At 35.6% G+C, this 53258-nt stretch overlaps 1 protein-coding gene across 1 annotated transcript; it reads left to right on the top strand.

Moving 5' to 3' along the window:
* Window positions 1-12252: 12252 nt before the first annotated feature.
* Window positions 12253-45615, top strand: LOC123547468 (lateral signaling target protein 2 homolog). Its single transcript, XM_045334598.2, has 12 exons — window positions 12253-12389; window positions 24054-24332; window positions 24761-24910; window positions 25413-25465; window positions 26496-26585; window positions 29709-29798; window positions 32770-32871; window positions 33910-35466; window positions 36785-36948; window positions 37926-38234; window positions 40307-40410; window positions 41024-45615. The coding sequence occupies exons 1-12, from the start codon at window positions 12354-12356 to the stop codon at window positions 41150-41152; spliced, it is 3063 nt and encodes a 1020-aa protein (XP_045190533.2). The 5' UTR covers window positions 12253-12353; the 3' UTR covers window positions 41153-45615.
* Window positions 45616-53258: the final 7643 nt, after the last annotated feature.

The raw sequence follows: 53258 nt of genomic DNA, 5'->3' as shown, positions 1-53258 counted from the left end.
GCTCCGCCTCTTAGATCACGTGGTCTAGAAATGCGAAACCTTCGACAAACAAGCTTCAAAATGACGGATACGATAATGCTGAAATGTGTCCCTTAAGATTTTGCCTAATATTTCTTTCCTTACAAAACATCATTGTGACTAATAAGTTTGCTAATTAGTAGGGATGGGAACGAATACTGAAATCAATATTCGAATATTCGGTTTGCCATATTCGAATATATTCGAATATTCGGTTAGTTTTAATGGAAGTTTTAAATTTTTATTAAGTGATTAGCATATACATAACGTATTCATTTGTTTAAAGCGTGGATCATCGTAAATAAGGCCAAAAAAATGTTTGTTCCGGGTAACCCGATGCTACATAGCATAGTAATTAGTCGTATATTAATTCTATGGAATGTTTTCCGGACGGAAATAACACTGTAAATAAAGGTTAAAGAGGCTGCGGGTATTCAACTTTTAAAAGTTGGTGATTCGAAAGTGAAATGTTTTGCTAAGTTTTCGCGTTAAGTTTAGAGTTGTAGTTTTCTTCACTCTCGTGTTTTTCTCAAATTCTACAATGTATGTTGTATTTTCGTATGTTTCTAAAATTCTATACTGTATTTTCGTATGTTTCTCAAATTCTATACTGTATTTTCTTATGTTCTCAAATTCTATATTTCATTTTAATTATATTTCAAAGTCTGTAGTTGTTAAAATGAACGTTTTCAAATGTAACCCGCTCGAAGAAAATACTATAAAACCGTTGCATATATATTTAAGTTAATTGTTCTAAATTACTGATATCTTACTTATGTTAATTCATTCGGTATACAAACGACTTCTTTTTTGTAGCTATTAAACTGAAATTTACTACTTCCAACTTAAATCCGGCATAAGTACTTGTTTTTAATGAACTTGCTAAGTTTTATTTATAGGGAGTAGGTATGGACATCGGAACAGTCACTGGTATTTCAGTGGGATTCACACGTGTTCTGTGCGCAATTTAGGGATTCTGTGCGATTTCTTCAACATTTCAAACCTTCATCTATATTTGAAAATCTGAGTGGTATTTATTATATCCTTTAAAGTAATTAAATGCTTAAAAGCTTAAAGCTTCATCATTTCTTGTATAGGTAGAGCAGTACTTGTCGGAAGGAAAATGGCGGCGGTAAGTGGTACACACGTGTGTGTTAAAAATCGATATCTGATTGGATCATAGTTAAGTTTGATTGACAGGCGGCGACTGGTCAATACTACTCCAGTTCCATTTTTCTAAGAACAATTAAATTTTGTCAATGGAATACATTCCCAGGTTATGTACAGTCCAGCTCCAGCCTGTTCTGTTTGTTGAGCGACTGGCTACTGTAACCGTTATCATAGTCATTTGTTTTGCTCTTAAACATACTTTTTATACCTCCTGTGATCTTTCTCATTTTAACACATATCACACGAATTGCGGCTCCGATGAGGTAAGAGGAGGGATGCCACACTGGCATAGAATGCAACCTCAATGTTAGAAATGTCTGTGATGCTGGTTCCAGTCTTGTTCTACTTTTGTATGCTTCTCGGAAAGAAGGACGGTTCGTAAACAGTAACGTTGGTGAATTGTCGGTATAGTTACTGTGAATCCATAGTCCGTCGGTCGCTAGTGTTGACAATGTTGATTATTTCCAGTCTGGTTCCACTCTTGTATGCTTCTCGGAAAGGTCTTTACGATTGCCATGTGACTTGGAAGTTCGGATGAGGTAAAATAAAAAATTGGAAAACCACAGGTCAACACGACAAAAACAAAACTGTTCCAGGCTCGGTTTGATTGAGCCTGTTCATGGACGGTAGTAGAAGTGCAAGCTACCGTCCACGCCCTTGAGTCTAATCCTAGACACTGCTTTATTTTGACTAAGGGTCAGTGATAACAAAACAAGGATAAATATCTAACAGTTAGTGTCTAGGAGTAACTCGAGTGTGCCTTTTCCCATAGACAGTTTCGCTGAGGGTAAACTATGAGGTGTTTTGCACTTTCTGTACTTCTGGGAGGACGGTTCTAAAAGACGTGTGAATTGTCGATGTTAACTGTGAATCACATATGTCGGTCTAGTGTTGACTGTTATTATTTCAGTTGGTTCATACGTATTTATTTTTCAGTGAAAGTCTTTCGTATTGCCATGTAGACTTAAGTTTGATGAGTATCTATGAATACAAAATTGGAAACCAAGGTCAAAGACATTAAAACAAAACTGTTCCAGGCTCGTTTGATTGCTGTCATGACGTGTAGAAGTGCAGCTACGTCCACTTGAGCCTAATCTCACTGTTTATTTTATAAGGGTCAGTGATACAAACAGGATAAATATCTAACATTTATGTCTAAGAGTTACTCGGTGTGCCTTTCCATTAAGACATTTCGTCAGGTAATATGAGTTTTAGCGCTTTTGATACTTCATGGGCCGTATTCATAAAGCATCTTAAGTATAGTATAAAAACTTGAATATTTCTTAAGTATTACTTAGGTAAGAAATTTATTTACATAAGTATATTTGTTATCATAAAACAACTTAATAAGTAATCTTGGCTTTCATTGTGGACGAAAACATTAAAAAAACCCATTAATTTCAGACAGATACAGCATGCACAATTATGTTTAAAGTGCTTTTATCTGAAAAACAACACTTTAATCGTACTCACGACGCCATTTTGTTTTCTGACTTAAGTCATTTCTTACGTATCTTAAGTTTAAGCTGTTTTATGAATAGGACTTAAGTTTTTTACTTAGACTTAAGCTGAAATCACCACAAACTTAAGTAAAATCTTCAACTTAAGTCAAAACTTATACTTAAGATGCTTTATGAATACGGCCCCTGACGTCGTTTTAGGGCCCTCCTTTTTATTAAACAACACTTTGTTAGGTTTTAGAGTACAACTCGTATTTTTTTCCAAAAGTTTATTGGTATTCCAATAGGAACTAATTTCGAACCAGTTTTATATTGTTCTGAATAATATTTATGTTAAATTTATCGCAATATACACAGACATACGTCATCAATGTATTTAGCAGCACTGTGCGCAGTCAGGACCATATATTAAACATGGATACTCCGCATTTTTTTCTGTGGTTGCTTGTGTATACACTAGTCAGCTTGAGTTAAGGTATTAGGCCCCTAATAGTAATGTTTAATAAATGGCATTTGCTTGGTATATTCTTACAGTTGACCGTGCTTCGCACTTATATGAAATTTTTTAAAAACTTTTACCGTGCCGTTTTTTTATAAATTTTGTTTAATTTATGGTATTTCCTAAAGCTCAAGTAGAGACAAATTTCAAAGTGGTGGCCTTTATCCAAAACGTTTTCAGAGAATTTATTATTCCATTATTTTTTATGAAAGAAACATCAAACTATTGATAAACAATCATAAAACTTAAAATAAAAACTGTCAATATCATTTTTTCTAGTGTGCCTCGAGTAAACGGATTTAATCAGACAGAATTCCAACTCCAATATTGAAAAATTATGGTCGAATCCTGCGGGTCTGTTTTGAATTTTGCTCACTTCATTCAAAATTAACCTTGGGGCAGAAGTAAAACCTACCTACATTTCTTCCACAATATGTAATCTAAAGAATGAAGGAAAAATAGAGAACTTTTACCGCATGTAACTCAGTATTTTTAAAGATGTCTAACTCTACCCCTTCTGTTTTAGAGGTAAATTCACTTTTAACAGCAAGAAATCGCATATCAAATGATTTTTTTTCCATTTTTGTACAATAATTCAATAACAAGTCTTGAAAGAAGTAAAAACTTACCAGAAAAAAAGGAAAACAAGGGGGGGGGGGGGGGGGAATTGGTCCCAGTAGGGCTTGAACCTACGCCCCGCTGAAAATTGCTGTCAAAGTAGGTTTATGGTAGGAATTGAATACTCTTCAAGAAGGAGGTACTCTATTATGGGCCTAATACCTTAAGTAAAACTAACCACCCAGATGTCATTGCCTCCGTTTTAGATTTACATCTCTCCATTTATAATACACTGACGAGAAAGAGAAACGCATCATTCAAACTCATTGTACAATATTTTGTTAACCTGATTCAAAATTAGAAAAGAACAATTCCATTCGCAGATCTAAAGACTTAAAAGAATTGATGGTTAATTAAACAGAATTTCATGGTCGCATTGTTTCAAATCTTGAATTTCAATAGACTGGTCAGAGGAATTTCACTGACACAATCAGTAGCGCGTGTAGCCACCTCTACTGGCAACCACTGTAGCATGACGTCGCCCATGGGCCCGCACCAGTAATATAACAGACACCATGGATTCTGGCCCACTCCTTGTGGAGCACTGCTATCAGTTCCTTGGCGTTTGCAGGCTACGGTTGACGTAACCGCGGTCAAAGGTAACCGCAGGCGTGTTCAATCGGATTGCAGTCCGGTGAGCACACCGACCAAGGCAAAACGTCAGTATTGCTCGTCTGTAAAAAGTTCCTGGTGACACTTGCAACGTGAAAACGCGCGTAGTCATGCTGAAAGACCAAGGCTTTGGGTTGACGGAATATAGGGACAACCGCAGGACGTAATATCTGGTCAACATAACGCCTGGCTTTGAGATTATCTTGGTACACAAAGAGTTGGGTCTTAAACCTATGGTTGATGGCTGCCCACACCATAACTGGTGGGGTTAAGATTGATGTTGGGTGTGTATCATAAACCGGTTTACGCTCCCCAGTTGCCTTTTTTCACGGACCGTTCCAAGGCGGTGCCCCATTATGTTCATTTATTTGTTCTGCTTGCTTTGTGCGTGAGTGTACGTCGTGGTGGTGTGCACGTCTGCGTGCTGTGAGTTTCGTTTTGGGGAGGCTGCGATTTTGGAACGTGGCATTTCCTGTTAGGTATTTATCCTTGTTTTGTTATCACTGACCTTCAGTCAAAATAAAGCAGTGTCTAGGATTACTGATCCGTTATCGTATAATGTGATGCTAGGATAACGGAAATTCCGTACTTTTAGAGAGTTTTCACTTGGAATACGGAAAATCTATCGAAAGAGCAAGAAATATTTATACGAATATTGAGTGTTCATTTTTAAACATTTATCCGCAAAGAGAAAGTGTTTTACTCCAAAACTTCAATTTAATAGAGCTTTTCTTGCTTTGGTGCAACTATTCCGATAAAACAGTTATGGTTAGTAATTGGTGTTTGTGATCATAATTTATGTAAAGATGGTGAACACAGGTTCTGAATATTCAGTTATTTTAGACTAGATACCGATAAATTGTAGACTAGATACCGATAAATATTTTTTTCAGATTAAAAAAAAAATCTGCTGGTGGTTTTCTCTTTTATTTTCTCAGCAAATTCATTTTAATCTCTGAGAATTCTTGTTTTGAGAAAAATGATCATTATTATACAAAATTGAAGTACCCTTTGGAGTTATCTCTGATGAACAAAATAAAAGGTATGGATACAGTCTAATCTAATTGCAATGCCTAATATTCTACACTTTTATATTCAACTTGTTTGCCAAGTTTTCATAATTTAAGTTCATGATTAAAGTTTTAATCTTAATGCATTCAAAGATTGGTAATAAATAGGTATGTCGATTAGGATTGTTTATTATTATTATTATTTTGTTAAACAACATAAACTTACCTTGTATTTTACGTTCATAAAACACAATATCAACCAAATCGGCGGCTGCGACAATGGTGCAAGTAACGAATGAATAATGATTAATATGGATATCAGTTGCAACACTACATATTTGAGTAGATTTTTTAAAAATACTTTTTACTTTTAATTCCATTATCCTAGCGATAAACTTATGTTTTGTCTAGAAATATTAAATATCCGAAAAACTAGAACGGCACTCTAGGATTACGGATCTGTAATTATAGACACTGCCTAAAGTAAATATAAGAATAAACGATCTAGCCGGACGCCAGTCGGATGAAAGCAACAGTGCAAAAAATATGTTTACATTTTACACAAGCTGATTTTTCACGCAAAATAAAGGTAGCTAATACTCCAAGGTAGTTAATTACATTTACTCTAAGGTAGTCAGTTACATTTACTCTAAGGTAGTCAGTTACATTTACTCTAAGGTAACATTTACTCTAAGGTAGTCAGTTACATTTACTCCAAGGCAGTCAGTTACATTTAATTGGCATTTATATTTGACATTTTTCACTTTTCTTATATTCCATCAGAGATTTAACTAAAGAACCAAAAATTCTCATACAATAAGATTGGTGTAAATTCTGTTTTTAAGTTTTATTTACCCCGCCCTCCCCGCCCTGAACATAAAAGTTTTTTTTTTTCAAAATGCTAAGTACGAGGGTCAATACGCATTAACAAGTCTTAGCACTACATAACTTTATTCCGCGAGGATGCCACTATTGTTTTCACGACTGACTAATTTTATGTGAGTATAGATGTGTTTTTTTTTTTTTTCATTTGGATGTAAACATGTGATTTTCTTTCTTTTTGTTTTGGTTGTTTTTACTGTGGATTGTAGAAACGCTATTTGTGCGTGTGGCGAAACGTCGTCAGGTGAGAACATTGAAGTTCTATATATTTGTAACGGAACAACCCAAGAAAATAATATTTATTCTGGTTATCATAATTGATTTAGCTTACTTTTTGCTCTAATTTCTATAATAATACAACGATGAATAAATGTGCAATGGTCGGAGTGACATTACTTTTGAATCAATCCTCGTATTTCTTTAGATTTCAATACAATTTCTAGTTTTAAATTTCCATGTCATGTTATAGACATTGGGACATTTTACTACTCTAAACCAAAATGCAAGTTTTAAAACTGCCAGTAATTTCGGAATTAATCTATTTCCAATTTATCATATCATGCTATGCAAAGGGGATGGGGTAACAATAATTTTATAAACTAACATTTCAAATTAATCTCGGCTCAATGAATAGTTGTAAATACAACTAAGAAATATCTTTAAAAAAAGACAAACGGCGTAGATGTAATACTGTTTTGGCGCATGGAAAAATCATAATTAAATAGGATGTACAGACAGAAAAGATTTGGATTTGCAAATATTTAACTAAGCAGCAAACTTAAATGATCAATATGTATCCTTTAAGTAATAGAAGGTCAAAATAATTCGACGTCCTGTGCTGTTTTTGAAATAATTTCGTGTTGGGTCAGAATCCCCAAGAAGTACCCACTAGCACAATATCTCGACCCAGACTACAGTTACAACCATCCACCACTCATTCGTACAAGTACGAAAGTTGCTGCAAGCAAAAGGAAACTCCGCGCCAAACAAAGCAGTGTATAACATGTAGTACTGATAGAACAGGAGATGATATAACGATACTGGTGTCTTTGTTGTAGACCCTAGGCAAACAGACAGTCTGATGGGATTTCATGAATGTTGGAGAAAAAAAAAACATTGTTTTTATAGTGTGAGCGAACTTTTATTGTTGTAATTAGTGACCTAATTATTGACTGATCATGACCCATATGCGAAATTGACTTCTAAGTTTTGGTATATGAACTGAAATGTATTGTATACACCAGGTTATGCTTGAATTTAGACTTACGTAGTTGTTCATCCGAAATGACCGAGTTTCAAACTTAGCTCAGATGTTATCAAGACCATTATTCTGAAAAGTGTCTAATCAGGAATGTGGGCTCTATTTGATACTTTAAAGTTAAATGATGAGGAAGGACTAAGATGTACAATGAATGAAACACAACAAACATCATTTTATCCCACCTAGGGGCGTGGAACTCACAGTTTAAAAGGAACCCAAGTGTTATATGTTGACGATTACAATGGTGTACTTACTTAGAGAGTATTGTTGCTGTTGTTGTTTTCTTCACCTCATCCTTTGGTGAACAGCTTCTGAATACGCAGCAATGAATATTGACTAAACAGTTCACTACTATAAACACCTTTACCACTTTATACAGTCATATACTGATCAACTTGTATTTTGGAAGGATAAACGGTCAATGTTGTGCAATCAGCCACCTCTCAAGAAAGACCATTGTTCTAATATTGCTAAAGAACCTACATTGAGATAATAGAGCAAGGATACTTTAGAATGCAAGTCACCTTGTTTCAAAGGCCAGTTTTTTGCCTTATTGTTATGTGACAATTGTAAAAGGTTTGACTATAATTATGCATATCAAACATATAAATACTTGACTTAAAAAAATCAATGTATAAAACCTAAAAATATAAGACACTGTTTATGGATGTTTGTGTTCCAGACGTACGTACTGTGTAATAAGGTTGGTGTTGATTACCGAAAGAGTAATGTAATATGTTTAAACAAAATAATATCCCTATGGATAATATGTGCATTTTCCCACTCAGATTTCAAATATAATGTGTTCATTAAATGCTGATGATATTAGTAAAAACTATGGTAATAACTATAAAGTTAAATGTTCTAGTTGTTAACACTTGGAATTGCTGTAACTCTGTGATTCCAGCAGGTATGCAAATTTTGATTCCATACCTCATGTTTTTATTTCGATGTAAATGAGATGTGAAACCAAAATTTGTAGTCCTGTTTGGCGCCATATAACCTATACTGTGTTGGTGCGCCGTAAAACCCAAATAAATAAATAAATAATAACACACAGTTAAATATCGATGACATTTTTAGTCCCCTACTGGTTGAAAACCAGTTTCGGGGACTATAGGAATGCACTTTTCCGTCATTCCGTTCGTCCGTCCACAATTTCGTGTCCGGTCCATAACTCTGTCATCCATGAAGGGATTTTAATATTACTTGGCAGAAATGTTCCCCACGATGAGTCGACGTGTCATGCGCAAAACCCGGACCCCTAGCTCAAAGGTCAAGGTCACAATTTTAGGTCAAAGGTCAACAGGGCTTTTTTCCTGTCCGGTCCATAACTCTCCCATCCATGAAGGGATTTTAGTATTACTTTGCACAAATGTTCCCCATGATAAGACGACGTGTCATGCTTAAAACCCGTACCCCTAGCTCAAAGGTCAAGGTCACAATTGGAGGTCAAAGGTCAACAGGGTTTTGTTCCTGTCCGGTCCATACCTCTCCCATCCATGAAGGGATTTTAGTATTACTTGGCACAAATGTTTTCCATGATGAGACGACGTGTCGTATGCAAATCCTAGACCCCTAGCTTAAAGGTCAATGTCACAATTGAGGTCAACAGGGCTTTTTTCCTGTCCGGTCCATAACTCACCCATCCATGAAGGGATTTTGATATTACTTGATATAAATGTACCTCATAATAAGGCGATGTGTCATGCATAACTTTCAGACCCCTAGCTCAAAGGTCAAGGTCACACTTAGCAGTCAGATGTTAACATAGCATGAACAGGGTCTGTTTTGTGTCCGGTCCATAACTCTGACACTCATTAAGGGATTTTAATATCAAATGGCACAAGTGTTCCCCATAATGAGACGACGTGTCATGCACAAGTCCCGGACTCCTAGCTCAAAGGTCAAGGTCACAATTGGGGGTCAAATGTCTACAGAGTTTTTTTCTGTCCCGTCCATAACTCTGCCATCCATGAAGGGATTTTAATATTACTTGGCACAAAATTTGTGTTATTTAAGATGAGACAACATGTCATGCACAAAACCCGGACCCTTAGCTCAAAGGTCAAGGTCACAATTGTAGATCAAAGGTCAATAAGGTTTTTTCCTGTCCGATCCAGAACTCTGTCATCTATCAAGGGATTACAATATTACTTGGCATAAAATGTTCCCCATGATGAGACGACCTGTCATGCGCAAAACCCAGTACCCTTGCTTAAAGTTCAAGGTCACACTTTGAGATCAAATGTCAATAGGATTTTTTTTCTGTCCAGTCTATAACTTTGTCATGCAAAACAGGATTTAGATATCAGTTGGCACAAATATTCCCCTGGATGAGACAACATGTCATGCGCAAAACCCAGGCCCAAGGTCTAATGTCAAGGTCATACTTAGAGACCAAAGGTCGGACACAAGAATTACTTTGTCTGGAGCATTTCTTCTTCATGCATGGAGGGATTGTGATGTACCTTGGCACAAATGTTCACCAACATAAGACGAATTGTCATGTGCAAGAACCAGGTCCCTAGATCTAAGGTCAAGGTCATATTTAGAGGGTAAAGGTCAAATTTGAGAATGACTTAGTACGGAGCATTTCTTCTTCATGCATGGAGGGATTTTGATGTAACTTGGACCAAATGTTCACCACCATGAGGCACCTTTGTTTTTAGAATTACGTCCCTTTGTTTTTACTATAAATGAATTTTATTGTAACTTTTTATTAGAGAAAAAACGAGACCACTTTTCTGTGGTACAACATGCATGTTACATCCAATTTTTAGGTGTACTTTGACCTATCTCTACCTGGTAAAGAGTTTCTTGTGGACTTATATTATATAGATTTTTTTTAGAATTAATATATAGTACAATATTGTTTATACATCATTGACAGATATCTGTTCATTATGTTATACTGCAGTAGAGAAAATTAGGTACCTTCCAGTAGGGGACTTTGTATTGCATGGCAATACTTCATTCACTTGTTTATTTCTGTTATATCAAAGAATACATTTGTAATACGCATTTTAATGTTACACAATTTCAACTCTTTTATGTATAGAGCAAATTTTGCAACCTGGTAAGAGTAGTAGATTTTATACCGATTTATCAATACAAAAACACAAGTCTCTTTTATCTATTTTTTCCCCTATTAATTTTCATTTTCTTATTATAATAATTATAAATTTAACGATTATCTAAGACTTACATAAATAGATAAAGTTTTTCAAATAAATAATTCAGATATATCATTGAATAATTACCTCCCTTTATTATTATTTTTTAATTTCTAAATAAAAGTTTTCTTGTGGAAACCTATAAATTTCTATAAGTAGCGCAGGTTTTTAAGTAGAAAGTATATGTACCCTAATTTTGGCAGGTGTACGTCGATTGTATTCTTTACGTAAACATCACTTCCGTGATTCCATATAACGTTACTTATCTTATGTATTTGTTAGCCAGAATAATGGCAAAATATGTAATCTAAGAATTGTGCATGTGACTTGATAAAGGCCCTGGACCGAAGCGGTGTCGTAATTGATAATAAAACTAAAGATAAACAATCTCTACGGATATATATTACTTATATACAGTGTAGTTCGTACATAACTTACTTATACACAGTACTAATTTATGCTAATTTTTAAGCCTTTTTATTGTGTTACTTTTATTGTTGTTGTCCGATTTAACGTCACACCGACACATGATAAGTCATATGGCGACTTTCCAGCTTTAATGGTGGAGGAAGACCCCAGGTGCCCCTCCATGCAATATTTCATCACGAGCGGGCACCTGGGTAAAACCACCGACTTTCCGTAGTCCGCTTGTTATTGACCCTTCGCACTGCATGCCATATCATGACAGTGAACAAGTGTATGAAGTTTCAATCCTTTCCCATTAGTGGTTACTGAGATACCAGCTTACATACAAAAACTTAACAAAAAACGTCTATGTTGAAAAAGGGGCATAATTTTGTAAAAAAGCAAAATAAAGTTATGGGACCTACTTTGTGCATGTCGGATCATGACAGTGTACATGTGTGTGAAATTTCAATCCATTCCAATTAGTGAGTACTGAGATACCAGCTTACATACAAAACCTTAACCAAAAAATTCTAAGTCGAAAAAGGGGCATAATTGTGTAAAAAAGCAAAATAGAGTTATGGAACCTGTGCAGTGTAAGTCAGTTTATCACAGTAAATAAGTGTGTGAAGTTTCAATCCATTTCCACAAGTGGTTACTGAGATACCAGCTTACGTATACAAAACCTTAACCAAAAATTTCTAAGTAAAAAAGAGGCATAATTTTGTAAAAAAGCAAAATAGAGTTATGGAACCTGTGCAGTGTAAGTCAGTTTATCACAGTGAATAAGTGTGTGAAGTTTCAATCCATTCCCACAAGTGGTTGCTGAGATACCAGCTTACATACAAAAACTTAACCAAATCGGGACGCGGACGCCGACGCAGATGCGAACGCTGACGCCGACGCATGGGCGAGTGCAATAGCTCTACTATTCTATGAATAGTCGAGCTAAAAATTCAAACAATATAGCCTTATGTAATTAGTAATTAGTAAAATAGATAATTGTCACGATGACCTTTTAGCGAAAAAAATGTTTGTTCATACTTGCACGAAACTATAGTAGATCTACATGCATCTTTTCGGTGTTACAATTTCTTTAGCTTTTCCGACCAAACAGGAAGTATCGTAGGAGGTGAGATTACACGAGAGTTGTGTGATCGAAATGATCGAGATGAAATTGTCAAGTCGAGAAGACAAAAAAATCATGTGACGATGAGCGAAATTCAACTTTAATCAGTAGAAATGAATTCCATAAGAAAATGGCTGTATAAGCCAAAAGTATGTATCATCAAAAAATGGTCTTAACCTTATTTATGACCAGGAATATTCATCGAAAAGTGGACAAGAAGTTGATGACTAATTTTTTTGTAAATAAAAACAAAAACTTTGAGGGACATAATCGTGTGTTGTATAACCGTAGATTAATTATTGATTTTGATAACAAAAAGTCCATAATTTATCGTATTTTTGTTGTCTGACAAATTAGCTTTACTCATTTGGCTTATCGGGATGACCAGGGTTTTCCCTAGGATTTTTTATTGGAAGTGTCTAGCCGTCCGGTAACCGGACGACTAGCCTGCATTCTAGTCGTCCGGTTACCGGACGGCTAGCAAATCCTCAGGGGATTTTCTAGTCATCCGGTAATTGATTTCTTAAAGACACTGATTCTGGTATGCCTGGTATGTGGCCTATGGGGATGATAAGGTCTGCGTATTGGCGGTAAGGGCCAATACACAAGTCTGGACAATAGATAGACTTGCTTCTGTTTATCATAATAAGCTACTGTATAGCTACTGTGCATTAAATAAATTGCAGGTGATATTTCTCACCTTTATAGCAAATCAGTTCTCACCTTTATAATGAGTTTTGAAAGCTTGATTGAATTAGGGCTAAATAAACAAAGTTATAAGATACAAAAGTGTTTTTAACAATTACATCTCATCATTGCTGTTATATCAAAAATATAAAAAATGCATTCAGGCACATAGCTTTTAGAAATAATAAATTATGTGTATTTTGAACATTGATATATCTTTATTGCTGGATTTTATTATACATAAAAGAAACGTTATTTAGACAACACAAGGGGAATTATGCATTTTCAATAAATAAAATCCTTCTGTCCATATTCCTTTTTTATCTATTAAAAATGCAACTGAACACTTCTTTAATTTCTAATAAAATCCAGCAATTATCACTTTTTTTCTGGTTTTATTTTGTTACTTTTGATAAAAAAAAATCATAATCATTGAAAAAACAAACTTGTGATTTCTCTTATTAAGTTTTAAATAATTATTTTATTGCTAATGAGTGAGAATTGCTTTGCTATAAGAGTTATAATATAATTTGCCAGGGCATTACTCAACATGACTGAGCAATCAAAATCAGTATATATCCAATTCAAATAATTTTGTGTACATTCTGAAAAAAATAAAAAAAACAACAACCAAAACACAGCATTTCAATCAATAAAATGCAAACACAGGAAATAACCAATTTATCTGTAGGCAATAAAATTTATGATTCTCTGACAATAATTAGGCTACATGTCAAGTCTACAGGGGTTTTATGGACCCTTATCAGACTGGACCAGACAGGATCTTGTATATTGGGGATTAAAAAGTCTGGTATTTAGGGGGGTCACTTATATAGGAGATTTTCTTTGCCTTTAATGAATAAGTAATGATTTTATATAGTTTTAAATGTTATTTACTTAAAATATCAATACTTATCTGATTTTTCAGTCGATTAACAGGGTTAGACACTAACTTATTTGAACAAGGTTCCCAAAGGAATCTCTACTTTTTAAATCTGGGGGTCCTCCTCAGGCTTTGGGATCCCTCGTAATATGATATATAAAAACAATCACAACAGGTGTCTTATGAGAAGTTACGGTCGTGACCCCAGTGGGATTCGAACCCGCAACCTCTGTATTGAGTTGCTGACACCTTTACTACTACAGAAGAATGTATCCGAACTGATATCAATTTACATGTTTGCCAATGTCAAGACAAGGTCTCGATTTTGGAGACACTTGTATCTTATAGATATAATCATTGTCAAGTCTATTGTGACAACCACTAAAAATTATAATATCAAAAAAAAAATTCTTGAAATTCTTGACTTCTCTTCATATATTTTAAAATATAAAATCTTAATATTACCTGGCATATATAATTCCGATGATACAAAATTTATTGTAGTTTCTCTTTGAGGTTTGAAGATATAAAGTGTTAAAGTAAGGGAATTATATTTTTAGGGATAAAATTCTATTTTGGATAACTTTTACATTGAAATTCATATACAATTTCATTTTGATGTTTGAAAGTTTGATTTATAGTTAATAGACTTATCTTCGGAATCGGTAAGTATTTATATAAAAAAAACAACCATCAAACTGAATAACACTACAAAAATAACGGATCGTAAAATTTCTGAAAGTGCAAAAAGATCGCTGAGATCGAGACTCGTAACCGACTACAGTATTCTTGTGCTAAAAATTAAAATATTTTTAGTTAATATTACGTAATATTTTGATGATCAAACGTCGGTACATCACGGGTGACTTCCGCTGCAATTAACTCTTGGGGTGTCATAAAATATTTGGAAGCCGCGGTCCTTCTGTTTTGATTAACAATTCCCGTTATGTAAGGCCATAAATTCCAAGCCATCGTAAACACAAATTGTTGGCATGTATCACGCGTGACCTTCATGACCTAACACATTTAAAAATACTTAGATGTGAAATGGTTGTTATTTTTAGAACGAGGAAAGTCCCGCGAACCGGCCAGTTGCAAGCAGTTTTCTCAGTAATTTTCCATGATGTAGCGTCGTGCACATGTAGGAAAAAACCCCGGTGTCTTTCGTTGCAAAGTACTCGATATATTTAAATAGTAACCACATGATCTTGTACGTAAATAATGATGACGAAATCCCATTATCATCTGAAATTTGTTTCTTTAGGAAACGAACGAAAATAAAGCGATTAATTATGAAACACGGGATAAAACGATTCTGTTCAAATGGCCGTTAATCGGTATTATACGTTTCTATCGGGTAACCGATAGACACGGGTCAATACGTTTCTGTTTGGTAATCGATAGATACGGTGATAAACGTATCGATGTGGGAAAGGGTTAAAATATTTTTCAAACAGGTATTTATCTTTTACTTTTTGGATACCATTGACAAAAAAAAATAGGTATCCAGCCGGAATCCCAGGTTTTAGAAGTTGGTGTTCCTCCTCAAAATTTGGGATCCTCGGGCCCCCGGGACACCGTTAGTGTCGAACCCTGATTAAACGCAAGAGATCGTGTTTGTTTACAAATCCGTTGATATTCTATTTTTAGAAATGATAAAACATTGACCGCCAAACGTCCGTATAGTATGCTATTTTGTAAAAAAGGTATGTTTTTTCTTACGGCCTAAACTTTAATTATTAAAACACAAATCTGTATATATATTTTGAAGAATGGAAATCTTAAAAAAGCAATTCATTCATTAATTTTGACTATAATTATTTCAAAATAAAATGGGTTAATTATGAACGCTTAACTACTGTTTTTCTTAAAGTTTTGAACATCACGCAGCCGCTTTTGAAATTAGATGTCATTTAAAACAGTTATTCATTAAAAAAATATTTGAATACTAAAATATGAAAATTTGAAAGTACTTCAAAACTGTTAAATTTTGAAAATACAGTGAAAAAGTTGTTAAAATTAAAAAATTCTGTTCCCATAAAAGCCTCCAGATGAACAGATTTTAATAAGTGACGTCATGTTGATCTTGCCATTATTGAGTTCGGCAAACTTCCATTTTATCGGCTGAATAATGCAGTGATTTATTGTAAATGTTTATAGTATGTATTTACACAAAATTTTGTTTGCAGATAAGTATCGATATCTTAAGTAGGTAACATTAAAACTATATAAAATCATGTCTTATTCATTAGGAGATCAATTACCGGATGACTAGAAAATCTCTTGAGGATTTGCTAGCCGTCCGGTAACCGGACGACTAGAACGCAGGCTAGGCGTCCGGTTACCGGACGGCTGGACACTTCCTTTTTTATTGGAAGTGTCTAGGGGTACGGATGCATACCCCTAGAATCTGATTCTAGAGGTACGGATCCGTACCTCTAGACAAGCCTGTTAGGGGTTTTCTAGGGGTATGGACTTCCGTTTTTCTAGAGATTAAGGGTCATTTACATTTCAAATTTTGTTGAAAATGAAATAGCAAATAACATTTCATCAGAATTCACCTTAAACTTAGATCTAAATGGTTTACAGATAACAACATTCATCCGATTTGTTACATTTTCTTTCGGAACGTAAATAACCAAGGAACACCAAATAAATCACGAAGTTTCGAACTGGCAGAAAAAAAAGATATAAAGATTAAACAAAATACTTTTAAGTATGTTGGGGAAAAACTTATTTTTAATTGATAATTAGCCCTTAGTGTATTTATGTTTTTGACACATTTGGTAGCCGTTACGAGATACATGGGACTTTTCACAAACAGTTTCTTTTACTTAATGTCGCTTAATTGATTATTAAACAATCAGTTCCGTGCCGATTATCATTATACAACAATGTACACTGTTAAATAACAAAATAGATTGGTGCATATTATTATGCCTAATTTATTTATTTATCTATTTGCTGAATTTCAAATAGAATTCATTTAAGGGATAGATTCATTCATTAATCTAGCTGTTATCAACAGTTTATTTGACAACAAACTAATTCCTATGGGCACAGAACAGTGTATTCATTTGGAGTTCCTCGGTTATTTTGGTTTTGAAAGAGAAGGTAAACAATCGGACAAACGCTGGTATCTGTAAACCAATTAGATCCAAGTTTTAAGTGAAGACTGGTTAAGACTTAGTTGTTATTTCATTTTCACCAAAATTTAAGATATAAATAACCCTAAATCTCTAGAAAAAGGAGGTCCGTACCCCTAGTAAACCCCTAACAGGCTTGTCTAGAGGTACGGATCTGTACCTCTAGAATCAGATTCTAGAGGTACGGATCCGTACCCCTAGACACTTCCTTTTTTATTTGGGGGAAATGATGTCCCGTAGGTTTGCATTTTAGGGGACATACACATGATTTTGGGGGACTAACTTTTTAAACTGTTACTTTCATGATACAGTAGACTTATACATGTATGTATAGGGTTTAGTATCATTTTCTTTCTCCGTACAACTTTAAATACCACCTTTTTGGAATTACATAGTCTTATTTTAGCATTGGCGGAGATTGCCGTTAATACTCGTCACAAGCCCTGATGGATCGGCTTTTTACGCGGTTGAACATATACCGTCCGGGTTTGGACGAACCAGATCGGCTTTTAGCGAAATTAACCAAATAAGGTAATTTAACCTTGATTTTTCCCAGGAATCCCCGTTTGGTCGATGAAAGATATGATGGGAAATTTGATTGGTTCGCAATATATTTCTGTCCAATGAAATAGCGCGTTTCAAACTAAATTTGGCTTGCTCTCCGAGATGGATGCTCTGATAAAAAAAAGAAGATAAACAAAGATGTTGCCAAAAATTAAGTTTCAAATTTTAAGAGCCACAAGAAAAAAATTATTGGGAAGGATTTCTTGCGTGACATTGAGGTTGCACTCTTGCAGGTTTTTGGGGACATGACTGCCAAAAATCGCGTAATCCCGCACTTTTTACGCGGTAAGGAAAACCCTGGATGACTTGTATAAATTTAATATGAACTTACCTAGAAAGCAGAGCTCCCTTGAAAAATCACCAGTGCCCCGTGAAAATTAAAGGTGTGCTGCTGAAATTATGGATCCGTTTTAAGAAGTTTATGTTCTTTAAGATCTATTAAAATTTTAAGAATTGAAGATAATTCATGATTTCTGAATGAATGTCTTAGAATGCATTAAGATTAAATCTTGACATGCGAAAATTCTACAGATATGCTTTATACGAACTAAAGAAAGTTACGGTTCCTTTTTAGAAGGAAGAATATGTTCAACTTTAAGGCAAAAATACTGCTATGATAGACGTCTGGTATGGGGGAATGAAAATCATTTACATGTACTAAGCTTGTTTAAAACCCAAAGGACTAGCCATCTTTAAAAGTTAGTGATAAGAATTTTACCCAGAAAAAATCACTGTTTGCCGAAATTCTCGAAAACTCCTGTTTTACGAATTGCTAAGTTAACAGTCTATGACATTTTTATGGTTAATCTTTTAGCACTACTGGTATAGAATAGGAATGGTAGTAGGAGCCTTTTTGATGTTTATTGATAATTCATAGCCAATAGTTTTGTTTTTTTTTCCTAGTAATAAACTCTGGTCAGTGATTTTAAGCTTATGGATGAAATATATGTGAACGGTGAGAAGAGCATTATATGCTTTTCGCAGTTCAATGCCTGTATATTTTGTTCCCAAAACCTTTTTAAAAAATAAGTTTTATCTACAGACAGTACATTGGAACCTGACATCACTAACAAAACACTTGTTAAATAGGGATTTTTCTAGAGCGGAATAGCAGGGCGCAGCGCCCTGACCATTTTTAGCGCCGCCCTTCTGCCCGAAATCGCCGCCCTTTTGCCTTTCTTCAGCGCCCCTTTGCCCTTATAGCATCGCCCCTTTTACCATTAATTAAGTATTTCAAAATGAATTGCCCATCAGTCATCTGTCAAAATACCATCCCAAATAATTGTCAGTCGATACGAAGTTATGACACGCACCGACTATACACAGGTGCTGTGTATTTGCCCGAGGCATGTATGAAGTATCGGCATGCAGACGACGACCGACCGAATTGTAACAAACAACAATTAGATAGGTCAGCAATTAAAGCAAACTGCAAAACAGAATAAAAAAGGAGAAAAAACATATCTTAAAACCACTTATTAAATGCCGATTAATGGCCAGTAATTATCGGCAATTAGCGTGGCACCTTGTGTCAATTTTGTTGTTCACAGTTTGATCTCTGTTAAAGATAACAGTACGCCTATCAGAGTATCTATGATTTTGTTATATTTATTTCATCAAAATACTATTAAATTTGTATGATATAAATTTTGTTTAAAAGAAAATGAACCACTCAGTCTTTTGTAGAACGTAACGGCAATCTCAGAATTTAGCGTAGACAGTCAGCGTGTAGAGTAGTTTCCCTTTACCAAAATGGCGAAAATCGTAAACAAAGTTATTTTGAAGTTGGAAAATTGTCTACACCTTTGTATAATATGCACCCACGATTCTCGGGGGAGGGGGTCCGGGTTAAAAAAAATTGTGTATATATATACACGAGTATCAACGGTACATTTAGTAATATAATGAATAATGACAGATATGCACCAGAATTATTAAATTATTCAATAGTGTCTTTATGGTATATTTCTAATCAAGAAAACTTTCAAGACAAAAATAATGTATGCAAACATAAAACAAACTGCATGTATTTATAAATGATAAGCATGGTATATATACCAACAAATATTAATGCTTTTTCCTGACATTCAGATTCATTGCAAATCTTTCTGTAGTACCTTTACAATGTAGACATTACAACAAAAACCATGGAAATCTACCTTATGATTTTCGTAGAGTCACGGTAGACAAGGGTACGCAACGCGCAAAATGCGCCCTGCCCCTTTTTAGCAGCACCCTGCCCTTTTTAGAAGTCTAGAAAAATCCCTATTAAATTTCACATGAATGACTTTATTTTTTACAATGCTTTCAAAACTCATAAAAAAGAAACGAAAAAAAAAAACACTGAAGTAAAAAAGAAATTTAAAAAAAAGGGATTGCTTGCGGTGAGGATCGAACTCCTGACCTTTGGTTTTCAACGCAAATTCGGTAACCACTGCACCAATGTAAAGTATGACATCATCATCACAAATATAAGAATACATAATAAATTTCAGTAATGGCAGCGTGACGAAAATCGTTTCCCATTGAAAATATTGTATTTTTTTTTTTTTTTTCTTCGTAGAGAATGTATTTAGCACTAAATTCTTATTATCAGATGTTCATTTATATATTTATTCAACGTTCAAAGCAGTAAGCGAAACGCTTTTGTCAACCGTAAACAGCAAGCGTCTACTGACGTCTTACTGATTAAATACTATGAGCATTGTGTACTGGAAGAAACCCGAACAACACAGATTCCAAAAAAGTACCACGAATTTTCAACTCAATAGTTATTCTAAACACAGTTTTATTCATTTTCTTTTTCACACGTTTAACCGTAATGCGACGCTGTTGGCGCCGCTTTGCGGCACAGGTAGCTCTGCTATTATCTGATATTTTTACAAAGTAATTTCTTGGGGACACAGCATTCTTGTCAATAAAATTGAACGGACAAGGCAGTTTTGGCGGTTGTTCCTTATTGCTGTACCTCACATTCTAGTCCAACAAATTTGACAGGACATTTTTTAGTCCTGCAGCATAAGTTCATCTTTACAATATGTTCAGTAAGCTTGGTCTTTTTTTATACGCCCGTTTGAAAAACGGGACGTATTATGGGAACGCCCCTGGCGGGCGGGCGGGCGGGCGGCGTCCACAGACCTTGTCCGGAGCATATCTTCTACATGCATGAAGGGATTTTGATGAAACTTGGCACAGTTGTTCACCATCATGAGACGGAGTGTCATGCGCGAGAACCAGGTCCCTAGGTCTAAGGTCAAGGTCACACTTAGAGGTCAAAGGTCAAATTCAAGAATGACGTTGTCCGGAGCATATCTTCTTCATGCATAGAGGGATTTTGATGAAAGTTGGCACAATTGTTCATCATCATGAGAAGGAGTGTCATGCACAAGAACCAGGTCCCTAGGTCTAAGGTGAAGGTCACACTTAGAGGTCAAAGGATACAAGAATGAAAACTTTGTCCGGAGCATTTCTTCTTCATGCATAGAGGGATTTTGATATAACTTGGCACAAATGTTCACCACCATGAGGCGGAGTGTCATGCGCAAGAACCAGGTCTCTAGGTCTAAGGTCAAGGTCACACTTAGAGGTCAAAGGATACAAGAATGAAAACCTTGTCCGGAGCATTTCTTCTTCATGCATAGAGGGATTTTGATATAACTTGGCACAAATGTTCACCACCACGAGACGTAGTGGCATGCGCAAGAACCAGGTCCCTAGGTCTAAGGTCAAGGTCACACTTAGAGGCCAAAGGTCAGATACAAGAATGACTTTGTCCGAAGCATTTCTTCTTCATGCATGGAGGGATTTTGATGTAACTTGACACAATTATACATCATCATGAGACGAAGTGTCATGTGCAGTTCCCTTCTTTAGAATTACTTCCCTTTGTTGTTACTATAAATAGCTTATATTGTAAGTTTTTCATTACTAGTCGTAGGGAAAAATCGAGACCACTTTTCTGTAGTACAACATGCATGCTACATCCAATTTTGAGGTGTATTTTGACTAGTCTCTACCTGGTAAAGATTTTTGTGAGGACTTACATTTTTTTCATTTTTTTTTTTTTGATTTTTTTTTTTTTTTTTTTTTTTTTTTGATTAACTTCCCTTAGTTGTTACTATAAATAACTTATATTGTAACTTTTTTATAATTGAGCGTAGGGAAAAACCAAGACCACTTTTCTGTGGTACAACATAGATGTTACTTTCCAATTTTAGGTGTATTTTAAGGTATCTCTACCTGGTAAGGAGTTTTTTTGTGGACTAAGAAAAACAAAACACTTAGTTATTACAAAAATTACCACAAAATTAAAATTCCATTTGCAAATACAGGTGCTAGAGTAAAGAAATTTGCTGTGACGGGCGTATATTGTGACATTCTTGCACTCTTGTTGCTCATGGCGGCATCACATTCATGAAATGTCAGATCAAAAGAAATTCTTTTGAAATTTACATGTAAAATATATATAATAATGATAATTATAAGAATATTTTCTCTGTGTTCATTCATCCTGAATTTTTTCCCATATATAACTTTATTATAAGAAGCATTTTTAGACACTGATGTAAGTATCACGGCTCTTGCTGCTGGGTTATTCAGACAGCAAAGTTGCTTCTACCTTCTCGACTTTGACTATAACTTGCATGTCAGGGGTGCAGTCATGACTGTAAGTTACAAAATGGCTGTAATTGTTATCATTGTCATTAATATTTTTATAATAACTATTTTTGTTATTAATATTATGTACAACGCCTTCGAATTAATCAATTATATAATTAGGTGTTTAATCAAGTTATTCAGTTTTAGTCTTAATGTTGCATATTGTGATTTTCCTACATGTCTGTGATATGTCACGTTTAATTGTATAGCTCTCTTGAATGTATTTTTCATATGAAAAGGGCGCTCAACAAATCTGGTATAATAATAATAAATAAACAAAGCATTTTGAAAATCAGCTAAAAAAGTACATGGCTCCAGATAAATGTTTTGGCCTATATGAGTATTGACTCATCATAACTTTTGTAAATGGGTAAAATTGCAAAATCTGAAACTGACTACAAGTAATTTTACTCCTGAAAATTTGTAAATGTGAAAAAAACAGAAATCAGTTTTAATCATTGAAGGTTCGATGTACACCGCCATATGGACACATCTGCAGATGTCTAAAATTATTTTTGTACTTCTAGCATGTGTAAATGTTGAGTTCTGCTCAACCCGGGGCTAGAGGGCATGGGCGATAGCATGCAATTCCACTACCGTCCATGAACAGGCTCAATCAAACCGAGCCTGCAACATTTTCGTTTTTGTCGTGTTGAGCAACATGTGGAGTTTCCATGAATTTGTTTGCAATTCAGCATTCATGTTTTTGCCTCTTTTTTTCTCAATTGGCTTGCTTTGGCTTAAAATCGCTACCAAATCAAACAGAATATTCAATATACCTTTAACTGTGTTTTGGAGATCATTTTTGTTGGTTTAAAAATGTTTAGAGTGTTTGTTCACTTTTTACTTTCTTAGAAAGAGACTTTTTTGTTGTTTACTCTGCAGTAAACGTTGATATTTTGAATTGACACCGCTTTAAAATAGTCACTACCGTACCATCAATATTTATTCCCAACTATTTGATTTAAGCACGCAATGCCACGCATTGAGTGTTCCATGCTGTGTTACGTAAAGCACCCAGACGATTTAGGTTTTGTTTACGCTAGTAAAAGTCATTACGTGCATTTCTGTAATTTCATATACATTTTATTACGCTTAAAAGTGATCAGACATGTGTATATGCATTATTTCAAAGCGTAATTTACGCTTCTACACATCTTATCTGGAGCCCTGAAAGTATGGACTCATTTTGGGTTCAGGACAGTAAAAACATGAAGAGTCTTCATTGAAGACAGCTGTTAAAAACCCAAGTGTTACGACAGCTGTAAAAGACCTGAATGTGAAGACATCTGTAAAAGAGACAGATGTGACTACGGCTGTAAAAGACCCGAGTGTGAAGACAGCAGTTAAAGACCTGTAGTAACCGTCTTGTTGGTTGCATGCTGCATCAGCTTGATCCCTAAAATTGTTGATATCTGTAACAAAATAGTACATTAGGATTTTATGAAACAAGAAAATCAGGATATAGTTTGATGTTTAACTGTTATTCCTACTTGTGTTTGTGACAACTAGGTACTAGTTTAGCATGGCAATGTGCCTGGCTGAAAGAGCCCGGCAACACATAGGTTTAGTTAATCCCAACACATACAATGTAGTAATAAGCACCTGCTAAATATTGTTTGGTAAAAGTAGAGTTTCTTATGTTATGTTTAAAATGTCAGATTTAGGTTTTGCAAGAGCGCAAATTATATGACTATTGTCCTAAATCTTGACACCTCTGACATATGGAAATAAAGAATGAAAGCCTTTTAATATATACGTCAACAAATATGAAATGCCAAGCGTATTTCAATTCAATATTTGTCATTCGGGGTCTCAGTTAGACTTTTTCTTTCAGGAAAGTCTTTCCTGTAGATATTTTTCTGTATTTTCAGAAAACAGACAACACATTACTAGCCCAGTTTTATTTTGCCGATGAAGATTTGAACATAGTTGCTGCAGAACTGGACAGTTTTGATGGACGTAAGGATCCAGAACGTTGCACCATGTTGGTGAATCAGCTGCGTGTATGTCAGGACAAGGTTCTTACTGTGATACAGAAGGTAATGGACGATGCTATACCTGGTGAGAGAGCTAATCGAGACTTCCGCGTGAAATTTCCTGATGATGTGCTACAGGACAGCCTAGCTGGGCAACTTTGGTTTGGAGCAGAGGTAATTTTCAGTGTGTTTTGTGAAAAGTGCAACTATGAATAGTTGACTGCAAATGTTCCGCTGTGTTTGTATAATTTATGCATACATAGTGGTCACATGGTTTAATTTTTAAAAAAATATTCATTTCGAAGTCTTAATATTCGATTGAATAAAAATATATGAAATCACCCAATCCAAGTATTGCTATCATATTATGGCTTATTGCTATATGTCCAAAATTGTATTCTTTAATTCGTTGAGTTTGAGTCAGTATTTAAACATAAATATAAAAAAAAATTGTTGCAATGTATGAATTATATTAGAAAGCTCTACTACATTGCCATTTGTCATTTTGTAAAAGTTTGGTGTTCTACAGAAAGAAATAAACTGTAAACTGTGATTTTTTTAAGTGAAAATAATATGATAAATTTTATGACTTTGGCTTGTAGTGTCTGGCTGCTGGATCAAGCATTTTAAATCGTGAAGTGGAAAGTGCTAGTATGAGACCTTTGGCAAGGGCTCTAACCAAAAACCTTGATAGTTTGCGTGGCATACTTCGAGACCAGTGTCTGCGCAGCTGTACTGAATATACTGAAAGGGTAAGAAAACTTAAGAAGCCTACATATTTATAAACCTAACTTTTCAGCGAGTATGCCAGTTTGACAGAAACTGCTTCTTGTATTACTGCTGTTCTTGCATTGACAGTAGAATAAAGTCAGAAATCCTTGATTTTTCTTCCCTCAGATTCCTTCTGTCAAATTTTCATAAAAATTAATTTAATTTACTGAAATTTTCAGTTGTTTTTTTAACTTAAAATATAGGTAAATGAATGTACAGGAATTTTGACCATTTTGATTACCTATGAAAACTAGTCAACTTTCAGTAATTCAGTAAAAGTCAGTGGATTTGCAATGTCATTGACAGATTTTATTTTCACCTCCTCTTGTGTCAAGTTCTCTTATTTTGAGAGAGATGTGAGCAACAAAGATCAGAAAACTCTGTCCGAAAGATATAGTGTTTCAAAACATGCTTGTAAATTGACAATGCAGTACTTGTTAAATTGAAATACTGTTCTTACCTATACATATAAATGCATTTCAGATAAAAGAAGCCTTGGTGATCTTTGACAAATTGTTTGCAGAATTTGAACTGAGGTAAGTTTACTTGCTAATTCCTATATGAGGTTTCTAAACACTCATAAAAAAGCTCATTTCCTAGATACAGTATCATTTGTTCTTGCACTAAATTTCACGAGAATTGTGTTGCTGTACTATGGCTGTTTGACTTATCTTCTATGGGTGGATTATAGTACCCTTCCAATAAGACATTTCATGTAATTGCATTATTAGACCTGAATTTAGCTATTATTCTTGTAAGTTTGTGCATATCTGATAAAATGCGTAGTGGGGAGGTAAAAAGGAAAATTGTAGATAAACCTCCAGAGATTTACTTGTTCAAGCAAAGGCAGTTGTATTGTTCATTGCAAGGACTTGTAAACGTGATGATTTGATTTGTTTGCCTGAAATTTACAGATGTATTTAAGTACAGAATCATGGAATGGATTTTTGGTCAATTTTAAACTTGTTCTATATTTATCAAATAATCAGTATAACTTTTATGAATCTTAAGAAATGGTCATAAAATAGAATAATACATTTGTATGAAAATGTTTTTATAGGAATCCCTTGTTTCTTATACACCAAACAATTCTATTTTTCCAAATTTTCTGGTTTCAAGCACATCTTTATCTTTTGTTTCCAGTAATAAATAATCTAAGAATGAAAAAGGATTAATCAAAATGAAAAAGAAAGGATTAATCAAAATCAAAGTGTGATTCATGACAAGGATGAAACAGGCTTACAATGTATAACAGACAGGAAAATCTGTTATATTTACCAGTAATCATTTAGTACTACAGGATTGGTACATTGTGACTGAAGGGCATTTTCTCCATTACCGTACTTATCTTAATTAAAAGCAATAAATATTTTAAGTGCCAATGAAAGATGTGTGTCTACTACTGATTCTTGTATGGAGCTTGTTCCTGTTGTCAGATAAAATATCTGACTTATATAACTTATTTCAGCAAATGACTGAGGTGTTATTTTAAAGTTTATAAAACCCAATAAGATAAAACAGATTAAATGAATGAAAAACAAGTATAATTGCTTTTATGTATTTCAGTTATGTAAGTGCAATGGTTCCTGTGAAAACAATGAAGGAGTATGACCTCCTACAAGAGGTGACTGTCCTCTTCTCAGAAACTGTTCAGAGGTAAGTACTGCTTTGTTTTACACCCAGTCTTACTCTTAGATGCCCTGAAAGTTTTGCTCAGATGTTTTTGTTTTGAGACTGGTCACCAAACTCTTAAGTTTGTAATCTGGTTCTTTTCAAACATTTTACAGTTGTAAAACAGGCCAACGCTACGTACAGGAAGGCAATGTTACATGGGTATTATTTAGTCTGCTGAAAAACTGACAGTTTATAGACTTTAAAATGAAATTTAGGAGGAACTGGGGTGGGGTGGGGGGCACTTAGAGTTGCCCTTTTAAGTTGGATCTCACACAGCCAGACCAGAGTTATGGCCCTTGACTTAGACAAAATATGCATAAAGAGTGCCTAAGTTTGTGTGGCATGTATCTCAAAAAGTATTTGACCCAGTATTATGAAACATTACAGGACTATTATTCAGCATTTGAAATTGTGCACCTGGGGTTTTGTTAGAGATATCACTCGCATGGTTCGCACAGGTCCTTGAAAGTCCTTGAATTTGACCCTAAGTCCTTGAAAAGTCCTTGATTTTTTTCTTCCAAAAATCCCCTGAAAAAGTACTTGAATTTTGAAAAAAAAGGTAGAAAAGTCCTTAAATTTTGCTAAAAACAGGGGTGCAATCGTATTGTAGGGGAAAAATACAAAAAACAAATAATAAATAAGTCAAAACGAGCGAAAAAACGGTGTAAAATAAAAATACATGCACACCCACGGAGGGAACGCTAGTTGAACACCGTTTCGGTACGGAAGTTAGATACGGAATGGCGATTTTCACAACGTTAAAATATTATGCGCAAGGTAGCCTGACTTACAACAACAACAATGAGTGGCCCAAAAATAAATGTAGTTTCGCCAATAAATGGCTTACACAGGATGATTATTCATCGTGGTTAAAGGAGTTTAAGTCAGACAAGCATAAGTGTATGTGATAAACTCATTGATGTCGGAACTATGGGAGAAAGTGTGTTGAAATCACACGCGAAAACAAGAAGTGAAGTCCCTTGAGGACAAATTGAAAACTAGTCTTGAGAGCTTGAAAGACTTATAAGAAACATGTACTAAGTATGTATACAGGCAAATATAGCTCATAAAAGGTAATCCCATTGAAGATCTCATAAAGGTTAAGATATGCTATTGTAGCTTATGGAAAATAAAACTGTTCTGTAATTTTTCTTCTATCATAATGCCTTATGAAGAGCCTAAATGGTTTTGTAATTTAAGATTTAAAGCGATTAAAATAGTCCTTGAAAATCAATAAAAAGTCCTTGAAAAGTCCTTGAAAAGTCCTTGAATTTTTTTTGCCAAGTCCTGTATGAACCATGACTCGGCCAGACCAGAATTATGGCTTTTGTCTTCGTGAAAAATATGCATAAAAAGGCATAAAAATTGTGTTGCGCATATCTCAAAAAGTATTATGACCTAAGGTCATGAAACATCATAGGAATATTATTCAGCATGTAAAGTTGTGCATCTGGGATTTTGTTCTACATTTCTTTCAGTCAGACCAGATACTTGATTGTCAGAAATATGCATAAATGGGATATAAGTTTTTGACGCATGTATCGCAAAAAAGACGTAAAACACAAGGGAATTGTTATATAGCATGTGAAGTTACACACCTGGTGTTCTGTTTGGGATTTCACTCAACCAGACTGGAGTTATGCTCATGGACTTAGTGAAAAATACACAAAGTGCTTAAAAGTAGTTTGTCAGATTTGCATATATCTTAAAACTGTTTCACGTAGAGTCATGAAACCATGTAGGAATATTAACGGCATGTGAATTCATACAGCACCTGAGTTTTTTCATTTCATTTTACAAGAGTTATGGCCTTAGACTTAGTCAGAAAACAAAAGTATGTGTCCCATGTGTCTCAAAATGTACTTTACCTAGAGTCATATAAATTAGAGAATTTCTATATAGCATGTGAAGTTGTGCATCTGGTGCTTTCTTTGGGATTTCATTCAGCTAGGCCAGAGTTATGGCCCTTCACCTAGTTGAAATTGCACATAAAGTTCTTAAAAGTTTGTGTTGCAAACATCTTAAAGAATATTTCACTTAAAGTCATGAAACCATGTACAGTGACAGGAGTGAGGCGCACATGTCTTATTGTTTATATTATCATTATTATTTATTATCCCCCGCCGATGAAATCGGGAGGGGGGTATTGAAATGGCTTTGTCTGTCCGTCACGTGCGTGCGTGCGTGCGTCCGCAGCAATTTCTCAGTAACTATCAGGTAGAATTTTATGAAACTTGAAACAAACATGCACCAACATACTGCGATGATGCCCGTCTAGTTTTTTTTTTGATTGGTCAATTTTCCTTAGAGTTATTGCCCTTGATTTATTGAAAAATACCAAAAAATGTCCGTCCACAGCCATTTCTCAGTGACTATGAGGTAGAATTTCATACAACTTGAAATAAAGATGCACCAATATACTGCGATGATGCCCGTCAAGTTTTGTTTTTTTGATTGGTCAATTTCCCTTAGAGTTATTGCCCTTGATTTAATGAAAAATCCACGTCTGCAGCCATTTCTCAGTAACAAGCTGGTAGAACTTCATGAAACTTGAAATAAATATGAACCAACGTACTTTGATGATGCCTGTCATTTGTTTTTATTAATTGGTCAATTTTCCTTAGAGTTATTGCCCTTTAATTGTTTAAAAATCTACAGATTTGTACATAACAAACCAACCAATTGGTAGAATTTCATTAAACTTCTTTCATTCTTTTTTCATGAACATTTATTATAAACATGTGAAGTTGTGTACCCACACCTGGTCACCACCTTGCCTTGGTCACCCCCCCCCCCCCCCCGAAAAAAAAAAAAGATTTTTTTTTTTTCCTTTTTTTTTTCTTTTTTTTTTTTTTTTTTTCAAACCTTGATCAACATGTGATGTTACCCCCCCCCCCCCCCCCCCCCCCCCACCACCACAACCAATTTTCTGTTAAATTGATTTTGACTAATGAAATAATTTGCCTCTAAAGTAACATCCTTAACTTTTTGCCTGATATATTGTTTTGCCATTCCTCACCACAAACCCTTACGGCGGGGGATACCAATTCATCGAATTTGCTTGTTTTTATCTTTTTCTTAGTTTATTTTATTCTTTTATGACAGGGCATTACAAGAGTCACTCCTAACTCAAGATATGATAGATTACTGTGATCCTGCCTTAATGTTCACCATTCCAAGATTAGCTATAGTCTGGTAAGTAAATTATTCAGCCTTTATGTTCAGTATTCCAAGATTAGCTAAAAAATGGGAAGTGGACAATCTTGCTTTAATGTTCACCATTCTAGGAAAACCTATGCAGGGCTTTTTATGCCCCTGAAGGGAGGCATATAGTTTTTGAACCGTCTGTCAGTCTGTCGGTCTGTCAGTCTGTCCGCAATTTTCGTGTCCGGTCCATATCTTTGTCATCGATGGATGGATTTTCAAATAACTTGGCATGAATGTGTACCACAGTAAGTCGACGTGTCGCGCGAAAGACCCAGGTCCGTAGCTCAAAGGTCAAGGTCACACTTAGACGTTAAAGGTCATTTTTCATGATAGTTGGGCGTGTCCGGTCCATATCTTTGTCATCCATGGATGGATTTTCAAATAACTTGGCATGAATGTGTACCACAGTAAGACGACGTGTCGCGCGAAAGACCCAGGTCCGTAGCTCAAAGGTCAAGGTCACACTTAGACGTTAAAGGTCATTTTTCATGATAGTTGGGCGTGTCCGGTCCATATCTTTGTCATCCATGGATGGATTTTCAAATAACTTGGCATGAATGTGTACCACAGTAAGACGACGTGTCGCGTGCAAGACCCAGGTCCGTAGCTCAAAGGTCAAGGTCACACTTACACGTTAAAGGTCATTTTTCATGATAGTGCATTCGTGTCCGGTCCATATCTTTGTCATCCATGGATGGATTTTCAAATAACTTGGCATAAATGTGTACCACAGTAAGACGACGTGTCGTGCGCAAGACCCAGGTCCGTAGCTCAAAGGTCAAGGTCACACTTAGACGTTAAAGGTCATATTTCAACATAGTGCATTGATGGGCGTGTCCGGTCCATATCTTTGTCATTCATGCTTAGAGTTTAAAAATATTGGGCATGGATGTGTACCACAGTAAGATGACGTGTCGCGCGCAAGACCCAGGTCCGTAGGTCAAAGGTCCTAAACTCTAACATTGGCCATAACTATTCATTCAAAGTGCCATCGGGGGCATGTGTCATCCTATGGAGACAGCTCTTGTTTTCCCCTATAAATCTACCTCCGGTAAAAGGAGGTAATCCCAATGCAAAAAAGTATGTTTTTTTCCCAAAGTTGAATTTAAAATTCCCAAATGATTATACCTTTTAGGGTTTTTGCTGTTTTAAGATAGTTTTGCTAATGTGTATGTATATTCAGGTAAATTAATGCTGTAGAACAATTACTGAAATGCAATACATTAATATTTCACACAAAAACACATTTATGTAGATTTTGGTAATTTGCAAATTGTCCCAGTTAAGACATTTTCCGAGAGCATTTTCCCAATTCCACCGGTGTCGATGACATTCCCAAATTGATGAAAAGAAGGCCTGCTATGATCTGGCAATGTTCACCATCCCCAGATTATCAGTAGTCAGGCTTAATGCTCACCATTCCAAAATAAGCTATAGTCTGGTTACGGGGATCCACATCTTTTATTTAGAATCCGACGGATGGTTTATTTCAAAAGGCTATGTTTGATCACGGTCACAAACAAATGGTCGCTGCATTTAATCAAAGAGCTATAATTGTACATTATAGGTCTTTGATTTAATAAGACATCACACGGAAAACCGATAAAAATAATTTTTATAATTACTTGATTTGAAAAAAATTACATGATTCATTTGTTGGGGTTCCAGTTGAAACAAATGCAGAAAATCGTCTTTGCAACCCGATTGTACAAAAAAAAAAAAAAAAAAATGGACGGGCAACCACGAATGATAAAGAAAACTGGAGTGGCACTGTTTATCAAATCGGTCTTTTAAAAAACGTTTCAAAATAAAATTTTGTTTACATCAGAAGTGAACATATAACTTTATAAAATGTAGTTGCTTATTGAAGTACAACGTAAGTGAAATGAAATATCCGTGGCCAACCCGCGTGACGTTTTGGTACTATACATGCGGGAAATTCGATCTCGGCGTTCAAATAACGTACACATTCGGTCCGCGGCAGAGTATTCTTTAAATACTGAGGCTGTTTAGCAGAAAATATGTGTCGTGTAACTCACTTTGACGCATTGTATTTTATAGAATTCCGTCAAAGAATGAGGAAACATCACAAAGTATCTGCCGTGTATACGGTATCGAAGTCACGTGCGTTGGCTTTTAGACTAGTTACGCACACGGTGTCAATGCATCGTATTATCTCGGAAAAACATCGAAATTTAAACAAAGTAACGATCACACATAACACTGATAACTGTCTTCATTGTATGGTAACGCGCGGTGACTGGTAACTCAGTTTTAATGCATGACATGCTTATTTCTTTACCCTATCACGTTTTACAAAATATGTAATATTGGGAATGCGGTGGGTGGGGTAGCGCCGATGTCAGGATTTTCGTTTCGGACCGATTGAGTTATCAAAATTTCCGGAGCCCTGGTCTGGTAGGTGTTATCTTGCCTAAATGTTCACCATTCCAAAATAAGCTATAATTTGGTAGGTAGGTGACTCTGCATTAATGCTCACTATTTCCAGATTAGCTATAGTCTAGTATTAAGATGATCCAGCTTTAATATTTCCTATTTGGCTATAGTACTAAGGTAAAAGAATAACTCTGCTTTACAGTCTGGTAGGTTAAATGACCATGCTTTAATGTTCACCATTCCAAGACTAGTTGTAGCCTAGAAAGTAGGTAGTCAGTTATAAGCTTTAGTATGTCAGAGAAATGAAATAATGCAGTGAGGGGCACCTGGAGACTCACTCAACAAATCTTGAAAGTAGCTGTATGACCTTTAATTGTGTCAGTGCAACAATAAACACAACAATATACGAATCTACATTTACTCACATCTGGTAAATACCATCTGATGATAAAGTATTTAAAATGTTACCATTTGCTTCTATACTTAAGGTTTGGGAATCTCAAGAATGTTAGATCTACTGTTCTGAAATTTGATTATTATTTTGAATAACATTCCATTTCAGTGGATTGCTCATTTACCCAGAGGGACCTTTGAACCCTGACATGGAACCTTCCAACATGACTGAGATGTATAGGCCTTTCCAAACATTACTTAATAAAATCAGGTATAAAAAGTCTTCAGCAAAGTATAGTTTATACCCATTGAGTGTGTGTGTTTGGGTTTAACGTTATTTTCAACAGTTTTGCAGTCATATAAACGACGGTGTCTACTTGTAGCAGTGAGCACAATGTCAAACTTTATAGTGCTGCCTCACTGGAATATCACGCTGTGGACATGTGACATGATACCGTACCCAGTTGCATTATACTGACACTGGGCTGACCAGTCCTAGTACTACCCTCTTAATGCTGAGCGCCAAGAGAGGAAGCTGCTAGTACCATTTTTACGTCTTTGGTATGACGCAGCCAGGGATCGAACCCACCTCCCGCACTCAAAGCTAACACTCTACCACTAGGCTACCAAGGTGGTTTATACCCATTGAATGTACTTGCCTAAGCAATTGAAGATACGTAAAAAGAAGATGCTTGAAGATTCAGTTGGGATTAAGCTGTTTTACAAGGGCATGCAAAACATTTCTTCCTTTAAATAAGAGTTATATGTAGACAAGTATTATGATTGTATATATAGGCATTATGCAGTTGGCTGAACAAGGACATGACATGAAGCCCCATCTACAGGTCTTGGGTTCAATACCAGGATGAGGTTGAATGCATCCCTTGGCAATTTGACACATATATCTAAATTTATTTGTCTCCACCTCTGATGCGTATGGTGAAAGTCAGATACTAGATTTTGTTTGTTTGATTAATGCTATTTTTAGACAGTTTCATCCACACTAATTCTGTTTGTAGCGATATTCAGATAACCTATAGTTCTGGGTTGGACTTTCATGTTCTGTGCAAGTATTTGACAACTTCTTCACCAGTCAGTGGTTATCGGACATATTATGGTCAAATTGTGGAGAACATTTACCTTGCAGCATATTGGATCAAACTTGTGACCGGAGGTTGATCGGCAGAGGGTCACTGGGTATTTTAACAGAGAATTTTTGATATGACTGAAATATGGTATCCAAATTAAAATAATTTGATTTCAAGCTTTGCAATAGTTAATGGTTTCCAATCTTATTTTTTCCCTTCAGAGAGCTGCTGTACACGTTAAGCCCAAATGAACTTGCAATGCTGGAGAAGGCTCTGTGTAGTTCTGAAGAGCCTGAAGTCTCCACCCCATCTGCTGTAGGCATCCAATCAGAAGCATTGTTACAAATTGATCAAGGCTTCCATGAAGGTGGTGAAGGAATTGTACCACTTGAATCTATTGGCTCAAACATTCTTGTACATTCTCCAGGCTCTGGGAGTCCAGTGACCCCAGTTAATCATATGCCTGAAGGAATAGATTTTGGACAGCTTTCTCCGACTTCAACAATAGTTGCTGATTATCATGATGAGGAAGAGATTGAAGATGGTTTGTTGAACAAATCTGAGAGTCAAGACTCTGGTCTGCAAAGTGAGATTGTGAGTACTTCAGATACTGTCCCAGGTGGGGGTATACCTCTTGGGTCACATGACACAGATGGCGCCACTCCATGTACAAAGTCATATGATATAGATGGTGCCACTTGTGAAACTTTGGAATCTGGAATAGAGGTTGATAATTGCGAGACAAAAGTTAGCAAAAGTGAAAGTACTGATAATTCTAGCCAACAAACTGCAAGTGATAATAATATATGTGATAAAACTGATAGTTGTGAAAAGTCTGAAAGTAATTCTAATTGGATAAATGATCAGTCGTGTGTGAAAAGTTGTTGTCGTGTAGAAAGTGGTAGTGAGGTAAGACATTTATGTAGGGAAATTGTAGATGAAATTGTGATTAATGCAGTGCATTGTAGTGAAGGTGCTTGTGATACAAAACTTGATCAGTCTGATGTCACGGTGTTTGACAATTCTGTGAAAAGTGGTAATGATGTTAGTGATCAGAAGGATGTGACAGAAGATATTGAAGGTCAGTCAGCAGCAGTAGCTCATGGAGTTTCTCGTCAGTTTAGCTGGCAGTATAACGTGCAGTTTGCCTTGCCGCAGTTGTCGCTCACCGATCATGACATGGCAGATAGACAATCTTCTAGCTCTTTCTCAAGTGATAGCACAGTATCTGAAGATGCCGGACAACCGGCCAGTGTGTCGGACTTTGTTATTGAAACTTTAGCAAACATGAACAGAACTAGTGAAAGTACAAATACTTTGGTAAACAGAGGTAGTGAAAGTTCGAGCACTTTGAAACAAAGTGTTCGAACTGTTAACTCATCTAGTTCTCTCACTTCACAACGATCGTCATCCTCAAAAGATTCTCAAAAGTTGCCTTCAAATTCCCATGCCCCATCCGCAAGTAGCAAACACCATAAGCACGAACATCATCAGTCAAGATTAAACAAAGCTCAGGCGACTAGTGCACACCAAAGTACCTTAGAAAAGCCAAATACAAACTGTGCTCACAAAGCAAAACAAGGCAAAAGAGACTCTGTAGAAAATATTAGCTGTGGTATTGGGGCTCAAGCCCAAACCTCTGTAGAGGATTTGTTTGTAGGGTCAAAAGAAACAAAAGCAGAATCAAAAGCAGTGCAGACAGTGAAGAGTGAGGAGACAGCAAGTTGCTCAAGTGGCCCCAGCAGTGTCAGTAGTGACTGTGATTGTGATACTCAATGGTGAGTTAAAATGAACTAATTTTTTTGACTATGTAAATGCCTGTGAAAAAAGCTATAATTGATATTTTTGCCCAGTTCAGTCTTTATGTACAATTTTTTACCCAAATCTTGCGGTTCTGGATGGCTCTTGGAATGATCTTTTTTTTTAGTATATTTTTAGCTCATCTGATTTTTTGAAAATAAATGAGTTATTGTCGTCACTTGAGAGGTTGTCGGCATCGGCGTTGCCTGGTTAAGTTTTATGTTTAGGTCAGCTTTTCTCCTAAACTATCAAAGCTATTGCTTTGAAACTTGGAATACTTGTTCACCATCATAAGCTGACCCTGTATAGCAAGAAATATAACTCCATCTTGCATTTTGCAAGATTTATGGCCCCTTTTGTACTTAGAAAATATCAGATTTCTTGGTTAAGTTTTATGTTTAGGTCAACTTTTCTCCTAAACTACCGGTATCAAAGCTATTGCTTTGAAACTTGGAATACTTGTTCACCATCATAAGCAGACCCTATACATCAAGAAACATAACTCCATGTTGCTTTTTGCAAGAATTATTGCCCCTTTTGGACTTAGAAAATCAGTTTTCTTGATTAAGTTTAATGGTTAGGTCAGCTTTTATCCTAAACTATCAAAGCTATTGCTTTAAAACTTGCAACGCTTGTTCACCATCATAAGCTGACCCTGTACAGCAAGAAACATAACTCCATCCTACTTTTTGCAAGATTTATGGCCTCTTTTGGACTTGGAAAATATCAGATTTCTTGGTTAAGTTTTATGTTTAGGTCAACTTTTTCTCTTAAACTGTCAAAGCTATTGCTTTGAAACTTGAAACACTTGTTCACCATCATAAGCTGACCCTGTACAGCAAGCAACATAACTCCATCCTGCTTTTTGCAATAATTATTGCCCCTTTTGGACTTAAAAAATCATTTTCTTGGTTCAGTATTATGTTTATGCCAACTTTTCTCATAAACTATCAAAGCTATTGCTTTAAAACTGGCAACAGTTTTTCACCATCATAAATGGACACTGTACATCAAGAAACATTATCTCTATCCTGCTTTTTGCAGTAATGCTGGCCCTTTTTACACTTAGAAAATCATGGGTAGGACAATATTTCTATTATACAAAAAAAATCAGATGAGCTTCAGCACCCGCAAGGCAGTGCTCTTGTTTACAGTAAAGTATAGCCATGTTTTCACCAAATCCTAGGGGTTTGCTCTATGGCCAATGATTAATCATGACCAAATATCTTGAAGAAAGATTTATTATAAAATGTTTTTACTGATGCATGATTTTATTTTTATTTCCCATTTATATAGCTCATGTTTAGAGAGTGAAACAAGTTCGTACAACTCCGAGACAAATGATGAAGAAGAGATAGCTCTTGCCATTCAGGCTGCTGAGATAGCATCGAGGAATGAAGCCCGCTCAAGATTTCGCAGTAGCAGCGACCTTATACACAGACTGTTTGTCTGTATAGCAGGTAATCAGTCTTAAGTTGGACTTGTCAATGTCAAAATTAATGCACCATATTTTCCTAATTCAGTTGATCTATCTATATGTAATTGTGGTTAGAACATGTCATTTTTAGATCACCTGAACCAAGAATGTATTTTGCTTTGTAGCATCATTGTAAGGTACTCTCTCAGCTTTCTCAATTGGGGGCATTTAGCCCATTTTAGGGGCCGCCAGAGCTAAAAATAAAAAAAGGAGCTGAAAACAGAAAAAAAACCCAAAAAACCCAAACTTTTTATGAAGTTCTAACCATTTTATGGTCCACTCTTTTGTTCATATGGGGGCACTTGACCTGTTTTATATTTTGTATAAAAATACACAGATATTAGCATCGAGGAATGAAGCCCGCTCAAGATTTCGCAGTAGCAGCGACCTCATACACAGACTGTTTGTCTGTATAGCGGGTAATCAGTCTTCAGTCGGACTTATCAAAGTCAAAATTAATGCACCTTATTTTCCTAATTCATTTGATCTATCTATGTAATTGTGGTTGGAATATGTCATTTTTTTGGATCACCTGAACCAAGAATGTATTTTGCTTTGTAGCATCATTGTAAGGTCCTCTCTCAGTTTTCTCAATTTAAAAATAAAGAGAGCTGAAAATAGAAAAAAAAAACAACTTTAATAACTTTTTCTCTTTAACTTATTGATGGATTTGTATGAAGTTCTAACCATATTATGGTCTGGCTTCAGATTTGTTCATATGGGGTCACTTGACCTGTTTTATATTTTGTATAAAAAACACAGATATTACCATTAATGATTCAGTGTCTCAGGTGTATTTAAGGTGAAATAGACATGGTCGTGTGAGTGACACTGGCCTCTTTGGCTCTCATGTTTATATTTTGAGATATATAACAAATATTCAGTGCAGTAAAATATGAAAATTATGTATACAGTCTTCCATGTGGAATGTAAGTGTATTATATTTGTAATCTTTATCAGGTGTAGCAGATCAGTTACAGACAAACTATGCCAGTGATCTGAGACATATACTGAAGTGTGTGTTTGAAATGAACACCGAATCTCTACCTGAACCAGACAACGAAGCTGTGCAACCAGAAACTCCGAGTGAAGATGATGCTGTTGTACAGTCTAGTGATCAGGAAGATGGACAAGATTTGCATAGCAACCAGACAGATCAAACCCCACCTAGCAACCAGAGCCAACCTCCTAGCAACCAGTCACCAACAAACCACACCACAACACAGAGCAGAAACAGAGCACCACCATCACCCAGAAGAATCTTTGATGGTATGGTTCAATTTTAATAATATAGTTTGAATTTAAAGCATTAGAGATTTAATGAAAGAGAAAATATTTAAGGTGAAGTACAATAAATATCTGATTGTCATATGTTGCAAGAAATAGAGTCATAACGCTTGAATTATGCAGTGTTTTGAGTGACCCAGGCGTAGAAAATATCAGGAAACTTACAGAGGATCATATGCATTGCTAAAGCAAGTCTAGGTGCTGGAGACATTGATGCTTTAGGGAGCTAGGTTTTACTGTACTATACATGTGTCTGTTGCATGTTAGGTTTGACAGTGAAATAAGGAAACCTTGAAATTAAGAAATTTAAATGTTTGAAACATACAGAGGATATTACATGAGTGTCTTTTCATATTGAATTTCTTAAACGAGTTGAATAAAAGAATAAATGCGAAGCTCTGCCAAGCATTTTATCAATTTTATTCAGTGTGAAAAGTCAGAAATGTAACATTCTTTTTATCACATTTAGCTTTTCAGCCGAAACATAAAAGATTCTACTTTCTTTAACTAATATAAACAAGTCAGTTTGACCAACGTCTACGATACTTTAAATGATGTTGACGTCAAAGGTATTTTACACTAGTGTATTATCAAATTTATGTAATAGCTTTATTCTACTCCCGCTACGTCAAACATGTGATAAAAGATTTTATGCTTTCTTTCACTTACTGACTTGATGTTACATTTCCTGAAACTGTCAAAAGAGGCTTGTTTTAAGTAAATTCACTTCTGCAGCATGGTGTATACATTGTATTTAAAGTTTTACTGTTTCTTCTCAGTACCTAATACTGTGCAATAATTTAGTAATGTTTAATAGTATTCCATTTCATGGTTTTCACCAAAATTGGTTATGACCTTACAGCAGGGGTGTGGAATTCCTATGTCCGACTTGTCCGACTCGGGACTTTTTGACGGCGGACAAGTGAATTTTCGCATTCCGTTTGTCCGCGGACAATCACAGATTTTCTGGTTTGAAATGAAAAAAGGAAAAAATAATTTAGAAACGCTGAACAGTGCTTCCAGTTTATGGAGTTAATAAAAGAATTTGACGTACAAAAACGGATGTTTCACCTGCTGAGGGCCTCTTGATTTCTCCAGTTTTGGAAAAACCATACTGCGTCTAAATTTAGCATCTCTTTCTCTGTGTTTTGATTGGTTACTTTCATGATCTCGCGTGATTTTTGCACACAATAACTCGGCGAATAGAAACCGGAAATGTAAACAATTATCACAAAGTTTTGGACAAATTCGTTGTTACAACCTCGTCTGCCAACAAAAATGGAAGTCAGCAGTTAAAGCACAAAGAGCTCGCTAGTACGAGTCAGGAAGTTTCATGTTTTCTAACTGTAACAGTCAGAAAGTTTCATGCTTTCTCACATGATTTCGCATGGCATGATGGGCAGTCTTCCAGGTATTTCTGTTAAATGTCCAGCTGCCTCGCGGACGAACACAAGCTAAAGTGTCGAAAGCTTAATTTTTGAAACAGCTACAGTATTACATTTTATTGTGTTTGCGTTTGTTAATACTTGTAAATTATTGTCCAAAATAAAGAATTATTTGCATGCTTAAATGTTGAAAATCCGGGCAAGTAAGTTTTGACTGCAGACAAGTAGATTTTTCAGTCTCATTTGTCCGTGGACAAGTGAAAAAATTTGGGATTTCCACACCCCTGTACAGATTGCAAATTGTAGAGATAAAACTAATGGAAAGTTTCTTCAGTTTAGATTCATTTTCATATAGCAAGTTGATAATTGTCCCCAACAGATATTTAACTGCAGCAATAGTCTAGTGGTAGAGCGTTCCATTCATGTCCAAGAGGTCATGGGTTTGATACCCTACCACGTCATACCAAAGATGTGAAAAATGGTACCATTCACTCCTCAAGGTGTTCAGCATTTAAAGGGAAACTGGCTTCTCTTCTCTCATTTACTTGTGGCAATGCATCAGGAATGAGGTGTCAAGAGTGATCAAGGTGTAGAATTTGCTTCACAGTCGACCTAAAATGAATTAAGATAAATAGATATTTATGCATTAAATCAATTTTATTTTATCAGAACCTCCGGAATGGGTACCTGATGATGAAGTGGAAAGATGTACTGCTTGTAAGACTCCATTTACCTTTGTAAGACGAAGGCATCACTGTCGCAATTGTGGAAAGGTTTGCCATTAATTTTACTTTTATATAAGAAACCTTCGAAATTTACAGTTGTGTTATTGCATTAGGCAGTTACTAGTGTATAAGTAGCATCTGTTTAGTACATTATTTGCAAATTAGAGTTTCAATAAAGGCTTTCGTGTATGTGAGTGTTGGTCATTTGTCAGCTTGTGGGTATAATGTATTACATTTTATTGTAGGTTTGATCCTGGCTTTGATCTTGCCCAACATGTTAAATTCATGAAAAACAGTGTTTAGCTAAACTTTACAAAATAAAACGAGGGGTTACCATTGTTCACCAGTAAGAATATGCATTATAAATATTTTTAGAGTGAACTGTCAGTCTCTCAGCCATTTCGTTTGTCTGTGTGTCACTGTTGTAATCAGGACTTCTTTGGTTTTCATGAAATTTGGCATACCTCATCAACATGACGTGGACATGTACTCTCACAAGTTTCATGTCCTTCTGATTTTTTTGGAGTGAAATCTTTTGTGGAATTAATGATATTATTCTGTCAAGCATTGTTAGTCTGCATATGTCATACAATGTTGACATCATTTTTGTTCAAACTAGTTTTCTGATTTAGATTTAAAATTGTGTACTTCTCAATTTCAGATATTCTGTGGAAAGTGTTCTTCTACCACTGTGCCTCTACCACACTACGGACATCAAAAACCTGTCAGAGTGTGTCACCGATGTTTTCTCTATCAAGTCTCGCATTTTACTGTTTCACAAGACTTTTGAATGGCTTTACTTCCACCGCAGAACAGCAGTCAGGACTCAACCACCTTAATAACAGCTGTTTTCTATATCACACCTTTTTTGTCTATTGAGATTTTATGCTTGTATTGATGTGAACATATACCTATTAGTAGGATTTTTAAAAGATATATTTCAATAAGGACCTGTTGTCAAAAGAGCATTGTCAACTTTTAAGTTAGTTTTGTGTACAGGTTTATTATAACACAACTGTGAAAGCTTAATTTGCCATTCAAAATGTTCTAAAGTAGAGTGCCACTGGATGAATTTATCAGACCATTTTACCAGATGCTTATTCATTAATAAGGGGATTCACGACAAGTCTCTATCTCTCCATTATTAAGCTTTAAACATGTGAAAGTTAATTCCTTAGTGTTGTGATTTGAAATGAATGCTGAAATACAGATGAAACTTCATATCTCAAACTTGATTTTCTCAAAATTCCAGCTGTCTCGAAGACATTTTCAAGTCCAATCTCAAAAACACGTGCACAAAGTAATACCTTTTTTAGGTCGAATTTCGGTAACTGTTGTCTTGAAGTAAAATGCTCCATCCTTTGGAATTCAAGATATAGAGTTTCAACTGTATTTTAGATACACTTGTAATCTTACCGTTTTTCCAGCAAACCACCTTTATAGTACAATTGCTAGATTTATGATTATATATATTTGAGATGAATCATACATACCGATTGGGTTTGGGTTCAAAGAAATTCATAAGCTGTCATAAGTCTCATATTGTTGTCAGGAATTCTATGTCATTTATAGGCATATTTTAGCACAGTCCTCGGTTGATTTTCAAATACAGACATAGTTTATTGGAATGAGCAAGCATACTTAAGTGTATTTCTGTTCCATAAGTGCTGTATAACCAGGAAAATAAATAATTACATTACCAGGACAGTTGATTGTAATATAATAGAAATTGTGTTGTGCAAACTGACAATATGTCTAGTAAATTAAATACTGTATATTGTTTAGTATGGCAAGGGTCAATTTTAGGGCTTTTTCATTGATTTAAAATTGATCTCCAGTGAAAAAGTACTTTGTTGGTTCATCTGCCAATCAGTATGCTGTTGATATAACATCTATGATTTTACAAACATTTTGGCTACCAAATTCAAGTTTATAGATGTTTGATTTTGATTGGTCTGTCTGTCACACAAAGCAGTTTCCTGCGATAAATGTATAAGATGTTGTTTTCATGAAACTTTGGACATAGACAGATGTCGGTATGAATTTTGTTGCAGAAATGTGACAAAAAGTGCATCATGTGGTAACTTTAAAAATGTTAGTGATTTTTCATTCAATTTGGTACATACATAGAAGACCATATTGAGAGGCAGGTTTCATTTCCTCTTGTATGTAAATTTGTTTATCTATCTGTCCATTTTAAATGATTTATTCCATCATAACTTCAAAAATGAAGAAACCTGATTTATGGAGTTTAGTTTTTTTTTAGGATAATCCAGTTATTAAATTTAGTTTCAAAATACAAAAAATGTTGTTCTAGTGGCAGCAGGTATAATGGGTACCCCACCCAGCAGGCCACATTTTTTTGTTGGGATATAGTTTTATCTCAGTTTGTGCACTATACAGTTATAGTGGAGCTTTCTGCTTAAGAATGTTAGGTGCTATATTTGTTAAATTAATAATGGTATTACAGTGTTGCCAATTTCAAGTAAATTCTTGTCAAATGCTTGTTCTTATCTTGCCTCCTAGAAGTTTACAGGTCAAGAAATGTCACTGTTGGCCCAATATATTCCATATCTGGTTAGTATTAAATATCTGATATTGATTTCTGTTATAATAAAATGACTGCTGCATTGCTGACAGTGTGGAGTCGAATAAGATCGTGATAATAATAAGAAATGAAAGTTTGTTGGTACTTGGTACATGATAAAAAGATTAAGAATCTTACATGCCTGCCAGTGTAAGACAGGATTTTTCCAAACCCAAGGGACACCGTGGAATGGGAAACTGAGTGTTGGCAAAGTTTTTTTTTCCATGTCAAGAAGATTGGGAAAACTTCGACCTTACTCGGGCAGACTTGTAGGATAATTTTTCTTGCCTACTATTAATTTTATTGCAACATTTTCAGAGATGTTGTAAAGTAAAATATGACATCATAATATGACTCAATATGTGCATGTGTAGTTGATCTTTTCCCAACCCAGATAAACCTTATCTTTCCCGGCTAAGTTGGCAAGATATAGAAAATGATCTGTATCTAGCGACCAACAAACCAGATAGTAGTAACTAACATTACTTTCACTGTTGCTAACCTGTGTCTCCTCCAGTATATACATGTTATTGAAATGCTGTGATATGTTTGTATATTCTGTATATTTCTTTCGTGTTATATTCTCCCATAGTTTTATAGGAAACAAGGACATTGTAGAAGACAGGGTAAACTAGATTACCGGTCAATTTTTATTTGTGTCAGAAAACAGCTATATTACTGTTGTGTCACCTCATTGTTTCTGGTTATATTTATTTTTTTATTACAGTACAAAAGACCCTATCAGGGAGATTTCATGTCATTATTATTTGCCAGGACCGTAATGCCTGGTCAGTACAATATTCAGTAAAATGATCTTCTTATAACTAGAGATAAGTTGCCTTAATTTCTTCACCTTGTATTTCATGGTTGCCCATATTAGCAATTGCATACCAGTGATGCAGTCCGAGACTCGGACATGAAAAGACACCAAGGCAGAACTTGTACAGGGGTCTGAAAAGTTCTTTGGGACAAATTATGCTTTCAGATTTTAGTTAGTTTCTCGTAAAAAAACTGCCACGGTGTGCCTCTGCCTAGCTACTTCACTGCATACTCTGTAACTGAATTGTTTAATTATATCTTCAAGATGAAGGTGATATTTTTATGATATGATTGATTTATGTAAAGTGTTTTCGTATTGTATCCAAGAACTGTTAACATAAGAATGTACCAATTAATCTAGAGTGCTGTGTGACACACAGTTGCTGTAGGTGTTACCAGTTACCTCATGAAGTGGCAGAAAAAGTTTTTAATACCGCAATTGGGCATGAAATGTTTATACAGTAAATTTGATGTTGGGTATTGAATATTGGATTAAAACAAAAAATCTATGAGTGTAACAACTATCATCATTTGTGCAAAACATGTTACAAGAAGTCAGTGCAGTATTTTGTATGCAGCTTTTGATTTTATGTGCATTTATTTACTATGATTACTCCACATTTTTCTCAATTTCGTGGTTGTTATTAATGGGCATTTAGTTATACAGCATCATCATCATCATAATCATAAATTTAAAAAAAATCCCTAGGATTTTACAGTTCAACATTGATTTTGTGGAGATAATACAAGAGTTATATTTTCTTATTCTACTACATTTTAAAATTGTTGCATCTTCTTTTTGAATAGAATTTATTAAAACCTTCACAGATATACACCATTGTGCTGATACACAATAAGATTTTTTTTAACGATTCAAATTCACAGAGTTACGGTTCTTTATTATATGAGCCATGCCATGAGAAAACCAACATAGTGGCTTTGCCACCAGCATGAATCTAGACAAAACTGCGCATCTGCGCAGTCTGTTCAGGATCCAAGCTGTTCGCTTTAAAAGCCTATTGCAATTAGAGAAACGGTTAGTGAACAGCATGGATCCTGCGTGGATGCACGGGCTGGTCTGGATTCATGCTGGTTGCAAAGCCACTATGTTTGTTTTCTCATGGAGCAGTTCAAATGAAGAATGTGTGTCATCACAAGATTAACCTTACAATACTAGTAGGTGTTTCATTTTGTAGTTGAATAGAAAAAGTTGCAGTATTTGTTTTTGCAGTATTCAAAATCAGGGGAAGTGCAACGACAGAATGGCTTTGGTAACAACCCAAGACAAGGAAATAGTAACAAGAACATACCAAATCAATAGGGAATATAGAAATATTCGTAATGAATACAAGCATGCAAGCCACCAGTATAATCCATGGCTAAAATTTTAAGTTTAGAAGGCAATATTTATAGGCAATTGTCTTTATTTTGATTCTTACTGGATATTCTGTGCAAAAGTTGTTCTTTTGAAACTTGATTACTGGTAGTTCATACTTCTTTGAGATTTAGGCTTTTGAGTCATAAAGTTGAATTTTGAGACCAGTCTCAGAGAGCAATGCTGCCATTGGTCAGTTTCATATTTAAGCTCAGTGGCAGCCAGTTAGATGCTGCAGTGACAAGACTGGTCACCAAATTCAATTTTTGAACCTTATGCTCTAGAATACTGTTGGGTTTGAAAATTTCAGTAAAATGAAATTAAGTTAAGGTGATTCATACTTTTTCTAAGGATCATGTTACTTCTTATTATTGATTGACAAATGACAAACACTTCATAAGGAAAATTGTTTATTTTCTTGGTATTTTAAGCTCGCATAAACTAAGTGTTCAGGATGAGTTGTTAGAGTAGGTGGATGTTCCGGCGTCTGTTGACCATTTTCATCATTTTTAGCTTGACTTTTCAAGGAAAAAGAAGAGCTATTTTACTCATTTAAGTTTTTGATCAAGTCAAATATCTCTGTTACTGTCAAAGCTATTGACTTGAAACTTAAAATATTTAATAACTGTTAAAGTCTGCACCAGGAGAATCACTCACCATAACTCTGATTTGAACTTTGACAGAGTTTTGCCCATTTTTAGCTCACCTGTCACAAAGTGACAAGGTGAGCTTTTGTGATCGTGCGGTGTCCGTCGTCCCTCGTCCGTCCGTGCGTCCGTCCGTGTGTCCGTCCGTAAACTTTTGCTTGTGACCACTCTAGAGGTCACATTTTTCATGGGATCTTTATGAAAGTTGGTCAGAATGTTCATCTTGATGATATCTAGGTCAAGTTCGAAACTGGGTCACATGCCATCAAAAACTAGGTCAGTAGGTCTAAAAATAGAAAATCCTTGTGACCTCTCTAGAGGCCATATATTTCACAAGATCTTCATGAAAATTGGTCAGAATGTTCACCTTGATGATATCTAGGTCAAGTTTGAAACTGGGTCACGTTCCGTCAAAAACTAGGTCAGTAGGTCTAAAAATAGAAAAACCTTGTGACCTCTCTAGAGGCCATATATTTCACAAGATCTTCATGAAAATTGGTCAGAATGTTCACCTTGATGATATCTAGGTCAAGTTCGAAAGTGGGTCACATGCCGTCAAAAACTAGGTCAGTAGGTCAAATATTAGAAAAACCTTGTAACCTCTCTAAAGGCCATATTTTTCATTGGATCTGTATGAAAGTTGGTCTGAATGTTCATCTTGATGATATCTAGGTCAAGTTCGAAACTGGGTCACGTGCGGTCAAAAACTAGGTTAGTAGGGCTAAAAATAGAAAAACCTTGTGACCTCTCTAGAGGCCATATATTTGATGAGATCTTCATGAAAATTGGTCAGAATGTTCATCTTGATGATATCAAGGTCAAGTTCGAAAGTGGGTCACGTGCCATCAAAAACTAGGTCAGTAGGTCAAATAATAGAAAAACCTTGTGACCTCTCTAGAGGCCATATATTTCATAAGATCTTCATGAAAATTGGTCAGAATGTTCATCTTGATGATATCTAGGTCAAGTTCGAAACTGGGTCACGTTCCTTCAAGAACTAGGTCAGTAGGTCTAAAAATAGAAAAACCTTGTGACCTCTCTAGAGGCCAAATATTTCACAAGATCTTCATGAAAATTGGTCAGAATGTTCACCTTGATGATATCTAGGTCAAGTTCGAAACTGGGTCACGTGCCATCAAAAACTACGTCAGTAGGTCAAATAAAAGAAAAACCTTGTGACCTCTCTAAAGGCAATATTTTTCATGGGATCTGTATGAAAGTTGGTCAGAATGTTCATCTTGATGATATCTAGGTCAAGTTCGAAACTGGGTCACCTGCGGTCAAAAACTAGGTCAGTAGGGCTAAAAATAGAAAAACCTTGTGACCACTCTAGAGGCCATATATTTCATGAGATCTTCATGAAAATTGGTCAGAATGTTCATCTTGATGATATCTAGGTCAAGTTCAAAACTGGGTCACGTGCCATCAAAAACTAGGTCAGTAGGTCAAATAATAGAAAAACCTTGTGACCTCTCTAGAGGCCATATTTTTCATGGGATCTGTATGAAAGTTGGTCAGAATGTTCACCTTGATGATATCTAGGTCAAGTTCGAAAGTGGGTCACGTGCCGTCAAAAACTAGGTCAGTAGGTCAAATAATAGAAAGACCTTATGACCTCTCTAAAGGCCATATTTTTCATGGGATCTTTATGAAAATTGGTCTGAATGTTCATCTTGATGATATCTAGGTCAGGTTCGAAACAGGGTCATGTGCGGTCAAAAACTAGGTCAGTAGGTCTAAAAATAGAAAAACCTTGTGACCTCTCTAGAGGCCATACTTGTGAATGGATCTCCCTAAAAATTGGTCAGAATGTTCATCTTGATGATATCTAGGTCAATTTTAAAACTGGGTCATGTCCCTTAAAAAACGGGTCAGTAGGAAAAATAATAGAAAAAACCTTGTAAATCTCTGAGGCCAACTTTTCAGGGGACTTATAAATTGGTCGAATGTTTCTTTATGATTTGGGGAAAATTTGAAACTGGGTCAACTGCATCAAAAACTAGGTAGAGGTCAAAAATTTATTAAAATTTTTTTGCCCTCTCGAGGCCTTTTTCAATGGATTTTCATGAAAATTGATTAAAAATTTTCCCCTTTGATGATATCTAGGTCATTTCAAAACGGTCACTGCGGTCAAAACTAGCAGTAGGTAAAAAAAAAGAAAAACCTTGGACCTCTCGAGGCCCTTTTTTTCAGAGATTTCAAAAAATTAGTGAAATGTTCACCTTATGATATCTTTAAAAAGTTCAAAAAGGGTCACGTATCAAAAAATAGGTCAAAGGTCAAAAAAAAAAAAACCTTGTGACCTCTCTAGAACCAATTTTTCAGGGTTTCATAAAAATTGGTCAGATTTTTATCTTGATAAACAGTCAGTTCAAAACTGGGTCACAGGGCCAAAAAAATACACAAAGTCAAATAATAAAAAAAGGAGTCATACCAAAACTGGTCGTGGGAAGAGGTGAGCGTTCGGGACCATCAGGGCCCTCTTTTAATTTAACTTATTTTTTTGATAAAGTCAATATCTCTGAAACTTATCAAAGCTTTGATTTAAACATAAAAAAAGTTACCACACAAAGTCACACCAGGGTAAGCAATCTTCATAAACCCGATTTGAATTTTGCAGTTATCCCTTTTTAACTTAGAAATTTTTAGCTCACCTTCACAAATGACAAGGGAGTTTTTTGACGCGGGGTGCCGTCGTCCCTCCGTCCCTCCCTGTGCTGCGTCTGTAAACTTTTGCTTGGACCCCTTAGAGGCACATTTTTTATGGATTTTATGAAAATTGGGCGAATGTTCCTTTTTATGAATCTAGGGCAAGGGTTTAATGGGGCACGTGCCATCAGAAAATAGGTCATAGGTCTAAAAAAAAAAAAAAACCTTTGACCTCTTAGAGGCCATATATTTATGAGATCTTTTAAAAAATTGGGCAGAATTTTACCCTTTAGATACTAGGTCAAATTCGAAATGGGTCCTGCCCTCAAAAAAAGGGCATAGGTCTAAAAAAAAGAAAAAACCCTTTGCCTCCAGAGGGCCTTTAAATTTTCCCTTTTTCATGAAAATTGTCAGAACGTTCACCTTTAGAATCAGGTCAAGTTCGAAAGTGGGCACTGCCTTTAAAAAATAGGTCATAGGTCAATATAGAAAAACCTTTTTACCTCTCTAAAGGGCCCTATTTTTCATGGGATTGTAAAAATTGGTCTGAAGTTCATCTTGATGATATCTAGATCAAGTTCGAAACTGGGTCATGTGTGGTCAAAAACTAGGTCAGTAGGTCTAAAAATAGAAAAACCTTGTGACCTCTCCAGAGGCCATATATTTCACAAGATCTTCATGAAAATTGGTCAGAACGTTCACCTTGATGATATCTAGGTCAAGTTCGAAAGTGGGTCACGTGCCGTCAAAAACTAGGTCAGTAGGTCAAATAATAGAAAAACCTTGTGACCTCCCTAAAGGCCATATTTTACATGGGATCTGTATGAAAGTTAGTCTGAATGTTCATCTTGATGATATCTAGGTCAAGTTCGAAACTGGGTCACGTGCGGTCAAAAACTAGGTCAGTAGGTCTAAAAATAGAAAAACACTGTGACATCATTAGAGGCCATATATTTCATGGGATCTGTATGAAAGTTGGTCTGAATGTTCATCTTGATGATATCTAGGTCAAGTTCGAAACTGGGTCACGTGCGGTCAAAAACTAGGTCAGTAGGTCTAAAAATAGAAAAACCTTGTGACCTCTCTAGAGGCCATATATTTCATGAGATCTTCATGAAAATTGGTCAGAATGTTCACCTTGATGATATCTAGGTCAAGTTCGAAAGTGGGTCACTTGCCGTCAAAAACTAGGTCAGTAGGTCAAATAATAGAAAAACCTTGTGACCTCTCTAGAGGCCATATTTTTCATGGGATCTGTATGAAAATTGGTCTGAATGTTCATCTTGATGATATCTAGATCAAGTTCGAAAGTGGGTCACGTGCCATCAAAAACTAGGTCAGTAGGTCAAATAATAGAAAAACCTTGTGATCTCTCTAAAGGCCATATTTTTCATGGGATCTGTATGAAAATTGGTCTGAATGTTCAACTTGATGATATCTAGGTCAAGTTTGAAACAGGGTCATGTGCGGTCAAAAACTAGGTCAGTAGGTCAAATAATAGAAAAACCTTGTGACCTCTCTAGAGGCCATACTTGTGAATGGATCTCCATAAAAATTGGTCAGAATGTTCACCTTGATGATATCTAGGTCAAGTTTGAAACTGGGTCACGTGCGGTCAAAAACTAGGTCAGTAACTAGGTCAGTAGGTCTAAAATTATTAAAATCTTTTGACCTCTCTAGAGGCCATATTTTTAAATGGGTCTTCATGAAAATTGATCTGAATGTTCACCTTGATGATACCTAGATCAGTTTCGAAACTGGGTCACGTGCGGTCAAAAACTAGGCCAGTAGGTATAAAAATAGAAAAACCTTGTGACCTCGCTAGAGGCCATATTTTTCATGAGATCTTCATGAAAATTAGTGAGAATGTTCACCTTGATGATATCTAGTTACAATTCAAAACAGGGTCACGTACCTTCGAAAACTAGGTCAATAGGTCAAATAATAGAAAAACCTTGTGACTTCTCTAGAGACCATATTTTTCAATGGATCTTCATGAAAATTGGTCAGAATTTTTATCTTGATAATATCTAGGTCAAGTTCAAAACTGGGTCACATGAGCTCAAAAACTAGGTCACTATGTCAAATAATAGAAAAAACGACGTTATACTCAAAACTGGGTAATGTGGGAAGAGGTGAGCGATTCAGGACCATCATGGTCCTCTTGTTTTGTTAAAGTTTTATATAATGTCCATTATCTCTGTTGCTTTGAAAGCTATTGACTTACAGATTTTATTAACTTTCACAACAGCAATCTTTTAAGTGCTGTTTGGCAGTTAAGTCTCCTACTTGGACTTAGTATTGTTTTATTTTCTGGTCCTATGCGTGCAGACTTACGGACAGCTCTTGTTAATTAAAAACTTCTCCTCTGAAACTACTGGACAGATTTTCACCAAATTTTGTCTGTAAAATTCTTGCAAGGTCCGCTCTCAATTATATTCACTGAAAATTGAAAAACCTTTAACTGACTTCTCATGAAACACTCAATAGATCTCCATAAAACTTTGTATGTAGAATCATTGTAAGGTCCTCACACAAATTTGTTCAAACAAGGGCACTCATGTTATCTCAAGGTCAAAAAGTAAAAGTCAGTTGAGCGACTTAGGGACATCTTAAGAAAATCAATCAGAGCATTGTAAATATATCACTACTTGATTGAGTGTTTCACAGTTTCTCATTTTGCAAAAATTCAAGGCTACAGCCTATCTAGGAGCCAAAGTTACTAGACTGAATTTGATGATCAGTCTAAAAAGTCAAGCATCTGATTGGCCGTGTCTGAGCTTCAGGATGAAATTGACCTAGACTGGTCTCAAAACTCAGGTTTTTTAACTTCAGTCTGATGTTTCCCATTTTGCTTTTTTTAACCAGACTATCACATTTTCACCTGCAGAAATGGTTGTCTATACCTAGATTTCTGATTTCTTTCTGCAGTTTAAAGAATAATTGTGACTGTGTATTGTTCAAAATGCCGGCAGGTTTTGATTATTGAATAATGTTTGAACCGGTGTAAGTGTATAGGTTGCTTTGCTATGTGTTGCATATTTCTGTTGCATATTGTGTTAAAGAAGCTGTGTATGACACATCTGTAATTATGCATGTACATGTAGTTAGAGTTTGTTCATCTCTCAAATCATGTTGTTATCTGATACTAATTATGTATACAGTTTTTATAAGGAAATAAAATAATATTGTTAACCAATTCAGACATTTGTTGTTTAGACATGTAAAAATTCAAGGTCCTAGATGACAACTGAAAAATTGACCTTGCCCACTGATTTACCAATTACAGTTGGTGTATGTAAAAAATCAAGGTCTTAGATGACATGATTGAAAAATTGACCCCGACATTTTATCTACTAATTCTAGACACACCAAACTTGCACACAACTTGTATCACGACAAGATCTTGGTTCCTTTCTTGAACTGGCCAGATTCTGTTATGGGTTCATGAGTTAGGGCCCCTGATAGGGCCAGAATTAGCTATTTTGACCTTGTCTGCACAATAGCAGCCTCATTAAATTTTATGATTTGAATTTAATTAAACTTGCACAAAACTTGTTTCACCATAAGATCTTGGTTCCTTTCTTGAACCAGCCAGATCCCATAATGGGTTCCAGAGTTATGGCCCCTGAAAGAGCCAAAATTAGCTATTTTGACATTGTCTGCACAATAGCAGCTTCATTTATGATTTTATTTTAACCAAACTTGCTCACAACTTGTATCACCATAAGATCTCGATTCCATTTTATAAGCGTGAAGGGACGTATTATGTTATCGCCTCGGTGTCCGTCTGTCTATTGGTTAGCAATTTCCCTTCTGCTCTGTAACTCTTGAACCCCTTGAAGGATTTCAAAGAAACCTGACACAAATGTTCACCTCATCGAAACGACGTGCAGAGCGCATGTTTCAGATGGCTCATTTCAAGGTCAAGGTCACACTAAGGGGTCAAAGGTAATATGGCTTTGTTTTGTGTGTATATTGCTCTGCATTTGCATTGCATTGCAGTGCTCTCAATTTTATTTGGCAGATCCTTCTTTTGTTCACTTACAGTATTTGTTTTTTTAGCTCACCTGTCACAAAGTGACAAGGTGAGCTTTTGTGATCGCGCAGTGTCCGTCGTCCGTGCGTGCGTCCGTCCGTAAACTTTTGCTTGTGACCACTCTAGAGGTCACATTTTTCATGGGATCTTTATGAAAGTTGGTCAGAATGTTCATCTTGATGATATCTAGGTCAAGTTCTAAACTGGGTCACGTGCCGTAAAAAACTAGGTCAGTAGGTCTAAAAATAGAAAAACCTTGTGACCTCTCTAGAGGCCATATATTTCACAAGATCTTCATGAAAATTGGTCAGAATGTTCACCTTGATGATATCTAGGTCAATTTCAAAACTGGGTCACGTGCCATCAAAAACTAGGTCAGTAGGTCTAAAAATAGAAAAACCTTGTGACCTCTCTAGAGGCCATATATTTCACAAGATCTTCATGAAAATTGGTCAGAATGTTCACCTTGATGATATCTAGGTCAGGTTCGAAACTGGGTCACGTGCGGTCAAAAACTAGGTCAGTAGGTCTAAAAATAGAAAAACCTTGTGACCTCTCTAGAGGCCATATATTTCACAAGATCTTCATGAAAATTGGTCAGAACGTTCACCTTGATGATATCTAGGTTAAGTTCGAAACTGGGTCACGTGTTGTCAAAAACTAGGTCAGTAGGTCAAATAATAGAAAAACCTTGTGACCTCCCTAAAGGCCATATTTTACATGGGATCTGTATGAAAGTTAGTCTGAATGTTCATCTTGATGATATCTAGGTCAAGTTCG

This window comes from Mercenaria mercenaria, chromosome 9, assembly GCF_021730395.1.
Source record: "Mercenaria mercenaria strain notata chromosome 9, MADL_Memer_1, whole genome shotgun sequence".
NCBI lineage: Eukaryota > Metazoa > Mollusca > Bivalvia > Venerida > Veneridae > Mercenaria > Mercenaria mercenaria.
The sequence above is the reverse complement of the archived record's forward strand: the minus strand, read 5'-3'. Positions and strand labels throughout refer to the sequence as shown.

Coding starts and splice junctions, on each gene's coding strand:
- LOC123547468 (XM_045334598.2), top strand. CDS start 12,354: ATGAATTCCATAAGAAAATGGCTGTATAAGCCAAAA. Junction 26,586..29,708: donor TTCTCAGAAACTGTTCAGAG/GTAAGTACTGCT, acceptor CTTTTATGACAG/GGCATTACAAGAGTCACTCC. Junction 32,872..33,909: donor ACATTACTTAATAAAATCAG/GTATAAAAAGTC, acceptor TTTTCCCTTCAG/AGAGCTGCTGTACACGTTAA.